General features: G+C 43.8%; 2 protein-coding genes and 1 pseudogene across 13 annotated transcripts in view; 1 reads left to right on the top strand and 2 right to left on the bottom strand.

Moving 5' to 3' along the window:
• The window catches only part of LOC139376446 (tight junction protein 1b), a 212252-nt gene extending 204962 nt beyond the window's left edge, over positions 1-7290 (top strand). For 4 of the 7 annotated variants that reach the window (XM_071119069.1, XM_071119062.1, XM_071119095.1 and 1 more), the window contains 4 exons: positions 1353-1842; positions 4221-4438; positions 4675-4818; positions 5808-7290. In XM_071119069.1, the coding sequence (XP_070975170.1) occupies positions 1353-1842; positions 4221-4438; positions 4675-4818; positions 5808-5902 (947 nt within the window). In that variant the 3' untranslated portion in view covers positions 5903-7290. The remainder of the gene's footprint in view (positions 1-1352; positions 1843-4220; positions 4439-4674; positions 4819-5807) is intronic. The other 3 variants (XM_071119076.1, XM_071119104.1, XM_071119083.1) reach the window with 2 other exon arrangements.
• A 9381-nt stretch (positions 7291-16671) lies between these two features.
• Positions 16672-44822, bottom strand: LOC139378542 (centrosomal protein of 152 kDa-like; annotated as a pseudogene).
• Positions 44823-68673: 23851 nt separating this feature from the next.
• Positions 68674-72089, bottom strand: part of LOC139376417 (COP9 signalosome complex subunit 2-like) — a 15662-nt gene continuing 12246 nt past the window's right edge. For all 6 annotated transcript variants that reach the window (XM_071118991.1, XM_071118999.1, XM_071119028.1 and 3 more), the window contains exons 8-13: positions 70690-70868; positions 70312-70364; positions 70064-70161; positions 69796-69878; positions 69633-69691; positions 68674-69511 (exon numbers count right to left, since the gene is read on the bottom strand). In XM_071118991.1, coding sequence (XP_070975092.1) covers positions 69367-69511; positions 69633-69691; positions 69796-69878; positions 70064-70161; positions 70312-70364; positions 70690-70868 — 617 coding nt within the window. In that variant the 3' untranslated portion in view covers positions 68674-69366. The remainder of the gene's footprint in view (positions 69512-69632; positions 69692-69795; positions 69879-70063; positions 70162-70311; positions 70365-70689; positions 70869-72089) is intronic.

Below are 72089 nucleotides of genomic sequence, written 5' to 3'. Positions count from 1 at the left end.
CATCAAAGACAGTGAGTGATATGTTTGTTAAAGAGCACTGTGGTAGCTAAAAGTACTTAGAATTAAATTGACATCTTTAAGTGTAATAGCTTAGTTGACCTCTGGCTTTATGTAGGTACTCACATCCCTAGTTGACCTCTGGCTGGCTGTATGTAGGTACTCACATCCCTAGTTGACCTCTGGCTGGCTGTATGTAGGTACTCACATCCCTAGTTGACCTTTGGCTTAATGTAGGTACTCACATCCCTAGTTGACCTCTGGCTGGCTGTATGTAGGTACTCACATCCCTAGTTGACCTCTGGCTTAATGTAGGTATTCACATCCCTAGTTGACCTCTGGCTGGCTGTATGTAGGTACTCACATCCCTAGTTGACCTCTGGCTGTATGTAGGTACTCACATCCCTAGTTGACCTCTGGCTTAATGTAGGTACTCACATCCCTAGTTGACCTCTGGCTGGCTGTATGTAGGTACTCACATCCCTAGTTGACCTCTGGCTTAATGTAGGTACTCACATCCCTAGTTGACCTCTGGCTGGCTGTATGTAGGTACTCACATCCCTAGTTGACCTTTGGCTTAATGTAGGTACTCACATCCCTAGTTGACCTCTGGCTGGCTGTATGTAGGTACTCACATCCCTAGTTGACCTCTGGCTTAATGTAGGTATTCACATCCCTAGTTGACCTCTGGCTGGCTGTATGTAGGTACTCACATCCCTAGTTGACCTCTGGCTTTATGTAGGTACTCACATCCCTAGTTGACCTCTGGCTTTATGTAGGTACTCACATCCCTAGTTGACCTCTGGCTGGCTGTATGTAGGTACTCACATCCCTAGTTGACCTCTGGCTGGCTGTATGTAGGTACTCACATCCCTAGTTGACCTCTGGCTGTATGTAGGTACTCACATCCCTAGTTGACCTCTGGCTGTATGTAGGTACTCACATCCCTAGTTGACCTCTGGCTGGTTGTAGGTACTCACATCCCTAGTTGACCTCTGGCTGGTTGTATGTAGGTATTCACATCCCTAGTTGACCTCTGGCTGGCTGTATGTAGGTACTCACATCCCTAGTTGACCTCTGGCTTAATGTAGGTACTCACATCCCTAGTTGACCTCTGGCTTAATGTAGGTATTCACATCCCTAGTAGACCTCTGGCTGGCTGTATGTAGGTACTCACATCCCTAGTTGACCTCTGGCTGTATGTAGGTACTCACATCCCTAGTTGACCTCTGGCTGTATGTAGGTACTCACATCCCTAGTAGACCTCTGGCTGGTTGTATGTAGGTACTCACATCCATAGTTGACCTCTGGCTGGCTGTATGTAGGTACTCACGTCTCTTTCCCTCTCTCTCCAGTGAACTCTCACCCCGACCAGCTCCTCAGCTCCTCTCCAAAACTTGACCTCTCTGGTCTCCGCCCCCCTGTCCTCCAGGACCCCCCTTCCCAGCCCTACCTGGCCCAGAGGTCCCCAGTGGGGGTCAACGGCACTGACGCACCCCCCAAAACCCCTGGAACCACTCCCACCCCACAAAGCTACAACCGATACGTCCCTAAGCCGTACACCTCCTCAGCCCGGCCCTTCGAGAGGAAGTTTGAAAGCCCCAAGTTCAACCACAACCTCCTCCCCAACGACAGTGGGAAGACAGATCTCCTGATCAGTAGCAGCAACCCTAAACCCAGCGTGGTCAACAACAACAGCAGGACCAAGCCTCCACTGTCTCCTCAGGCCCTGGACCACGACAGTGGACTGGACACGTTCACACGCACCATGGACAACAGGGGGCCCAAGTACCAGCAGCACAACAACTTAGTCAACAATGCTGTGTCCAAGGCCATACCTGTCAGGTAAGGAAGGATATACCGTTGAAGTGAATTCAAGGGGGTTGTGTAACATTGAACAGGACTCGAACTCTGGTCCGGCAGCCGTTAAAGCCAAAAAGATCCGAACATCTTGACGAAATGGCTAGATGTTTGTTTGGCAGGTTGTTTCAGTATGGTAATTTATCTGATACTTCTATCCAGACTTTACTATACACATTGCACTGTAGTCTGTCTTGTTCTGCCTCTAGCCCCGCCCCCCTACACCCACAAACGGTATATACAGTTCACGTACTTAATACATCACTTGGCCATACACAGCATTATACAGACAACACTGTGCCCAATGACATACCTGTTAGGTAAGGGGGATGAGGTAATAATCTGGTCAGGTAGTAGACCATCTGGTAGTAGTAGACCCTGTTAGATAAGGGGATGAGGTAATAATCTGGTAGTAGTAGACCCTGTTAGATAAGGGGGATGAGGTAATAATCTGGTAGTAGTAGACCCTGTTAGATAAGGGGATGAGGTAATAATCTGGTAGTAGTAGACCCTGTTAGATAAGGGGGATGAAGTAATAATCTGGTCAGGTAGTAGACCATCTGGTAGTAGTAGACCCTGTTAGATAAGGGGGATGAGGTAATAATCTGGTCAGGTAGTAGACCCTGTTAGATAAGGGGGATGAGGTAATCATCTGGTCTGGTAGTAGTAGACCCTGTTAGATAAGGGGATGAGGTAATCATCTGATCTGGTAGTAGTAGACCCTGTTAGATAAGGGGGATGAGGTAATCATCTGGTCTGGTAGTAGTAGACCCTGTTAGATAAGGGGATGAGGTAATAATCTGGTAGTAGTAGACCCTGTTAGATAAGGGGATGAGGTAATAATCTGGTCTGGTAGTAGTAGACCCTGTTAGATAAGGGGATGAGGTAATAATCTGGTCAGGTAGTAGACCCTGTTAGATAAGGGGATGAGGTAATAATCTGGTCAGGTAGACCCTGTTAGATAAGGGGATGAGGTAATAATCTGGTAGTAGTAGACCCTGTTAGATAAGGGGATGAGGTAATAATCTGGTAGTAGTAGACCCTGTTAGATAAGGGGATGAGGTAATAATCTGGTCAGGTAGACCCTGTTAGATAAGGGGATGAGGTAATAATCTGGTAGTAGTAGAGCCTGTTAGATAGGGGGATGAGGTAATAATCTGGTCAAGTAGTAGTAGTGGTTAGCGGCAGGGTAGCCTAGTGGTTAGAGCGTTGGACTAGTAACCTGGAAGGTTGCAAGTTCAAACCCCCGAGCTGACAAGGTACAAATCTGTCGTTCTGCCCCTGAACAGGCCGTTAACTCACTGTTCCTAGGCCGTCATTGAAAATAAGAATTTGTTCTTAACTGACTTGCCTAGTTAAATAAAAATGTAAAAAATCTATGACTGACTACACACACTAATTTCATGACATGGACTCAAGTCGTAGAGATACAATACAAATGTTCTATTTAATTCTGTAGAGCGTGGCTACGTTGGTAGAGCATGGCTACGTTGGTAGAGCATGACTACGTTGGTAGAGCGTGGCTACGTTGGCTACGTTGGTAGAGCATGGCTACGTTGGTAGAGCATGGCTACGTTGGTAGAGCATGGCTACGTTGGTAGAGCATTGCTACGTTGGTAGAGCATGACTATGTTGGCTACGTTGGTAGAGCATGGCTACGTTGGTAGAGCATGACTATGTTGGCTACGTTGGTAGAGCATGGCTACGTTGGTAGAGCGTGGGTACGTTGGTAGAGCGTGGCTACGTTGGTAGAGCGTGGTAGTGGCTACGTTGGTAGAGCATGGCTACGTTGGTAGAGCGTGGCTACGTTGGTAGAGCATGGCTACGTTGGCTACGTTGGTAGAGCATGGCTATAGAGCATGGGTACGTTGGTAGAGAATGGCTACGTTGGTAGAGCATGGCTACGTTGGCTACGTTGGGTAGAGCATGGCTACGTTGGTAGAGCATGGCTACGTTGGTAGAGCATGGCTACGTTGGTAGAGCGTGACTACGTTGGTAGAGAATGGCTACGTTGGTAGAGCATGGCTACGTTGGCTACGTTGGTAGAGCGTGGCTATGTTGGTAGAGCATGGCTACGTTGGCTACATTGGTAGAGCATGGCTACGTTGGTAGAGCATGGCTACGTTGGTAGAGCGTGACTACGTTGGTAGAGCGTGACTACGTTGGTAGAGCGTGGCTACGTTGGTAGAGCGTGGCTACGTTGGTAGAGCGTGGCTACGTTGGTAGAGCGTGGCTACGTTGGTAGAGCGTGGCTACGTTGGTAGAGCATGACTACGTCTTGACAGGATGGTCTACTAACTCTCCTTCCTCTCTAGCCCCAGTGGTCTTGACAGGATGGTCTACTAACTCTCCCTCCTCTCTAGCCCCAGTGCTCTGGAGGGTGACGAGGAGGACGAAGGTCACACAGTGGTGGCCACGGCCCGTGGGATCTTCAACTGTAACGGCGGGGTGCTGAGCTCCATCGAGACGGGAGTCAGCATCATCATCCCCCAGGGAGCCATCCCCGACAGCATAGAACAGGAGATCTATTTCAAGGTTTGCCGGGACAACAGCATCCTGCCCCCCCTGGACAAGGAGAAAGGTATTTCTAATGCTTACATGTTTTCTTAGTCATTGTGCCCAGTGGATAGTATATCTTACTTGTGTTTCATCTAGTTGTAGTGCTGCCAACTGAGAACCCTGGGAAAAAAAGAAGAGTTTTGATCTCCTGGTTCTCCTCTAACTTCCATCCCTTTCAACTGTTTCCGCCCCATTTGTCAACATCTTAAAATATTCAGAGCAGAATATAAATATGTCAGTCCTGTCTATTCCATCCAGGAGAGACCCTGCTCAGCCCTCTGGTGATGTGTGGGCCTCACGGTCTTAAGTTCCTGAAGCCGGTGGAGCTGCGTCTACCTCACTGTGCGTCTATGACCCCAGATGGTTGGTCTTTTGCTCTAAAATCCTCCGACTCCTCGTCGGGTACGCTGTCCTCTATCTCTGTCCTTTTGGGGGGTTGGGTCAGGGCTTCAGGTGGCTTGTGTGATTGGTTGGGTCAGGGCTTCAGGTGGCTTGTGTGATTGGTTGGGTCAGGGCTTCAGGTGGCTTGTGTGATTGGTTGGGGGATGGGTCGGAGCCTTGTGTGATTGAGGAGGGGTCACCATAGAGTTGGATAGAGGGTACACTTGATAGGGTGTCACTAAGGAGCAGGGTTGGGGTCAGTTCCAGTCAAGTAAATGGAAATTCCAAGTCAATAATATATATATATATATATATGTATTTTAAATGAATTGATTTCTCAATACACAGAATGAAGAGCTCTTAAATTCAAAAAAATGTTTCCATCTTCTTTTTTTAAATGTATAAAAATCACTTCCTGTCTTGTATAAATTGAGATGGAATTGACCCCTGCCAAGGAGAGATCTGGATCATCATCATCATCATCAATCGTTTAAATCATCTCCTGGTTCCAATGCTCCAGTCATCCCATTTGTTTGTCACACACAACATTGCATTTTCTTCATGGGGTTTTGTAACAGTCAGTATCCACCTACTTCGTTATTTCTGACAGTAGCTACAATGTGAGGAATTATGAAATAGATCATTTTTTTTCTTTTCACTAAACATATTGCTAATACATTTTTAAGGCTTTAAATGTTGTCAGGAGCTGAATATGTACACAGTTCTACAGTTGAGAAAAAATGACAAAAAAATATTTTAAGTAAGTAGAAGTATTAAGCTACCCATGGTTTATGTACAGCATCTAAATACATATTTCTCACAAACATCATACTGTGACTGATGATTTTACACAAAATCATCATCGGCATATGCTGTTATTAGCGACCTGTTACGGCACTCTTAACATAACACTGGGCCTTCAAAACCAATTTAAAGAACCACACACTAAGAAAGACAAATGACTAACCCCGACCGACCGATAACTGTTCCTGTTTCTCTAAATCCTCCAGGTGACCCCAAGACATGGCAGAACAAGTCTCTCCCAGGAGACCCCAACTACCTGGTGGGAGCCAACTGTGTGTCTGTGCTCATCGATCACTTCTGAACATAGAGGGAGACAGCTGGCCTGTTACTGAATGTGTTAGATCAGGGGACAGCCACAGACTGCAACGTTACCCCCACTCTCCTGCTGTTGTGACCCCTTTGCCCTGTTGTCTCCCTCCCAGGCAGCAGGAGGCAGCACTGCTTGACTTGATGAAGTACGAACTTTTATTCTTGAATATATTCTTATGTTCTTGAACTTGAATATTGAACATTTAAAGTTGTTTATGGTGACCGCCCCTGGAAAAAGTAGGAGGAGTCCCAGTGAAGTGGGAGGAGTCTCAACACAGCATCCTATCCCAGCGCTGTGCTCTCTTTTTCCCACCCACCCCTTTTTTTTGGTGCTTTAACTAAAGGCTTGCAAAAACTCTAAAACTGTTAAAAACGAAAATATAAAATAAAAATTGAACTGTTGTTGGAATGCATGACCAGTGCCACAGACTGACTGAATAATAATCTAATTAAGATTTTTTTCGAAATTTTTAGCAGGTTGCAAGACAGAGGAACATTTAAAAAAAAAAAAAAAAAAAATCAAGATGAGGATCGTTTTTTTAATTAATTGAATATTGCAACGGAAATTGTACAACTTACTGTATGCACTCACAAACAGAAAAGTTGGTATATGCAAAAGCCTTTTTGTTTGTGAGGTTGTTTGTGGTCATGCGTTTCGCTCTTAAGGATATCTGAGGACTGTGGAAATGCAGCCGAGCCTCACTCAAGGGTTATGAGGGAACCTTGGCACTGTAGGCATCGTTTAAAACACAACACCGTTTTGAAGGTAATGCTGAAGACTGAAGTTAATGTGTTGGCATTGGGATGCCCCCGTCTGATTGGTTTAGAAGAACTACTGAATGTTTTTAGATCAATAAAATGTCACTGACTTGATTTGACAAACTCCTGCAGCTGTCTAGAGATCTATGCATGTGCTTCGACTCAGGTCCGGAAGCCTGCTACTACTACTAAGTTCAAAACACATTAAAAGTCCCATCTTACACTGCAAGCAGTGATGCCTTATCTGCATTTTAACTATTAAAAAAAACATCAGATCTTTATGTTTTAGAGATTTAAAAAATTATGGGGGGGGGGAAAAAAAGAAATTGGAACAAAATAAATGTAATTTCACTGCATTTTGAACCAGTTGTATCAGTGAACTTGGATTCACTATAATATGAGGCTGATGAAGAGGTCATGCTTTCTTTTCCTGCTATGCATATTAAAGTTTAAGAGGAAATACTACAAATGGAAAAACACTAGAACGTTTCAATTGTGGCTGTATATAATGCTAGCATATGGCCTTGGTTCGCTTTAAATTAACTTTTGTACATCTTTGTCATTTTGTATAAAAAGAGGTTAAAAAAAATAATTGTTTATTAAAAAAATATATTAAAAAAAGAGTGATTTCATTGGTTATGTTGGTATTGGTATGTTTGTATTCTGGTTATACTTACCCTGAGCCTTGGAACTGACCTAAGCAGTAATAAAATACAAATTTTCTACCAACATACATACAGTGCCTTGCGAAAGTATTCGGCCCCCTTGAACTTTGCGACCTTTTGCCACATTTCAGGCTTCAAACATAAAGATATAAAACTGTATTTTTTTTGTGAAGAATCAACAACAAGTGGGACACATTCATGAAGTGGAACGACATTTATTGGATATTTCAAACTTTTTTAACAAATCAAAAATTGAAAAATTGGGCGTGCAAAATTATTCAGCCCCTTTACTTTCAGTGCAGCAAACTCTCTCCAGAAGTTCAGTGAGGATCTCTGAATGATCCAATGTTGACCTAAATGACTAATGATGATAAATACAATCCACCTGTGTGTAATCAAGTCTCCGTATAAATGCACCTGCACTGTGATAGTCTCAGAGGTCCGTTAAAAGCGCAGAGAGCATCATGAAGAACAAGGAACACACCAGGCAGGTCCGAGATACTGTTGTGAAGAAGTTTAAAGCCGGATTTGGATACAAAAAGATTTCCCAAGCTTTAAATATCCCAAGGAGCACTGTGCAAGCGATAATATTGAAATGGAAGGAGTATCAGACCACTGCAAATCTACCAAGACCTGGCCGTCCCTCTAAACTTTCAGCTCATACAAGGAGAAGACTGATCAGAGATGCAGCCAAGAGGCCCATGATCACTCTGGATGAACTGCAGAGATCTACAGCTGAGGTGGGAGACTCTGTCCATAGGACAACAATCAGTCGTATATTGCACAAATCTGGCCTTTATGGAAGAGTGGCAAGAAAAAAGCCATTTCTTAAAGATATCCATAAAAAGTGTAGTTTAAAGTTTGCCACAAGCCACCTGGGAGACACACCAAACATGTGGAAGAAGGTGCTCTGGTCAGATGAAACCAAAATTGAACTTTTTGGCAACAATGCAAAACGTTATGTTTGGCGTAAAAGCAACACAGTTGAACACACCATCCCCACTGTCAAACATGGTGGTGGCAGCATCATGGTTTGGGCCTGCTTTTCTTCAGCAGGGACAGGGAAGATGGTTAAAATTGATGGGAAGATGGATGGAGCCAAATACAGGACCATTCTGGAAGAAAACCTGATGGAGTCTGCAAAAGACCTGAGACTGGGACGGAGATTTGTCTTCCAACAAGACAATGATCAAAAACATAAAGCAACATCTACAATGGAATGGTTCAAAAATAAACATATCCAGGTGATAGAATGGCCAAGTCAAAGTCCAGACCTGAATCCAATCGAGAATCTGTGGAAAGAACTGAAAACTGCTGTTCACAAATGCTCTCCATCCAACATCACTGAGCTCGAGCTGTTTTGCAAGGAGGAATGGGAAAAAATTTCAGTCTCTCGATGTGCAAAACTGATAGAGACATACCCCAAGCGACTTACAGCTGTAATCGCAGCAAAAGGTGGCGCTACAAAGTATTAACTTAAGGGGGCTGAATAATTTTGCATGCCCAATTTTTCAGTTTTTGATTTGTTAAAAAAGTTTGAAATATCCAATAAATGTCGTTCCACTTCATGAATGTGTCCCACTTGTTGTTGATTCTTCACAAAAAAATACAGTTTTATATCTTTATGTTTGAAGCCTGAAATGTGGCAAAAGGTCGCAAAGTTCAAGGGGGCCGAATACTTTCGCAAGGCACTGTATATACACACACACACACACACACACCACTAGTATTTAAAGGCATTTTTAAAAGTCAAATAACTTGTTATTCTTATTTACAAAAAATAGAAAAAGTGCTCGGTTTAATTAAATACATTTTAAAAGCTCTGTACTTGAGGGGAGCTGTTTTAAGGAGCGGCCCCTCTCCATTTGTGATACTGGAAGCTCAGCTCTATTGAAATTAATTTTTTTGTACTAATAGACGACTTATTAACGGCACATCCGTGCTATTTTCGCTTGATATGATAACACTGCTTCAATCTGACACTGCTTTCTTTTTTCCAGTGTGGCTGCAATTTAGTTTTATTTACGTTCAATTTAGTTTTATTTACGTTCAATTTAGTTTTATTTACGTTCAATTTAGTTTTAATTACGTTCAATTTAGTTTTATTTACGTTCAATTTAGTTTTAATTACGTTCAATTTAGTTTTATTTACGTTCAATTTAGTTTTATTTACGTTCAATTTAGCTTTAATTACGTTCAATTTAGTTTTAATTACGTTCAATTTAGTTTTAATTACGCTCAATTTTATTTTATTTACGTTCAATTTAGTTTTAATTACGTTCAATTTAGTTTTATTTACGTTCAATTTAGTTTTAATACGTTCAATTTAGTTTTAATTACGTTCAATTTAGTTTTAATTACGTTCAATTTAGTTTTAATTACGTTCAATTTAGTTTGATTTATGTTCAATGCTCCGCCCCCCTTTTGCAACACATTTCTAAATATACCACTGTATTAATACAATTTTTTTTTTTTTAAGTAGTGCTTGGTTTGAGACTTCAATCGTGATAAGATAATACATAGAGTATTATTGAGGGGAGTTTGATTAAGCTGAACCGCGGTGCACCGGGCTATGACGTGAAAGGGGAAAAAAACGGTGAGGGAGGAGAGCTCTTTTCAAATGGAACAGTAATCTGCGCTGTCCTCCATCATTATTAAAATGGAGGAAGTTTGGAACCACCAAGACTCTTCCTAGAGCTGGGCGCCTGGCCAAACTGAGCAATCAGGGGAGAAGGGTTTTGGTCAGGGAGGTGGCCAAGAACCAAATGGTCACTCTGACAGAGCTCCAGATTTCATCTGTGGAGATGGGAGAACCTTCCAGAAGGACAACCATCTCTGAAGTACTCCACCAATCAGGCCTTTATGGTAGAGTGACCAAACGGAAGCCACTTCTCAGTAAAAAGGCACATGACAGCCAGCTTGGAGTTTGCCAAAAGGCACCTAAAGACTCTCAGACCATGAAAAACAAGATTACTGGTCTGATGAAGTCAAGATTGAACTCTTTGGCCTGAATGCCAAGCGTCACGTCTGGAGGAAACCTGGCACCATCCCTTCGGTGAAGCATCATGCTGTGGGGATGTTTTTCAGCGGCAGGGACTGGGAGACTAGTCAGGATCGAGGCAAAGATGAACGGAGCAAAGTACTGAGAGATCCTTGATGAAAACCTGCTCCAGAGCACTCAGAACCTCCGACTGGGGGCTTAGGTTCCCCTTCCAACAGGACAACGACCCTAAGCACACAGCCAAGACAACGCAGGAGTGGCTTCAGGGCAAGTCTCCGAATGCCCTTGAGTGGCCCAGCCAGAGCCTGGACTTGAACCCGATCGAACATCTCTGGAGAGACCGGAAAATAGTTGTGCAGCTACACTCCCCATCCAGCCTGACAGAGCTTGAGAGGATCTGCAGAGAAGAATGGGAGAAACTCCCCAAATACAGGTGTGCCAAGATGGTCTGTCAGAATCAATTCAAACAGTGTTTATATAGGATGGTCTGTCAGAATCAATTCAAACAGTGTTTATATAGGATGGTCTGTCAGAATCAATTCAAACAGTGTTTATATAGGATGGTCTGCCAGAATCAATTCAAACAGTGTTTATATAGGATGGTGTGTCAGAATCAATTCAAATCAATTCAAACAGTGTTTATATAGGATGGTCTGTCAGAATCAATTCAAACCAATTCAAACAGTGTTTATATAGGATGGTCTGTCAGAATCAATTCAAACAGTGTTTATATAGGATGGTCTGTCAGAATCAATTCAAACAGTGTTTATATAGGATGGTCTGTCAGAATCAATTCAAACAGTGTTTATATAGGATGGTCTGTCAGAATCAATTCAAACAGTGTTTATATAGGATGGTCTGTCAGAATCAATTCAAACAGTGTTTATATAGGATGGTCTGTCAGAATCAATTCAAACAGTGTTTATATAGGATGGTCTGTCAGAATCAATTCAAACAGTGTTTATATAGGATGGTCTGTCAGAATCAATTCAAACAGTGTTTATATAGGATGTTCTGTTAGAATCAATTCAAACAGTGTTTATATAGGATGGTCTGTCAGAATCAATTCAAACAGTGTTTATATAGGATGGTCTGTCAGAATCAATTCAAACAGTGTTTATATAGGATGGTCTGTCAGAATCAATTCAAATCAATTCAAACAGTGTTTATATAGGATGGTCTGTCAGAATCAATTCAAACCAATTCAAACAGTGTTTATATAGGATGGTCTGTCAGAATCAATTCAAACAGTGTTTATATAGGATGGTCTGTCAGAATCAATTCAAACAGTGTTTATATAGGATGGTCTGTCAGAATCAATTCAAACAGTGTTTATATAGGATGGTCTGTCAGAATCAATTCAAACAGTGTTTATATAGGATGTTCTGTCAGAATCAATTCTTCCTCAGCAGACGACTGTATATCATTACTCTACACAAGATTAAACCAATCGTGAAAGAGCATCATTAGGTTAAAATGAATGAGAAAAACTATTGGGACAAATGCAAGATTATTTTCAAGGGAAAGTATATTTTAGGCAGTTTATATTTTTCTCATGCATTACATTAACCAGAGTATAGACAAACACCGTTTATCACATCTTCATTTCATTACGAGGGCAGTTGTTTGTCATGAACATCAGCGCGAGTAGAATGTTTTAAAACTTCTTCCACGACCACAAAAATACATTTAGAAAGAGCTAAAGCACTGGTAAAAGTTACGATCCGTTTAGGTGTGCTCGCTGTGAAAGCAAAGCACAACTCTAGCTGTCTTATCATTATTCTGCCCATTCTGAAACTTAAATTGTTTAAGCGCTAAACATGAGCACAACTTCTAGATGTGCAGACTGCCCTAGATTAGATCGCTTGAGAAAAATACCTTTGATAGCAGGTATACTTTTTTTTCCCTAATATATTTCAATGGTAAAGGGTCATAGATTTTTTTATTTTTAAGTCTAATTCTATATTTCCTCTTTACACCGCTAAAAGTGAAAATGACAGCGTTTTAGAAACATCTTATTCAAATCTGTTCATAGATCCCCCTGAAGGTTAGCATTCTAATCACCCACGTGGGTATATGTGAGTAAACAGGGCCCTCGGAAAGTATTCAGACCCCTTGACTTTTCCCACATTTTGTTACATTACAGCCTTATTCTTAAATAGTTTTTCAAAGTGTTTAAAAAAAAAATGTATTTACAAATCAATCTACACACAATACCCCATAATGACAAAGCAAAATACATGTTTGAAATTTTGCAAATGTATTACAAATTTAAACATTTAAAAAAACAGAAATACCTTATTTACATTAGTATTCAGACCCTTTGTTATTGGAGCGGGTTTCTTATGTACCACAGGAGAACCAAGCAATGAAGAGCGACACCACATTCTTATGTACCACAGGAGAACCAAGCAATGAAGAGCGACACCACATTCTTATGTACCACAGGAGAACCAAGAAATGAAGAGCGACACCACATTCTTATGTACCACAGGAGAACCAAGCAATGAAGAGCGACACCACGTTCTTATGTACCACAGGAGAACCAAGCAATGAAGAGCGACACCACGTTCTTATGTACCACAGGAGAACCAAGAAATGAAGAGCGACACCACGTTCTTATGTACCACAGGAGAACCAAGAAATGAAGAGCGACACCACGGCTGTCTTTTAGGCTTTTATGTTGATCTGCAATAGTATTGTGAAAAGACAGGACAGGAACACATCAGTCTCCAATGCACCATCTGACAAGTTGTTCTTTCTCTCTCAGTGTTTTCTCAGACTCACACAATCACACTCATACATAAACCCATACTTAAAGCCATAATGTATACTATAAAATAATAACCAGTCCTTTATACAAAATAATGTATAATCTTAATTCTTAGACAATAGAACCATACTTGCAATAGTATTGTGAAAAGACAGGACAGGAACACATCAGTCTCCAATAAACCATCTGACAAGTTGTTCTACACAGGAGCATAAAGAAAGGTAAAACACATATCCTGTCTCACATCCCCAATACATTGCTAGGTGCTTTCAGTGTTGACAGTACCAAAATACAACAATTCATGTACAAAAACACTGCAACATAAACAAGTTACAATGTGAAATCGCCTCTATTCCATTCAGACCGTAGAGGACCAAACTACATCTCCCATAATGCAACGCCAGCACCAGTCGGCAGCTCAGCTAACCAACCGTCTGCATCACAGAAAGGCATGCTCGCACTTTTAACACTCTAATGTGAGGTTCTGTGTTATGCACTATAGCCCATTACCATATCATATGTGATTGAATATTATCTGTTGTTGGCTTGTGTGGGTGTATGTGTTTTATACAACATAGCTGACTTGAGACAGTGTAAACAGTTTCAGGGCCATGGGCCTTTCTCGTGATGGAAAAATACAGAATAACATAAAAACAGGAACTGTGCAATGAGTTGGGGGGGGGGCACATTCAGAACATAGTGTAGAGAACAAACAGTCTTTAGTTAGGAGGAGCCAGGTGTGTGATAACTGTATCGAGAGTATGAGTGCATAGATATTCTACACAGCTACAACGCCTGACCGCTGAAGCGCCTAGGGGGCTGGGACCAGCTTGTGCGCCAACAATCAACGATAGGCTGGGTGAGTTTAAACCATGCCCAGTCTCTACTCTGTGACAGGCCGGCTCGGAATCGGGAACTACTTCTGTCAGAGTATATTATAATAACACACTGGGCCAATTGTGCGTCGCTCTATGGGACTCCCAATCACAGCCAGTTGTGATACAGCCCGGGATCGAACCAGGGTCTGTAGTGGACACCTCTAGCACTGAGATGCAGTGCCTTAGACCACTGCCCACTCGGGAACCCCATGACTACATCTATAAAAAAATGATGCCAGCTGAATCATGATTTTGACTGGCTTGAATGCGATTTTAACCAATCAGCATTCAGGATTAGACCCGCCATAACAGTCCAGAAATAAAGCGGCACTGCGAGTAACGTTTGACATGGAATGCCCTTAAATATTTTGATACGCAACCTGGAATTAAAATGTAAGAGGACCGATGCTTCTACAGTGAAACACATCGCACATCTGTGCAGTTTGCGAGCGACGTTGTTAGACTATGTAGTTTCTTCTTCAGATCACACTGGCGAGCAACAAAATAATTTCTACTACAGCGAGAGAACCACGAGTTCATCAAGGTTAGAACTGTATCCACTCGTATTTTTAATTATCTGAATGATGATGATGGTGGTGAAGAGGGTGATTTAATTTAGAACTGGGGTTGGCAACTAGGTTTGGCCTCCAGCCAATTTGTTCCTGATCTTGTAACTAGTCTGTGGGCAAAACCATAGCAAATAGCCTACTATATGTTCAATTCATAGCCCTACAATACATATTTAACACATGGTTAGTGGGCTAATTAAGTCAATGACAATAAGAATCATTTCGATCTAATTACAATGGTAAAATCACTAATGTCTCTTAATAGGCCCACCCACAATATTTTATCTGACCTTTAGTTAAGAACTAACTGCCTTGTTCAGGGGGCAGAACGACAGATATTTACCTTGTCAGCTCAGGGGTTCGATCTAACAACCTTTCGGTTACTGGCCCAACGTTCTAACCACTAGTCTGGCTCCCTTACCGTATTTCTCCAATGCCAAACCACTGTGTCTTGTTTGCAAAGAGTTCAAATCACATCGTTTTTTTTAAATAAAATGTAAATTGTCACATGCTTCGTAAACAACGAGATGTCATTATGAATCTAAGCATGGTACTTTCAGAAGTTGATTTTCCACCCCAGACATGATGCCCGAGTCCAACGCAGAAAGGAGGTAGGACTATTTTTTATTTAACCTTTATCTAACTAGGCAAGTCATTTAAGGAGTGCATGGTGACATTATTGGAGGAAATAGCTACACCGACAAAAAATATATGGAAAACCTAATTGCGTCTGTCAAACAGGTAAACCTACGGCTTATTTCTTAGTGCATGCAACAAGTCCCTCTTGTTAGTGAGTTTTCGTACTTAACTTGCAGCACCGAGCGCTGTCCATTTTTATTTTAAAAATAGCGACCCACGCGCGAGTGGTGGCTGCATCTCTAATATGTGTTCTAATTTATCCAATTCAATTCGTGCCTCGTGTTATCATCATGGGTATATTCTCTCTAATATTGTAAATAAGCTAACACACGTGTTTTACACTTTTTTTAATCAAGCTGTTGGTGCTTGCTGCTATTTATGCCAAATAATTTGACTGTTGAAGGTTTAGATTCTCCATTCTTAACTTTATACCCATCTCATCCCACAGTATTGTCATGAAACAGAGAGGGAGCAGGTCTCGAACCTTCGCCTTTCTAAGGCCGAGGTCCGGCACGCTATCGACTGTGACTCAAAACGCATGTTCGTGCGGCAGATTCGATTTCCGCGCTTATAAACCCAGGGTCGTTAGTATGTTAACAAGTGGGCGTACGGCGTAAACCAACGTACGTATACCCTCCACTACAACACTGACGGATATACATATTTCGAAGCGAAATGATGATACTGTACCTTGATACTGTAGCTTCACTGAGGAAAAAGTAACGAAACAGTGATTTGAATATCATCGTGTAAATTACTCCAGAAATGCAGCGGAACATCCTATTTTAACCAATCCCAACCAAATCCATAGATTTAAAAAAATAACCGGGTATATTTCTTAAGAAAACAGCAATCATATCCCCTTTTTTGATGTTTGTGTTGCAGCAAGACTCTGGTAACTTCGTTGCTCTGATGATCCGTGTCCAAGTACGAGTATGATTTATCCTCTAATAGAATGGATGGTTTGTGCGCGTATATCCTCCTCGTATAGTCTAACAAATCGATCTGGAATGGTCTACTTCTTCTCTCCCGATTTTTTTTGATAGACAATATCCGATCAATGAGGACCTGACTATGTACATCAAGTAGAAAGGAAAGTTATCAAAAATTAAAATAAAAAAGCTAAGTAAAAGCAAAGAAGCCAAAAGTTCATATTCATTACATGGTTAGGCTGGATAGGTGAGACCGATGCGTTAAATGACACATCTATTGGCCTGGCTGTCCCGGTAGAACAATTATTACACATGATGTAAGTCTAAGGTAGGTGTAACGGATGTGAAACGGCTAGCTTAGTTAGCGTGGGCGCTAAACAGTGTTTCAATCAGTGACGTCACTTGCTCTGAGACCTTGAAGTAGTAGTTCCCGCGGCTTTTGTGGAGCGATGGGTAACGATGCTTCGAGGGTGACTGTTGATGTGTGCAGAGGGTCCCTGGTTCGCGCCCGGGTATGGGCGAGGGAACGGTTTAAACTTATACTGTTACATAGGCACGGTGGTGGAATGTCGAAGACAATAGGATGCACAATACACCGTTTTACTGGCATGTTTCCCATCAGACTTCACTGTGAACAGACAAGTGAATAGAAGCCCTTAGAAATACAGAATTCTTGATAATAACAATTATAAATATTGTCATTATCAGTAAGATAAAACAAGCAAGAGAAAAACATTTAATTATAAATTAAATTAATGCAACATTATTACATTTGTTTTCTCAATGCACAGCATATCTCACAACCTTGCTATAAAATACATCAATACAGATAACAATCCATAAAAATATATTTTTTTAATTCATTAACTGGGTGTTTACTTGAACTTATGATGACCTCACAGTCACGACGAAGATGAACCAAAACACAAATTTAAGACTCACTCTAATCTTCACTTACTCCATTCCCTCCCTTTATATCACTTCTGAAAAGTAAGAGGGAGGAGTGCTGTCTCCTCTGAGCCATTTCTGATGAAAGAACGGACTGTCAAATCCACTGTTGGCTCAGCTTCAGCTCAGAGAACAGACTCTTAGAACACAGCCTGTTCTGGAACTGGTTCTGATTCGTCCGGTCCCAATCAGAGCCAGGGACAGACTAGGCTCGCTGTGACTGGCTCTTCTACTTCTACTTCTACTACTGCTACTACCGCTACTACCGCTACTACCGCTACTACTCCTACCACTACCGCTACTACTCCTACCACTACCGCTGCTACTCCTACTGCTACTACTACTACTACTACTACTACTACTACTACTACTACTACTACTACTACTACTACTACTACTACTACTACTACTACTACTACTAGTCTTAACTGACTTGCATAGTTAAATAAAAAGGATACCTTTATAAAAAAAATAAAACAAATACTGGGGACTGACTGAGTCAAAGCTTTGGTCTGAGGCGGGACACGGGAAATTCAAGGCCTCGGCGGCGTGGGACGGAATATTGACGTTGACGATCTCTTTATAAACTGTCATGTCTGAGTTGGCTACCTTAAAATCGCCCAGGTCATCGGTCGAAGAAGGTCCACGCAGAGGGAACGGTTTCACTTTCTATTTTTCTGTCTGGGTAAGAGTTAACTGCGAGGATGTGGCGGCCATCTTGGGACTCATTACTGGACGTACTCCAATCGCGCAATCCTCCTCCGTCTCTAACGGGAAACTCCTGAACCAGGGAGGTTTTAGTGTTACTACGGTGACACGGGAAGTTGTCATCGTCTGATCTCTCAGACTCCGCCACCTGCAGGTACAGCTCCCTGCTGGTCTGGGTCCTTAGAGTAACGTTAGTAAATTCACCATGGTAACAGTCAAGGAAGGTTTGACCAATCTGATGAGAGGGTTTGTGAGGAGGAAGTGAGAGGAAGAGTCCTGAAGATATATGGGGTTTCCCTGCCGTGTCTGCAGGGGCTCCTTTCTCTTTGCCATTGGTCAGGGGTTCCTGGTGGGTGGGTTTACTCATGGGCCTAGTAGTCCTGGTGGTCTTGACTGCAGCTGAGGAGGTTTTGGAGTCACGGTCAGAGTTCATCTTGGTCTTCAGGGTTCTCCCCTTACCACGACCGGACCTGGTGGTCTCAGGGAGGTGGCTAGCTGGACATTGGGTTTTAATAAAGATCGAGCCTGAAGCATTTCCTGGATGGCTGTCAGTAGCTGCCTCGGTCTTTAACGACGAGCCTGTTGATACCAGAGATCATTTTGAACAATCAAATTCATTTCAATTTTATATCCCAGAGTACTTTACAGTAAGTCGACCTTAGTCCCCAAAGATCAAGCAGAGACACAGGCGGTTCTGGTTCTGATTCTTCCGGTCCCAATCATGGAAAAACTTCCTAGAAGGACGATTCCATTTGGTGACCCTTACATTGTACTAAATCAAGACGTCTTACCCGGTAAGCTGTGGCTCTTTCCCCTCGTCCTCTTGGTAGGGGTCTCCAACTCTTTGGCCATGGCTGCCAGCTTACTTGCAACGTTAATGATTTTCTTCTCAGCCCTGAAGGGTAGGGAAGTAAAAGGGAGGATACACTTGGCTTTACTATAACCCTCAATGCCAAATCCACTCCTACCCCCTGGGCACTAGTAGAGATCTGAGAGGATTGGGCAGGTGTATGCAATATTGGCTAAACGCCACATAGCCTATCAGACGTCCAAGGTGGAGCTGCTGTTATTACCTTAACCAAATCCTCTCGGATCTCCACACGTGTCTATGGGATATAGGTTGTTTCTGGACAGGGCCTTAGTGTAAGAGCATACCCTGTGGCCTGCCTCCCGTCCTCTTCAACTTCCTGTAGACAGGTGAGATAGTAGCGTCGCATCTTCCTGGCTGTGTCCTGCCTCTCTCTCAACACCTCGACACGGATCATCTCCGCTGCTCGCTCTTTACTCTGCTGAAGGTACCGTAGCATGTCACCTGGACAACCAAACACCGTGGTACATGATATACCTGGACAACCAAACACTGTGGTACATGAGATGCCTGGAGCATGTCACCTGGACAACCAAACACAGTGGTACATGAGATGCCTGGAGCATGTCACCTGGACAACCAAACACCGTGGTACATGAGATGCCTGGAGCATGTCACCTGGACAACCAAACACCGTGGTACATGAGATGCCTGGAGCATGTCACCTGGACAACCAAACACAGTGGTACATGAGATTCCTGGAGAATATCCAAAACACAGTTCACACCCAACTAGGGTGGATTTGTCAAAGCCTTTGTAGCTAAAGTAGTAGATTATTTCACTCACCTCTGATTTTTTCAACAGCCTTCATGTACTGCTCCTTCATCTGTTCAAGGCCAGCGTGGAAACGCTGCTCCATGTACTGCTCCTTCATCTGTTCCAGGCCAGCGTGGAAACGCTGCTCCATATCTGATCGTCTTTGGTGAACATTCATTTTAGAAACGTAACCGACAAGTAAGTCCATTTCAAAAGCTAAGACGATTCATTACCAACAACGGCTGAGAATCACACTTTCTTTCCTTGCTTTGTCTAAGAACACTATCATGAATCTAATAAAGAGGGGGAGGGGGGGGGGGGGGGGGGGGTCAGAATGCAGTATTTATTTAGTGTCAATAGCACAAACATTTGCTAGCAAGTTTCTCACGTTGATTTTATGTAGAGGAGAGGCAGGTCTGCCCAGACAAGTCCAGAGTGGTCGACTAGTATTAGGGGTAGATAAGGACTTTTACAGGAGCAACATCAACACGATCTGATTTTAGCTGGCTATCGCCCATTATTGAACGCCCGTCTAACATGACGTGATAACGTATTGATAGCCTATACAAAACACAGCTGAATATAAAATGGACAGTATCACTTTTTTTGGAGCCTAAAATGAAGAAAATTGGCACAAAACTTTAGGAGTAGACTCCCTACGGCAGTTGAGAGGTGACAAATTTGCACCGAACAGCTAGCACAACGATTTCAGCTAATAGGGAGAAGTATCTAACAAAATAAGTAAATTATGGCATTCAAGGATCATAAACTATTTACTTATAAAATACATGTGGGTCAATTTAATGGGAAAATCTAACTTGCTCAACTTTTAAATTTGGTAACTTGTGACTATACATCTGACTAGAATTACATCCAATATTAGTGCCGAGCGATTCGTGCTTGGTCTCTTCGTTTTCGGTTATTATTTTAAAAATGATCACGATTTTGGTTTTCATTATTTGGGTTGAATGCTGCAACACAGAATAAAACAATTAATACAAGTCCCGTGATGGTTAGTGACTGTCCATTACTGCTGATCACTTACTAACCATCATTTATTCACATTAAAATTGACTTTAATAAAATATTACATTTTGTTTTATTTGGGGACTTTATTACTTCCTATAGAGCTGCTGCATATGCTGTCTGACATCACTATTTTGTAGTTCTTCAAAGTCAATAAAGTTGCCGAATACCAACTATCAATCACGTAGATGATGTATTTTCAGGTAGAGATACCTCACGAAGCAACCGCTGCTCTCTATATCCCCTCTCTATCGCTCATTCTTCTCGCCTCTTCTGTAGCAGGCATAAAAGAAACACAGACTGGACAAGTAAATGCGCAATGGCTTATGGTCACTGTAGTTTATTACCACGTTTTATGCGCTACAACATAACTGGGGTGCTGAAAAATCAGGAATAAAATAGTAATAATTTTTTAAAAATAATGACACAAAAGTAGTGCACTAGGCCTTTACAATGCCTTAATTAGCGGACCGATATAGCCGTCTGTAGTGCGGGCGCTTAATTATGTAGAATATATATATGCCTGTTGGAAACTACAACATCGTACAGTTCAGGCTGGATCTGAAGTATCTCTAGAGGAAGTGTGCGGTGTGTGCATTAAGCTCACAGAAGAACAAATATATATATATATATATATATACACACACGAAATGAAATTCAAATAATTGAACTGATGTCAGTCAATTAGTGTTTAAAAAAAACGGAAAAATAACCGTAAATTCGGTTAAAATCGCTCAGCACTATCCAATATGGACGAGTCAAAAGTCATGTTTTCGTACCCAGACGATTCTTTGGCTGCACATCTTTTCATTTCCTCCAGTTCCTGCAGGTTCTCCTTCCATAGTGCCACCTCGTGATCATCTACAAAAAGAGGGAGGGGACAAGGGAGGGGACCGATTTATTATGATTTGAATTTGATTTGGGTAAAAAAAAAAAAAAAAAACATCCAGTAAGATCAATCCCACAACCACCCTCTTCTCTCTTGTGATCAGTGGAGCCCGATAGAAGAACATGTTTCACTTTTTTATTTTTTATTTATTTATTATTATTATTTTCGTGGTTTCAAATTGGAAATTAGTCTTGTCTAGTCGCTGCAACTTCCGTACGGACTCGGGAGAGGCGAAGGTCGAGAGCCGTGCGTCCTCCGAAACACAACCCAACCAAGCCGCACTGCTTCTTGACACAATGCCCGCTTAACGCGGAAACCAGCCACACCAATGTGTAGGAGGAGGAAACACCGTACACCTGGCGACCGTGTCAGCGTGCACTGCGCACGGCCCGCCACAGGAGTCGCTAGAGCGCGATGGGACAAGGACATCCCTGCCGGCCAAACCCTCGCCTAACCCGGACGACGCTGGGCCAATTGTACGCCACCCCATGGGGTCTCGCGGTCGCGGCCGGCTGCGACAGAGCCTGGACTCAAACCCAGGATTCTCTAGTGGCACAGCTAGCACCGCGATACAGTGCCTTAAACCACTGGGCCACTCTAGAGGTGTGTTTCTGCCATTGTATCTATTCTACTAATTGCAGGGATCACTCTCTATGCACTCACTGTACTCTGTATTTCTTTGGATAACAGTGTCTGCTAAGTGGCATATTATTCTATACACAGAAGACTTGAGAAGAAACACACTATGAATCTGGTTGAGTTCTTTCTCCTGGCGCTCCCGACGTTCCTTCAGTACCCGGCCAAGCCCTTCCGCACTGATCTGGAGAACAACATGGGCAATAAAACACACTGTTAGTCAGGTCAACACACACTGTTAGTAAGCTCAACACAGCCCTCAAAACACACTGTTAGTCGGGTCAAGACAGCCCTCAAAACACACTGTTAGTCAGGTCAACACAGCCCTCAAAACACACTGTTAGTCAGGTCAACACAGCCCTCAAAACACACTGTTAGTCAGGTCAACACAGCCCTCAAAACACACTGTGAGTCAGGTCAACACAGCCCTCAAAACACACTGTGAGTCAGGTCAACACAGCCCTCAAAACACACTGTTAGTCAGGTCAACACAGCCCTCAAAACACACTGTGAGTCAGGTCAACACAGCCCTCAAAACACACTGTTAGTCAGGTCAACACAGCCTTCGAGATATAACTACAATTGTTTTACGCAACACAGTGGTACACCTGCTACCATGCCTAGGCACAGTAAACAATACATGCAGTAAAGAGGTCAATGGAACTCGACCAAATCGCCATGGAAACGCATGGAGGAAAGATGCCCACTCTCCACATTCCCTCCCAGCAAAATTAGCTTACATTTCACAAGAGTATAATTGCTTGCATAGATGTCAACCCTACAGTGTGTGAATGTTTTTAAAATAGTATAAACTGCCTTAATTTTTGCTGGACCCCAGGAAGAGTAGCTGCTGCCTTGGCAGGAACTAATGGGGATCCATAATAAATCCCAGGAAGAGTAGCTGCTGCCTTGGGGATCCATAATAAACCCCAGGAAGAGTAGCTGCTGCCTTGACAGGAACTAATGGGGATCCATAATAAACCCCAGGAAGAGTAGCTGCTGCCTTGGCAGGAACTAATGGGGATCCATAATAAATCCCAGGAACAGTAGCTGCTGCCTTGGCAGGAACTAATGGGGATCCATAATAAACCCCAGGAAGAGTAGCTGCTGCCTTGGCAGGAACTAACAGGGATCCATAATAAACCCCAGGAAGAGTAGCTGCTGCCTTGGCAGGAACTAATGGGGATCCATAATAAATCCCAGGAAGAGTAGCTGCTGCCTTGGGGATCCATAATAAACCCCAGGAAGAGTAGCTGCTGCCTTGACAGGAACTAATGGGGATCCATAATAAACCCCAGGAAGAGTAGCTGCTGCCTTGGCAGGAACTAATGGGGATCCATAATAAATCCCAGGAACAGTAGCTGCTGCCTTGGCAGGAACTAATGGGGATCCATAATAAACCCCAGGAAGAGTAGCTGCTGCCTTGGCAGGAACTAACAGGGATCCATAATAAACCCCAGGAAGAGTAGCAGCTGCCTTGGCAGGAACTAACAGGGATCCATAATAAACCCCAGGAAGAGTAGCTGCTGCCTTGGCAGGAACTAATGGGGATCCATAATAAACCCCAGGAAGAGTAGCAGCTGCCTTGGCAGGAACTAACAGGGATCCATAATAAATCCCAGGAACAGTAGCTGCTGCCTTGGCAGGAACTAATGGGGATCCATAATAAACCCCAGGAAGAGTAGCTGCTGCCTTGGCAGGAACTAACAGGGATCCATAATAAACCCCAGGAAGAGTAGCAGCTGCCTTGGCAGGAACTAACAGGGATCCATAATAAACCCCAGGAAGAGTAGCTGCTGCCCTGGCAGGAACTAATGGGGGTCCATAATAAACCCCAGGAAGAGTAGCTGCTGCCTTGGCAGGAACTAATGGGGATCCATAATAAACCCCAGGAAGAGTAGCTGCTGCCCTGGCAGGAACTAACGGAACTAACTAACTAACAAAACACACTGTTAGTCAGGTCAACACAGCCCTCAAAACACACTGTTAGTCAGGTCAACACAGCCCTCAAAACACACTGTTAGTCAGGTCAACACAGCCTTCAAAACACACTGTTAGTCAGGTCAAGACAGCTCTCAAAACACACTGTTAGTCAGGTCAAGACAGCCCTCAAAACACACTGTTAGTCAGGTCAACACAGCTCTCAAAACACACTGTTAGTCAGGTCAAGACAGCCCTCAAAACACACTGTGAGTCAGGTCAACACAGCCCTCAAAACACACTGTTAGTCAGGTCAACACAGCCCTCAAAACACACTGTGAGTCAGGTCAACACAGCCCTCAAAACACACTGTGAGTCAGGTCAACACAGCCCTCAAAACACACTGTTAGTCAGGTCAACACAGCCCTCAAAACACACTGTGAGTCAGGTCAACACAGCCTTCGAGATATAACTACAATTGTTTTACGCAACACAGTGGTACACCTGCTACCATACCTAGGCACAGTAAACAATACATGCAGTAAAGAGGTCAATGGAACTCGACCAAATCGCTGAAATCGCCATGGAAACGCATGGAGGAAAGATGCCCACTCTCCACATTCCCCCCCAGCAAAATTAGCTTACATTTCACAAGAGTATAATTGCTTGCATAGATGTCAACCCTACAGTGTGTGAATGTTTTTAAAATAGTATAAACTGCCTTAATTTTTGCTGGACCCCAGGAAGAGTAGCTGCTGCCTTGGCAGGAACTAATGGGGATCCATAATAAATCCCAGGAAGAGTAGCTGCTGCCTTGGGGATCCATAATAAACCCCAGGAAGAGTAGCTGCTGCCTTGACAGGAACTAATGGGGATCCATAATAAACCCCAGGAAGAGTAGCTGCTGCCTTGGCAGGAACTAATGGGGATCCATAATAAATCCCAGGAACAGTAGCAGCTGCCTTGGCAGGAACTAACAGGGATCCATAATAAACCCCAGGAAAAGTAGCTGCTGCCCTGGCAGGAACTAACGGGGATCCATAATAAACCCCAGGAAGAGTAGCTGCTGCCTTGGCAGGAACTAATGGGGATCCATAATAAACCCCAGGAAGAGTAGCTGCTGCCTTGGCAGGAACTAATGGGGATCCATAATAAACCCCAGGAAGAGTAGCTGCTGCCTTGGCAGGAACTAATGGGGATCCATAATAAACCCCAGGAAGAGTAGCTGCTGCCTTGGCAGGAACTAATGGGGATCCATAATAAACCCCAGGAAGAGTATCTGCTGCCTTGGCAGGAACTAATGGGGATCCATAATAAACCCCAGGAAGAGTAGCTGCTGCCTTGGCAGGAACTAATGGGGATCCATAATAAAGCCCAGGAAGAGTAGCTGCTGCCCTGGCAGGAACTAATGGGGATCCATAATAAACCCCAGGAAGAGTAGCTGCTGCCCTGGCAGGAACTAATGGGGATCCATAATAAACCCCAGGAAGAGTAGCTGCTGCCTTGGCAGGAACTAACGGGGATCCATAATAAACCCCAGGAAGAGTAGCTGCTGCCTTGGCAGGAACTAACAGGGATCCATAATAAACCCCAGGAAGAGTAGCTGCTGCCTTGGCAGGAACTAACGGGGATCCATAATAAACCCCAGGAAGAGTAGCTGCTGCCTTGGCAGGAACTAACGGGGATCCATAATAAACCCCAGGAAGAGTAGCTGCTGCCTTGGCAGGAACTAACGGGGATCCATAATAAACCCCAGGAAGAGTAGCTGCTGCCTTGGCAGGAACTAATGGGGATCCATAATAAACCCCAGGAAGAGTAGCTGCTGCCTTGGCAGGAACTAATGGGGATCCATAATAAACCCCAGGAAGAGTAGCTGCTGCCTTGGCAGGAACTAATGGGGATCCATAATAAACCCCAGGAAGAGTAGCTGCTGCCTTGGCAGGAACTAATGGGGATCCATAATAAACCCCAGGAAGAGTAGCTGCTGCCTTGGCAGGAACTAATGGGGATCCATAATAAACCCCAGGAAGAGTAGCTGCTGCCTTGGCAGGAACTAATGGGGATCCATAATAAACCCCAGGAAGAGTAGCTGCTGCCTTGGCAGGAACTAATGGGGATCCATAATAAACCCCAGGAAGAGTAGCTGCTGCCTTGGCAGGAACTAATGGGGATCCATAATAAACCCCAGGAAGAGTAGCTGCTGCCTTGGCAGGAACTAATGGAGATCCATAATAAACCCCAGGAAGAGTAGCTGCTGCCTTGGCAGGAACTAATGGGGATCCATAATAAACCCCAGGAAGAGTAGCTGCTGCCTTGGCAGGAACTAATGGGGATCCATAATAAACCCCAGGAAGAGTAGCTGCTGCCTTGGCAGGAACTAATGGGGATCCATAATAAACCCCAGGAAGAGTAGCTGCTGCCTTGGCAGGAACTAATGGGGATCCATAATAAACCCCAGGAAGAGTAGCTGCTGCCTTGGCAGGAACTAATGGGGATCCATAATAAACCCCAGGAAGAGTAGCTGCTGCCTTGGCAGGAACTAATGGGGATCCATAATAAACCCCAGGAAGAGTAGCTGCTGCCTTGGCAGGAACTAATGGGGATCCATAATAAACCCCAGGAAGAGTAGCTGCTGCCCTGGCAGGAACTAACGGGGATCCATAATAAACCCCAGGAAGAGTAGCTGCTGCCTTGGCAGGAACTAATGGGGATCCATAATAAACCCCAGGAAGAGTAGCTGCTGCCCTGGCAGGAACTAACAGGGATCCATAATAAACCCCAGGACATGTTCATGTCACCAATCAACTGCATTAGAGTTCAAAGAGACTGAATGTCACCCCCGATTTCTCTATGCTAGCTATGCTATCAGCTTATACAATGGCAGTTAGCATTTAGCAGTCACTTCTTCTAAACGTTAAAAAGGGGACTACTTCTAAATGTTACGCAGCGAGATCAGTTAAATATATACAAATCAGACTTTAGTCAACCGATTTTGGGGCCTGATTTGATGTATTCTATCATGACGGATTTGATAAATATCCACTTAGATAGATAAGATTTGTTGGAGGTTGTGTTCCAGTCTGGAGTCCTCCTATCCCCCACGGTCTGCATTCAATTGACCTCTTTACCACATCTAGTGAGAGCAGAGAGAGAGAGAGGAGAGCAGAGAGAGAGAGAGGAGATCAGAGAGAGGAGCGTAGAGAGAGAAAGACAGACACCCACCTTTTTCCACTCGTTCTTGGCCTGGGCTACAGCTTTAGAGATGAGGTATTTACACGTAGACATGAGGAGTTCTTTAATGCTTCCACTGGTCCTCCATCTCCCTTCCACCTCTCCTCCATTCTCCTTCTCTTTGTGGGCTCCTCCTTTGAGGAGCATAGTCTGCACCTCCTTCAGCCCAGCCTGAAGCTCCTGGAGCATCTCCTCTCTGGCCTGCCTATGCTCCTGGCCCCTGCTCTCCTCCTGTCTCCTCCAGTCCTCCTCTTGGTCCCTCAGAGCCTGCTGCAGCTCAGCCTCCTTCTGAAGGAGGAGCTCGACCTCCCCCTGCGCCTCATCCCGGGCCCGTTTCAGCTGCTCCTCCTGGAAGGCCTGCAGTGAGGAGATCTCCTGCTGTTTATCTCTGTTCCAGGAGGCTCTGGCTGCAGCCATCTCTGCTTTCAGCAGGGCAGCCTTTTCCTCCCTCTCACGGTCTAGCTGGCTCTGCAGATGGGCCACCTGGCTCTGCAGATGGGCCACCTGGCTCTGCAGATGGGCCACCTCCTCCACCTCGGTCTTCAGATCCTTCTCCTCCAGCTGGCTGCAGCGATGCATCTCCTCAACCCTCTGGACTTGTCCTGAACTCCTAGGCCTCTCCTCCTGCCGCCTCTCCTCTGCTACAGTCAGGACTAGGGACATCGACCCAAATCAGAGAGGAGGGAGAGAAACTAGAACTACAAGATGCTTTGGAGTGAAGCAGAAGAAGTGCTAGGTTTTGTTACTATCAGACTACTGGGATGAAGTTAGTTAAAAAGGACAATTTCACCGCTAATCTTTCAACTCATTCTCTGTTTGGATGTTAAGTACTGTACAACTTAGCGACAAAGAGAGATGTATTTTATCCAGGGATGATGTTAAGTACTGTACAACTTAGCGACAAAGAGAGATGTATTTTATCCAGGGATGATGTTAAGTACTGTACAACTTAGCGACAAAGAGAGATGTATTTTATCCAGGGATGATGTTAAATACCGTACAACTTAGCGAAAAAGATGAATAGTATCCCCAATATGAGCAAAAATCACAAACTGATGATTCAGACAAGAAACACAGTGAAACAGTGACAGTCAGTTGTACCTGTTGTTGAACGTGTTTCTCCTGCACCTTCTCCCACTTCTCTCGTTCTCTCTGGAGCGCTGCCTTGTACCCCGGCAGGGAGGGGACGTCCTGGAGCCATCGGCTATAGACTCGGCTTGCTGCTCCTTCAACCTGTACCACACATTTTGACATTTGGATGAATAGGCATGTAATTCAGCCGATATGGCTTGTGAATCTGTTTTTAAATATGTGATTTTGCCTGTATGTATGTATGTATGTATGTATGTTTCTGCTAAATTAATTGCCTCATTTGAACATTAAAAGTTTCCAGAATCTGAGACAATCAGTTGTATCACTGAGGGCCAATGTTACAGAGTGGGTCCCCGCTGCCCCAGTATCAGAGAGTGGGTCCCCGCTACCCCAGTATCAGAGAGTGGGTCCCTGCTGCCCCAGTATCAGAGAGTGGGTCCTGTAAGGAAGTGCTATTTCTTATGCAGGTGACCAGCCTACTGCTATTACATTGCTATAACTGAGACAACGTATTTTCACAGTAAAACATGTTAGGTCCCATACAGGATAGCTCCCACACCCACACACACAGCACACACACATTACACACACTAACTGCCGAGGACACACAGATAAGACATACACCCACACATTGGGAGGAAGAGACAGCCTTGACTTGCAGAAACCAGCGCACACACCAAATCTCCTTTTTCAGCCGAACATTGTGTGACTGAGGACAGCGCACACACCTAATCTCCTTCTTAGCTGAACATTGTGTGACAAGGAACGGCACGACAAGACTCAGAGGGATGACGGACGGCCCAACAGGGCCAATCCAAGAAGACTACACCTCAGCCTGAACCAACCCGAAGACCTGATCTTCTAGAATCAACCTACTTTCTGTTCTGTATATGAGACATGTGCACTCTGTTATCTGGGCTTCTTTTCTGCTGGTTCCTTAAGAACCGAATGAAATGGGCCCGTATACGTTGTAGCAGATATCTTTACTCATAATTAAACTGTCACTTGTCATACAATAGACCACCTTGTCTGAATCGATCCTTGACCGGCTCACCCTCCTACATATCCCATTATCAACAGAAACTTGGTAGCAGAGGATGGTTTACTAACGACCCAGTCCAGAGTGGTTGATGTGGGTGTGAGGGGGCGAGTTGGTGAAAGGACGGTTCCCGGAGGACAGGTGAAAACCATTCGGGGGTGGACAACAATTCTGCTCAACTCGGGAAACTGATCTCTGGTCGACCACAAAATAAGGTAAGCAAAACCTGTTTTATCAAACTTTGCATATTGTCGAATAGTCATACCAAATTACGATCAGTAGTACCGAGTGTGGGTAAGAATTTTTGTGTAAATTTGACATAAATAATGGACTTGAAATTGACAGTGAAGTAAACATATGTGGTAATTAGAATATTCCGATAGTCCGGCTTGAGAACGGTCCGGTGGCAGACACCGGTAAGGGATAAGTAGAAGTAGACCTAAATTAACTTACAACGTAGAATATTCTGATAGTCCGGCTTGCGAACGGTCCGGTGGCAGACACCGGTAAGGGATAAAATAGTCAATATAGAGTGCTACTGATAGTCCGGCTAGTGACCGGTCCGGCTTGAGTCCGGTAAGGTGATCTATAATTGAACATAGACGTGACCAGAGTTGCTACCGATTGTCCGGCTGGTGACCGGTCGGGCGTCTGAAAAAGGACGTGACCAGAGTTGCTACCGATAGTCCGGTTAGTGACCGGTCGGGCATCTGCAAAAGTAGTATATAGAAACTCCAATTAGGCGTAGTGATAACCAATAGCCAGGCTGTGTCCGGTGAGGTTAAAATCCAATAGCCGGCTGTGTCCGGTGAGGTGTCTACAATAGATTAATGTATGTTGGACTGAAAAGTCCGCTTTGTGTTGTGGCCAGAATTAATGTGATAAATGTACTAATGTGTGATGTCATAGAATAAGATGTTCTAATTGATCAATTTTGTTTAAGACTATGTCCATGTAAGAATATTTGTGTGTTGACTATAGACTAAATGTAAACGGCGTTTCACAAGTCCCTGATATCATTACCAATATTTAAAATTATTGTGGAAAAAGTATTTCCTAAATTACAAAAAAAATATATATATATATATATATATATATATATATATATATCCAAATTGTTAAAACATTAATGTTGAAGATCATTTCCTGAATTGGGGGCTCGTGTTTAATCATTAAAACATTATTGCCGAAAATTCTGGATATATGACGGAGAGGCTCTGAGTTAAGACAGAGTACGAGTAATAGTGTCTCCTAAGAATACATCACTGGCACGAGCCAGTGACGGGCTAAGTATATCCAGAGAGTGTACAAAATATTTCCAAAAAACACGTAAATATTATTAAACTAAAATGGCGACTCCGCAACCTCCAAAATTAAAATTCAATGATTTTCTAGATCAACGTATGCAAGATAGGTCAGGAGGAAAGGAACAGTGGAAGTCAATAAAGAAGGTTTGGGAAGGGTTGAAGTTGAAGTGGACACAGGCAGGTTATTTAGTAGGGGGAACGCCAAATAGGGTCCAGCTTAGCACAATGGAAGGCGAGTTGCGTGAAGCATTACAGGAAGCTAAAGACAGGGAGATAGAACAGAACAAATTGCATGTATTCAAGAAGGAAGGGACTAAACAGAGAGAGAAAGCAGAAGCTGAATTGAAGATAGGCACTTGGGGAGACCCGTAGAGCACAACTGAATAAGAAACCAGAATTGATGGGGGTGGTTACTCCCACAGAGGGGGAAGATGAGCTGACGGACCTCCCTCAGGAGATGTCGCCAAATCCCTCTCTGCTGTTTGATGTAAATTACTAAATTTAAACTATTATGATGTGTGAGATTGGAAAATAGTTGAGAAAGTAATATCTCTATTGGCAACTGCAATTTTATTATTGATCGACAATACTTAATGGTGCATTGTGTATGGGATGTACTAGTATGCCTGGCTGGTAGGTGGTAACAGAGAACACTTACTACATGTATGAATGGTGGGTAACGAGTGACCACCAAAGTGCGAATGGAAAGCCATATGATGCGAATGTGATGTACTAGGCAGGGCCAAGTGTGAATGACGGATATTTGAATTGATTACTCGGACTTGAGACCGATTTAGCCTTTGGGAAAGGGTCTCTCTAAGGTCCTAACAAAGCATAGGTGTGTGTGTGAAGTACATCGCGTAGTGAAGTCGGCGCACTGACTACCAAGTTTGAGTGAGGCAGTTTTAGTAAAGGCATAGGTTGTTGACAGTATTGTAATGTACATAAAATATCGTTGAATATAGAAAAGGTGTTGAAAACGCTGAAGTCCACTCTAGAATTGAATGAAGGCAGAGAGGGTAAGGAGTGGAAGAGACGGGGTGAGAAGCTGTACGGAGAATGGACAGAAGGCGGGGCCATTGTGTCTCCCACTGGTCTGCTTGCTGGGGTGCATGAAATACGCTTGATATTCAGTCGGGAACTAATATCGGTATGAATGAGGTCGGGGACCAAGCGAGTGTGGTACATTAGGTATTTCAGTTGGAGCTGGTACCGGTGAGAATGTTGAAAAAGTCGCAGGCTTGCTGATGAGAGTTATATCATAGAATATTGAGGGGGTGTGCATGACTGTTGGAAAAAGTGTTAAACTCTATTAACGTAAAATTCTGTGTGTAGATTTATATTATGAGGTTTGAACTATACTAATATTGTAGAATTACATAATCAACATCTGAACATACTTACGTTAAACATTAATTGAGCCACTGAATAATAGATAAGATATACACTAGGGACGGGGCGAAGGGTGTGTTCGATGTAAAACGGGAGTGATGTTCTAACCAAGTGCTGAGAAATAAGGTAGATTTATTTTGTTCTTTTAATTAATTTACACAAGTACTTCCCGGTTATTGATTTTGGTTTGATTGTTCAGATAACACCACTGAAATTAAACAGGAGGTTAAGGTATACTAACATTAGAATCTGTTTTCATTATGGGGAACAATGAAAGGCCCGCAGAGTGGATTGCAGGCTGATATTATTTTATGTTAAAGGGACAGTGCACGTTTATCACAATTGTGTGAGTTTATTGGCAGGGTATAAAGCATTTTGGGGAGACAATCCTTTAAAGACTGAATGAGTTACATGAAACATTGAGGAAATTTAAAACAAATTATTTGAAGGTATTATTATAATTATTAGGTTTTGTTTGTAGCAAACGTTTTGGGTTTAAGGGGATTTCCATGTTCCCAGAGACAAGATATCTTAAAGGGGTACACTCACATATGAAATATTATACGTTTTTATTTTCTGAGTCTTAATTAAATAGGTGAAATCTTTTGATAGAGGAATGTTGTTTAATATAGTAAGAAACACTTCTTTGAAGGGGTGGTATGACTTATGACCTCCATTGTAACTTTCCTTTGTGGTCTGATCAGCCTCATTGGAAAGCCATTTGGATGGAGAATCTAGGGTAATTTGTAATACTGATATTAAGGTAATTTAATACAAAAGGGCAGTGAAATTTACATTATAGTGTCAATATATTTTCTCTGATGAACGTGGTGTGAAAATTTAGCTAGGATAAGTTTTATTTATGGTAGACTCATGTTAAGTATTTGGGACATATTTTGAGCCAACAGGGCAGGGAAGAAATTGAGATATTTGTGTTTGGTTTTAACACCTGTATATAGGGGGTGCCATTTGAATATTTAATTTGTGGTCATGGGTAATACGTTTTTTTTTTTTTTTTTTTTTTTTTAATTTAAATTTTGTATTTTATTTTTTAAGGTAAATTAATTATAGTGGGGTTTAATTAACCTATATAAGGACTTAAGAAAGTGCCACCATAGACATGTTTTTCTAAAAAAAAATCCATGAGTTTAGATAAAGCCAAACAGTGAGACATTTAGTTCAAATTTGGAAACATGAGAAAACGAGCTACAGACAGATAAGGGGAAAAGGCAGACAGAAGAGCCCTCCCCTGCACTGCAGAGACCTTGAAGGTTGGAGAGCAGAGAGGAGAAGTTTTAAAAGGGAGCCAGGACGAGCAAAGATAACAGAATGTGTAGATAACAGTTACTGAGTGGAGACAAAAGGGAGAATTGGACATGTGGAAAATGAAAGGGGCGCTCCTACATGATAATGTCAGAACAGAAGGATAATATACTAATCTTACCTAAGTCATTATTTAGAGTAGGTAAGGTTGTTACCTGGGCAGAGCCAGGTATCAAAAGGGGGATGGGTAAATTGTGGTCTAGGATAGGATGGGGCCTATTGGATAAGAAACTAAAGATATAATCAGATAAAACATATGAGAAACTGTTTGTTAACCAAGCCTGTATGTCCAGGATTTTATGCATTACAGGTGAACTACAGGTGAAGTCACTCAATCCAGTCCCAGAGGCTTGTTGGGGGGACCATACAAGGACTCCTGGTGACAGCTAGCTGAAAGAGCTACCCGGATTCATATTGCACGGGGGAGGGTAGGACACATTGACACATTGACACTGACACTGTCGAACAATAAACAGTGTTCGAGAGGAGAACTGGAATTAACAGAATTCCGGGGGCCATCTCTCGAATGAAGTAACCCTCCCTGTCCTGTCACCCCTGTTTTTGTTCATAGAAGTGAAGATGTGTCTGGCTCTTGCTAGTGATGTGTTCTCTGGGAGAGGGTGGGGCTTTACAGGAGTGTCAGTGTACCTGTGTAATGGGGGAGGGTGTCCATATGGGGATTACATGATAACCAACTTGGGACAATTCTAGGATTGGAGAAGAGGGTATTCTTATAGCATAGGGGATCCCACAAAGGTGGATAGGTTTTCCATCATATGGGGAAAACCTGGTAGCACTGTTGAACTTTGTAAAGGTGATGAAATCCTACTAACCATCAAAACTATTAAGCTCTCTGATGCAGGCACTTACACCCTCGGACTACAAAGGACCGGGACAGACACGATGGGTGTGTTTTCTATTAGGAAGCTGCCAAAACCAGAGGTCCCAGACGAACCAGGGCCAGACACACTCCTCTACCACCCCTGGACCGAACCTGCCACCTACCACCACTGTGTTAAAAAATCCCATTCAGGTAATTAATGTTAGAGACTACACAGCTATTGATCAATTAGGCACTGAGACTGGTTTTGATGGTAGGGACAATTTGTGGCTGTCTTATATGAGGTACACAGCTAAAACCCTGAGAAGAAAGGACTGCACTATTTGTAGTCATGCTAGACTTGTTCTGGCTACACACCCATTTGCTATAGGAGAAGGAGAGGGGTGGTTGTGTATTCTGAGAGGTTTTTACCAGGTTCAGCCCAATTCAACCCTCTGTTCCTCTTTGAGCCTTGTGTTTCCTACAGTACCTCCTCATCGGGCCCCTTGGGGTGTTAAGGCATATGGGGGCAATTACAGTTGCATCACGGGTACAGGTAGTGGCATGGACTATGGGAGATTGCCTGAAGCTGATTGCAGCAGTAACATAACCATTTATGCCACTTGGCCAGTTACAGGCCTAAACCAAACTAGTGGTCTGGCTGATGTGTGGTGGATATGTGGACCCAAAAGAGTACTGAGACCCATTCTTAGAGGAGACTGGCAAGGTACGTGTGCTCTGACCAGTTTGATAATTCCACTGACCATTGTTGATGTTACTTCTGAACAGCTGTTGGGTTCTGTATCCAGGGGGCCTGAAAACATTCCATCCCATGGGAGACATAGACGTAGTGCTCCATGGACAGAGGATGTAGTTGACATACACACTAACCTGTTGGGAGTGCCAATGGGGGTTCCTCATGAGTTTCAGGCCTTGGGTAGGAATGATGGACTCTGGCACTTACTACCTATTATAGGTCCGGCCATAGTGGATGCTAGACAGACTGCATGGATCAGTTATATCTACTATAATCAACAGCGTTTTGTGAATTACCCCCGTGATGCACTCACTGGTCTGTCTGAACAGCTTGAGGCCACATCTAGGGTTGCCAGACAGTCTGCAAGATGTTCGGTGAACAATGTTGCACGTATATTCCTAATAACACCACTCCAGATGGTGGTATAGCTAAGGCCTTTAATGGGCTTGGTGCATTATCTGCTGAGATGAGGACCATGGCGGGGGTGGAGGAGTCTGGACTGTTCTTTTGGTTGGGAGCCTGGTTTGGTAAGTACACTGGTATGGTGGTTACTGGATTTCTGACCCTAATTCTTGTATTTTTATTATTGATGTGTTGTGCTGCTTGCATCATACCGTGTTTTAAGAAGTCTGTTACAGATGTGACTCTAACATGTTTAATCCCATTAATGACTACGGATAACCCCAGTTGTAATTGCTCTGCCTGGGATGCTGTCTATCCCATGACTAAATCTACTGCTAGGAAACCATTGTTTTCCAACAAGGTTGCCAGGGCACATTTCACCTGTGTCAAAATGACGGGAGGCGGTACTAATGTGGGACAGGTTCCTGGGAATTGGTGTCTGGATACAATCAACATTGTTGGGAGTTTCAGGCCAATATCCAGAGCAGATGTGGGGTGGTGGTGTGGCAACACTGTCCTGTTTGATAAATTACCCTCCAATACTACTGGAAGCTGTGCACTTGTTACTCTCCTTTTGCCTGTTTCTATCTACCCTACAGAGGCTGGAGACCTCATCCTTAGGGTCCAGAGGGTGAACCCTGAATATTGGAGGGGACGTTCCAGGCGTGCCACCACCCCATCTAGTGGTGATCCGACGTACATAGACGCCATTGGAGTCCCAAGGGGAGTTCCTGACGAGTACAAGTTGGTGGATCAGGTGGCAGCTGGGTTTGAGTCCTCCATTTGTTGGTGGTGCACTGTTAATAAAAATGTGGATAGAATACATTCCAGAATCGCATTGCAGTGGATATGCTACTGGCAGAGAAAGGTGGAGCTTGCACTATGTTTGGTGAACAGTGTTGTACTTTCATCCCTAATAACACAGCCTCCGATGGTAGCTTGACCATAGCCCTAGAAGGTTTGAGGACTCTTAATGGTAAAATGAAATCTCATTCTGGGATTGATACCTCAATGTGGGACTCCTGGATGAGTGCCTTTGGTAAATATAAAACCCTGGTCTCCTCCATTTTGGTCTCCATTTCGGTGTTCGCGGCCATTTTGGTTCTCTGTGGATGCTGTTGCATTCCATGTATCCGTTCCCTTACCACTAGGGTTATCTCTAGAGCTATTGACCCTTCCCCCCTTTCCCAGATGTTTCCTCTGCTTGCTAATGACCTGCCCGAATTTGAGGATGAGGTTGAGAGTGCCTACTAGGTTTTGTTTTTCTTTTCATGAAATGCTATGACTGCTGAAATAAGGGATAATGAGTGACACCCTAGAGGGTGTCAAAAAGGGGGGCTTAAATTTCACACCATTTTCTTTTGTTCTGTTTTTGAATGAGCTGTTGTTCTCTTTTGACATGAGGGTTGCAAGTTCCTAGGTGGCTGGTAGCCAATCTAGTACATAGTGGGATCGAATGGAGAACATGAAGGTATTTTAAACTTTGTAATTGTTAGCCTAGTTTATGTCACATCTCTTAGGAGATGTGAAGAGAGGGAATCACAAAACTTTTCCTTCTGGGAAAAGTTTTCTTTTTGTGTCTGGATCTAGTTAGGTTGTGTCGAGGGATTTGTAAGGAAGTGCTATTTCTTATGCAGGTGACCAGCCTACTGCTATTACATTGCTATAACTGAGACAACGTATTTTCACAGTAAAACATGTTAGGTCCCATACAGGATAGCTCCCACACACACACACACAGCACACACACATTACACACACTAACTGCCGAGGACACACAGATAAGACATACACCCACACATTGGGAGGAAGAGACAGCCTTGACTTGCAGAAACCAGCGCACACACCTAATCTCCTTCTTAGCTGAACATTGTGTGACAAGGAACGGCACGGCAAGACTCAGAGGGATGACCCGTATACGTTGTACCAGATATCTTTACTCATAATTAAACTGTCACTTGTCATACAATAGACCACCTTGTCTGAATCGATCCTTGACCGGCTCACCCTCCTACATATCCCATTATCAACAGTCCCCGCTGCCCCAGTATCAGAGAGTGGGTCCCCGCTGCCCCAGTATCAGAGAGTGGGTCCCCGCTACCCCAGTATCAGAGAGTGGGTCCCCGCTGCCCCAGTATCAGAGAGTGGGTCCCCGCTGCCCCAGTATCAGAGAGTGGGTCCCTGCTGCCCCAGTATCAGAGAGTGGGTCCCTGCTGCCCCAGTATCAGAGAGTGGGTCCCTGCTGCCCCAGTATCAGAGAGTGGGTCCCTGCTGCCCCAGTATCAGAGAGTGGGTCCCTGCTGCCCCAGTATCAGAGAGTGGGTCCCTGCTGCCCCAGTATCAGAGAGTGGGTCCCTGCTGCCCCAGTATCAGAGAGTGGGTTCCTGCTGCCCCAGTATCAGAGAGTGGGTCCCTGCTGCCCCAGTATCAGAGAGTGGGTCCCTGCTGCCCCAGTATCAGAGAGTGGGTCCCTGCTGCCCCAGTATCAGAGAGTGGGTCCCTGCTACCCCAGTATCAGAGAGTGGGTCCCTGCTGCCCCAGTATCAGAGAGTGGGTCCCTGCTGCCCCAGTATCAGAGAGTGGGTCCCTGCTACCCCAGTATCAGAGAGTGGGTCCCTGCTGCCCCAGTATCAGAGAGTGGGTCCCTGCTGCCCCAGTATCAGAGAGTGGGTCCCTGCTGCCCCAGTATCAGAGAGTGGGTCCCTGCTGCCCCAGTATCAGAGAGTGGGTCCCTGCTACCCCAGTATCAGAGAGTGGGTCCCTGCTACCCCAGTATCAGAGAGTGGGTCCCTGCTGCCCCAGTATCAGAGAGTGGGTCCCTGCTGCCCCAGTATCAGAGAGTGGGTCCCTGCTGCCCCAGTATCAGAGAGTGGGTCCCTGCTGCCCCAGTATCAGAGAGTGGGTCCCTGCTACCCCAGTATCAGAGAGTGGGTCCCTGCTGCCCCAGTATCAGAGAGTGGGTCCCTGCTGCCCCAGTATCAGAGAGTGGGTCCCTGCTACCCCAGTATCAGAGAGTGGGTCCCTGCTGCCCCAGTATCAGAGAGTGGGTCCCTGCTGCCCCAGTATCAGAGAGTGGGTCCCTGCTGCCCCAGTATCAGAGAGTGGGTCCCTGCTGCCCCAGTATCAGAGAGTGGGTCCCTGCTACCCCAGTATCAGAGAGTGGGTCCCTGCTACCCCAGTATCAGAGAGTGGGTCCCTGCTGCCCCAGTATCAGAGAGTGGGTCCCTGCTGCCCCAGTATCAGAGAGTGGGTCCCTGCTGCCCCAGTATCAGAGAGTGGGTCCCTGCTGCCCCAGTATCAGAGAGTGGGTCCCTGCTGCCCCAGTATCAGAGAGTGGGTCCCTGCTGCCCCAGTATCAGAGAGTGGGTCCCTGCTGCCCCAGTATCAGAGAGTGGGTCCCTGCTACCCCAGTATCAGAGAGTGGGTCCCTGCTGTCCCAGTTTCTGTGCTTTAGAGATGTCGATGATGAGTAACTATTTTTTTAAATATATATATATTTTTTTATAAGTTTGTTACTCTCCAAATATGGAGTTTCACTTAGCATACAGCCGGTATGTACTTTCGAAAATGTCTAAATAAAAATAACCCCCCCCCCCCCCCCCCCACATGATTCAGAGAAGATTTTATTAAACATTTCCTCCCTGACCTGTTTAGCCATGTCCTCCAGGTGTTTCTCCTGTAGTTCTCTCTGGACTCGTTTCCCAGCATCCTCCACTGCCCTGCGTCGAGCCAGGTCTGCCTCTCGCTGTAGCTTCTGTTCCCAGAGCCTGTTGTAGTTGTAGTAGTAGAGTTTATTGGTTGTTCAGTCATATACATTCGTCAATAGCCTATGATTCTCATTGGAGCCAAGGCCTTAAGTCAAGTTAAGTCAAGTCAGTCAACCATAGGACAGATTTGTACTCCAATCTATAATCATAGATTGTTTCATGAAACAAATCAAATCCTGCAATAGCACAATAATTTTTAAATACCTGGTGTCCAGCTCCTCCATAGTGCAGCCTGGGGCAGCCTTGGTCCTCTCAGAGCTGGATGTCTGACAGGCTTTCTCCTCCTTCTCAGTGAGATCTGTCTGAGAGGAAGACTCCTGGGTTTCTGTAGGTCTCTGTCTTCTGACGTCAGCCTCGATCGAACCTCTGAGCCCAGGACCTCTTCATCTTCACAGGACAGATGGGGGGGGAGGCACAGAGCGATTGTATTTTATCCAGGAATGATGTGATCAGGACAATCCAAATACACCTCTGCTGTTCTCAACCAAGATCTCAGCGATCACGGCCTGCATCCGTAATGGGACCACCCCTCATCACTGTCAAACGCTCCCTAAAACACTTCAACGAGCAGGCCTTTCTAATCGACCTGGCCGGGGTATCCTGGAATGACATTGACCTCATCCCGTCAGTAGAGGATGCCTGGTTATTCTTTAAAAGTGCCTTCCTCACCATCTTAAATGAGCATGCTCCAGTCAACAACAAAAAATTCAACCAGGAATAGATATAGTCCTTGGTTCACTCCAGACCTGACTGTCCTTGACCAGCACAAAAACATCCTATGGCGTTCTGCATTAGCACCGAATAGCCCCCGTGATATGCAACTTTTCAGGGAAGTTAGGAACCAATATACACAGGCATTTAGGACAACTAAGGCTAGCTTTTTCAAACAGAAATTTGCATCCTGTAGTACAAACTCAAAAGTTCTGGGATCCTGTAGTACAAACTCAAAAGTTCTGGGACACTAAAGTCTGAGGAGAATAAGAACACCTCCTCCCATCTGCCCACTGCACTGAGGTTAGGAAACACTCACCACCGATAAATCCACTATAATTGAGAATTTCAATAATAATTTTTCTACGGCTGGCCATGCTTTCCACCTGGCTACTCCTACACCCGGTCAACAGCCCTGCACTCCCCACAGCAACTCACCCAAGCCTCCCCATTTCTCCTTCACCCAAATCTGGATAGATGATGTTCTGAAAGAGCTACAAAATCTGGACTCCTACAAATCAGCCGGGCTAGACAATCTGGACCCTCTCTTTCTAAAATTATCTGCCGTAATTGTTGCAACCCCTATTACTAGCCTGTTCAACCTCTCTTTCGTATCGTCTGAGATTCCCAAAGAATGGAAAGCTGCCACGGTTATCCCCCTCTTCAAAGGGGGTGACCCTCTAGACCCAAACTGCTACAGACCGATATCTATCCTACCCTGTCTTTCTAAGGTCTTCGAAGGTTTCAGAGGTGCATCTCAGCCACGCTCAAGGTCCTAAACGATATCATAACCGCCATCGATAAGAGGCATTACTGTGCAGCCATATTCATTGACCTGGCCAAGGCTTTCGACTCTGTCAATCACCACATTCTTATTGGCAGACTCAATAGCCTTGGTTTCTCAAATGATTGCCTCGCCTGGTTCACCAACTACTTCTCAGATGGAGTTCAGTGTGTCAAATCGGAGGGCCTGTTGTCCGGACCTCTGGCAGTCTCTGGGGGTGCCACAGGGTACAATTCTCGGGCCGACTCTCTTCTCTGTATACATCAATGATGTCACTATTGCTGCTGGTGATTCTCTGATCCACCTCTACGCAGACGACACCATTCTGTATACTTCTGGCCAGTCTTTGGACTAACTAACCGCCAGACGAGCTTCAATGCCATTACAACTTTCCTTCCGTTGCCTCCAACTGCTCTTAAATGCAAGTAAAACTAAATGCATGCACTTCAACGGATCACTGCCCACCCGTCCAGCATCACTACTCTGGACGGCTCTGACTTGGAATATGTGGATAACTACAAATACCTAGGTGTCTGGTTAGACTGTAAACTCTCCTTCCAGACTCACATTAAGCATCTCCAATCCAAAATTCAATCTAGAATCAGCTTCATATTTCGCAACAAAGCCTCCTTCACTCATGCTGCCAAACATACCCTCGTAAAACTGACCATCCTACCGATCCTCGACTTCGGCGATGTCATTTATAAAATAGCCGCCAACACTCTACTCAACAAATTGGATGCAGTCGATCACAGTGCCATCCGTTTTGTCACCAAAGCCCCATATACTACCCACCACTGCGACCTGTACACTCTCGTTGGCTGGCCCTCGCTTCATACTCGTCGCCAAACCCACTGGCTACAGGTCATCTACAAGTCTCTGCTAGGTAAAGCCACGCCTTATCTCAGCTCACTGGTCACCATAGCAGCACCCACTCGTAGCACGTGCTCCAGCAGGTATATCTCACTGGTCACCCCCAAAGCCAATTCCTCCTTTGGTCACCTTTCCTTCCAGTTCTCTGCTGCCAATGATTGGAACGAACTGCAAAAATAACTGCAGCTGGAGACTCATATCTCCCTCACTAACTTTAAGCACCAGCTGTCAGAGCAGCTCACAGATCACTGCACCTGTACATAGCCCATCCAACAACCTCATCCCCATACTGTATTTATCTTGCTCCTTTGCACCCCAGTATCTCTACTTGCACATTCATCTTCTGCACATCGATCATTCCAGTGTTTAACTGCTATATTGTAATTACTTCACCACCATGGCCTATTTATTGCCTTAACTCCCTTATTTTACCTCATTTGCACTCACTGTATATAGACTTTTTGTTTTATATTTTTATACTGTATTATTGACTGTATGTTTTGTTTATTCCCATGTGTAACTCTGTGTTGTTGTATGTGTCGATCTATATGTTTGGACCATGACAGTTTACAATCTAAGGTAACGCCAAGTAATTTAGTATCCTCAACTTGTTCAACAGCCACACCATTCAGCAGAGGTCTAGAACTTAAGGAATGATTTGTACCAAATGCAACGCCCTTAGTTTTAGAGATGTTCAGGACCAGTTTATTACTGGCCACCCATTCCAAAATAGACTGCAAGTCGTTAAGGGTTTCAGTGATTTCATTAGCTGTGATTGCTGGTGCGTATATGGTTGAATCATCAGCATACAGTTGAAGTCGGAAGTTTACGTACACCTTAGCCAAATACATTTAAAAACTTAGTTTTTCACAATTCCTGAAATTTAATCAAGAGTAAAAATTCCCTGTTTACGTCAGTTAGGATCACCACTTTATTTTAAAAATGTGAAATGTCAGAATAATTTTCTGAAAGATTTTCTTTCTTTCATCACATTCCCAGTGGGTCAGTAGTTTACATACACTCAATTAGTATTTGGTAGCATTGCCTGTAAATTGTTTAACTTGGGTCAAACGTTTCAGGTAACCTTCCACAAGCTTCCCACAATAAATTGGGTGAATTTTGGCCCATTCCTCCTGACAGAGCTGGTGTAACTGAGTGAGGTTTGTAGGCCACCTTGCTCGCACATGCTTCTAAAGCCATGACATCATTTTCTGGAATCAGTCATTTGTGTCAGTGCAGTACATGTTGAGTACCCTTCTCTATAAGCATGCTGAAATTATGTTGTTCATTTGTTTACAGAGAAAATATCATTGTATTTGATCAAACACAATTTTTTCCAACACTTTGCTAAGAGCTGTCAGCAAGCTTATAGGTCTGCGGTTAGAACCAGTAAAGGCCGCTTTACAACTCTTGGGTAGCGGAATGACTTTGGCTTCCCCCCAGGCCTGAGGACAAAATACTTTCCTCTAGACTCAGATTAACGATATGACAGATAGGAGTGGCTATAGTCAGCTACCATCCTCAGTAGCTTTCTATCCAAGTTGTCAATGGCAGGAGGTTTGTCATTATTGATCAATAACAATAATTTTACAAAATTCAAATTTTCACTGCTTTTCTTTCATGATTATTTTTTATAGATTTTTTTATACATGAATAAAATTGCTCACTGTTCATTGTTGGCATTTCCTACTTAAGTTTGCCCACTTGGCCAATGAAATAATCATTAAAATAATTGTGAACATCAGATGGTTTTGTGATGAATAAGCCGTCTGATTCGATAAAAGATGGAGTTGAATGTCTTTCTGCCCATCATTTCCTTTAAATCCACAAAGTGTTTTCCCCATCATTCTTTATATCATTGATCTTGGCTTCATAATGAAGTTTCTTCTTCTTTTTGGTGCGTTAGGTCAAATCATTTTTTAATTTGCAGTAAGTCAGCCAATCAGATGTGCAGTAAGTCAGCCAATCAGATGTGCAGTAAGTCAGCCAATCAGATGTGCAGTAAGTCAGCCAATCAGATGTGCAGTAAGTCAGCCAATCAGATGTGCAGTAAGTCAGCCAATCAGATGTGCAGTCAGACTTATTAGCCACTTCCTGTTGCCCCCATCTCTTTCAACCATACATTTTTTTTTAAATTCCTCATCAATCCCATGGAGCCTTAACAGTTCTAACAGTCAGTTTCTTAACAGGTCCATGTTTATCAATAATTGGAAGAAGCAGTTTCATAAATTCATGAAGTGCAGCGTCTGGATGCTCCTCATTAATCACATCAGACCAACAAATGTTTTTAACATCGTCCACATAAGAGTCACAGCAAAATCTTTTGTATGATCTCTTATACACTATTTTAGGCCCAGCTGTTGGAACTTTGTCTTTCCTGTATATAGCCACTATATTGTGATCACTGCATCCAATGGGTACGGATACAGCTTTAGAACAAAGTTCTACAGTATTAGTAAAAATGTGATCAATACATGTGGATGATCTTGTTTCTGCAGTGTTTGTAAACACCCTGGTAGGTTGACTAATAACCTTGAGCAAACAGCTTGATGAAAACCAGTCAATATTCAGGTCCCCAAGAAAGTAGACCTCTGTTTACATCACATACACTATAAAGCATTTCACACACATTATTTAGATACTGACCGTTACTGACCGTGATGCCAACTGCGTCGCGGGATCCAAACTAAGAAGATAGGATAGCTACCAAGAACCTTCCAATACACTTTCAAACAGGCAGTACTGATCTGCTCTGATGGAACAAGACAACACCTACCTTCTTCTTCCATCTAGCCTTGGACTTGGTCAGCTGGGTTTGGATCTGTTGTCTGACCTCCTTGTCCTTCTCTTCAGCCCACAGGGCTCTGAGCTGGGTAACTGTCTCCTGGTTCTCGGTCTCCAGGTCTGCTCTGAGCTGGGTAACTGTCTCCTGGTTCTCGGTCTCTAGGTCTACTCTGCGCTGGGTCTCCAGGTCTGCTCTGAGCTGGGTCACTGTCTCCTGGTTCTCGGTCTCTAGGTCTACTCTGAGCTGGGTCTCCAGGTCTACTCTGCGCTGTGTCTCCAGGTCTACTCTGCGCTGTGTCTCCAGGTCTACTCTGAGCTGGGTCACTGTCTCCTGGTTCTCGGTCTCTAGGTCTACTCTGAGCTGGGTCTCCAGGTCTACTCTGCGCTGGGTCTCCAGGTCTGCTCTGAGCTGGGTCACTGTCTCCTGGTTCTCGGTCTCTAGGTCTACTCTGAGCTGGGTCTTCTCTGAGCTGGGTCACTGTCTCCTGGTTCTCGGTCTGCTCTGAGCTGGGTCACTGTCTCCTGTTTCTCGGTCTCTAGGTCTACTCTGAGCTTATCTTCTAGAGTGTTCAGCTGAGAATAGGACAACACCGTCAAAGGGCATTCTTTGCACCAGTGTTCCTAACCCGTTTCCAGACCGGCCTGGGCTCTTGTCGCCAACATTGGAGTAGACAAGACAAACAGATCTGGAACCAGGCCATTGTTCATATAGTATCTTCATCAAGTGAGAAGTGTGTGTGTACTAAACTATATACCTCATTCTCTCTCCTCTCCTCCTCGTCCATTCTTCTTCCCTGCAGGTTTTCCTCCAGCCGGTCTTCGTCCTTGCAGAGTGAGATGTAACAGTCCTGTACTGCCACCATCTCTCCATTCACCTCACACAGCTTGGCTCTATCCAGAGAAGACATTATGTCATTGTAGAAGAGGATATACAGGACCCTAACGTAGGTTGAGATAACAGAGTTTGGTTTATAAGGGCTGCCTAGCAAATACTGTTACTGAAAGTGACTTACAGGACAATGATTGAATACCTTTTTTTGTTGTTGTTGTTGTTGTTGTTGTTGTTGTTGTTGTATGTGATCCCTGTGGGAATTGACCCCAGGGCAAAGCTGTTGGTGGAGCCACACACAGCAGCTGTTTGTTTCTGCCGTGATGTTATTTATCTGAGCTTTGTGTTCCTGGGTCAGTTCTGAACGAACATCACTCACTCACCTCACCTCACCTCAACTCAACTCACCTCAACTCACCTCACTCACTCACTCCACTCACCTCACTTCACTCACCTCACTTCACATCACTCACCTCACATCACTCACCTCACATCACTCACCTCACATCACATCACTCACCTCACATATATATTACTATTTGTAGCCATTAGGGAATTCCCACTGTGTCATACAGCACACCAGCTATAAGCCTCAAACACTCTGACAGTGTCATTGTATGTTTTGGTACACCAGACTTACATTCATTTCCAATGAAAACGCTGGGTTTTGTTTTGCCTTGCGCTGCAGTTGCAGTGCGGTTTGTTGTGTACTAGTCACGGTCGTCGTATGAAGTGGACCAAAGCGCAGCGTGGTATGTGTTCATGATGAATTTTTTAATTAAAGAAAACACTGAACACTGAATACAAACTATACAAAACAATAAACGAATAACGACCTTGAGGCTATCCTAAGAACTGTGCTGACACAAGCAACTAACATAGACAAATCACCCACAAACAAACAGTGAAACCCAGGCTACCTAAGTATGATTCTCAATCAGAGACAACTAATGACACCTGCCTCTGATTGAGAACCACACTAGGCCGAAACATAGAAATCCCCAAATCATAGAAAAACAAACATAGACTGCCCACCCCAACTCACGCCCTGACCATACTAAATAACGACAAAACAAAGGAAATAAAGGTCAGAACGTGACAGTACTATTTCACGCCACGATGCTGTCGGTGTGTTCGACCCGTTACAGATACAACTAGTATCTCTAGTAGTATCTAGTGTCTCTAGTAGTATCTAGTATCTCTAGTAGTATCTAGTATCTCTAGTAGTATCTAGTATCTCTAGTAGTATCTAGTAGTATCTAGCAGTATCTAGTATCTCTAGTAGTATCTAGTATCTCTAGTAGTATCTAGCAGTATCTAGTATCTCTAGTAGTATCTAGTATCTCTAGTATCTCTATTAGTATCTAGTAGTATCTAGTATCTCTAGTAGTATCTAGTAGTATCTAGTAGTATCTAGTATCTCTAGTAGTATCTAGTAGTATCTAGTATCTCTAGTAGTATCTCTAGTAGTATCTAGTATCTGTAGTAGTATCTAGTATCTCTAGTAGTATCTAGTATCTCTAGTAGTATCTAGTATCTCTAGTAGTATCTAGTATCTCTAGTATCTCTAGTAGTATCTAGTATCTCTAGTAGTATCTAGTATCTCTAGTAGTATCTAGTAGTATCTAGTATCTCTAGTAGTATCTAGTAGTATCTAGTATCTCTAGTAGTATCTAGTATCTCTAGTAGTATCTAGTATCTCTAGTAGTATCTAGTATCTCTAGTATCTCTAGTAGTATATCTAGTAGTATCTAGTATCTCTCTAGGATACCAAGACACAGATATTTACATCTGACATGCAGCCCATCGGAAGTATGACCTAGTGCAAGAGTTCAGATGTTAACGTTAGACACGCAGTATTCACGTAGACAACCCCAAACACAACACACCAGAGTAACCTCTGAGCAGCCGCCTGCTTCTCCTGGTCCAGTTCCTGAATCATCTCTCTCATCTTGCTACACAGAGTTAGACCCCCTTTCACATCCTTGTCCCTCTGCTTCAGCTCAATGGTCCTCTTCTGTAGTCTAGTGGGTAACACCACCCACCGCCTGGTGCCCTAGGCCAGTCTAGTGGGTAACACCACCGCCTGGTGCCCATATACTACAACCTCCGCATCTCCTACTCTCCGCGTCTCCCTTCTCATTTCATCTCTGTCCTCTGGCTGAATGAATAAATAAATCCATTAAAAAAACCTAACCTGTTGTGTGTGTCTGTGTTGCTGCAGGCAGAGCAGTCCAGGTCCAGAGAGGAGGAATCTCTGCTGTCCTCCAGCATGTCATCAGGCAGGTCCGTCAGCAGCGTGTGGAGCTAGAGAAGAAGAAACACAACATGTCATCAGGCAGGTCCGTCAGCAGCTTGTGGAGCTAGAGAAGAATAAACACAACATGTCATCAGGCAGGTCCGTCAGCAGCGTGTGGAGCTAGAGAAGAAGAAACACAACACGTCATCAGGCAGGTTCGTCAGCAGCTTGTGGAGCTAGAGAAGAAGAAACACAACATGTCATCAGGCAGGTTCGTCAGCAGCTTGTGGAGCTAGAGAAGAAGAAACACAACATGTCCGTCAGCAGCTTGTGGAGCTAGAGAAGAAGAAACACAACACGTCATCAGGCAGGTTCGTCAGCAGCTTGTGGAGCTAGAGAAGAAGAAACACAACATGTCATCAGGCAGGTCCTTCAGCAGCTTGTGGAGCTAGAGAAGAGGAAACACAACATGTCCGTCAGCAGCTTGTGGAGCTAGAGAAGAAGAAACACAACACGTCATCAGGCAGGTTCGTCAGCAGCTTGTGGAGCTAGAGAAGAAGAAACACAACATGTCATCAGGCAGGTTCGTCAGCAGCTTGTGGAGCTAGAGAAGAAGAAACACAACATGTCCGTCAGCAGCTTGTGGAGCTAGAGAAGAAGAAACACAACATGTCATCAGGCAGGTCCTTCAGCAGCTTGTGGAGCTAGAGAAGAAGAAACACAACATGTCCGTCAGCAGCTTGTGGAGCTAGAGAAGAAGAAACACAACATGTCATCAGGCAGGTCCGTCAGCAGCGTGTGGAGCTAGAGAAGAAGAAACACAACATGTCATCAGGCAGGTCCGTCAGCAGCTTGTGGAGCTAGAGAAGAATAAACACAACATGTCATCAGGCAGGTCCGTCAGCAGCGTGTGGAGCTAGAGAAGAAGAAACACAACATGTCCGTCAGCAGCTTGTGGAGCTAGAGAAGAAGAAACACAACATGTCATCAGGCAGGTCCGTCAGCAGCGTGTGGAGCTAGAGAAGAAGAAACACAACATGTCATCAGGCAGGTCCGTCAGCAGCTTGTGGAGCTAGAGAAGAAGAAACACAACATGTCATCAGGCAGGTCCGTCAGCAGCTTGTGGAGCTAGAGAAGAAGAAACACAACATGTCATCAGGCAGGTCCGTCAGCAGCTTGTGGAGCTAGAGAAGAAGAAACACAACATGTCATCAGGCAGGTCCGTCAGCAGCGTGTGGAGCTAGAGAAGAAGAAACACAACATGTCATCAGGCAGGTCCGTCAGCAGCGTGTGGAGCTAGAGAAGAAGAAACACAACATGTCATCAGGCAGGTCCGTCAGCAGCTTGTGGAGCTAGAGAAGAAGAAACACAACATGTCATCAGGCAGGTCCGTCAGCAGCTTGTGGAGCTAGAGAAGAAGAAACACAACATGTCATCAGGCAGGTCCGTCAGCAGCTTGTGGAGCTAGAGAAGAAGAAACACAACATGTCATCAGGCAGGTCCGTCAGCAGCTTGTGGAGCTAGAGAAGAAGAAACACAACATGTCATCAGGCAGGTCCGTCAGCAGCTTGTGGAGCTAGAGAAGAAGAAACACAACATGTCATCAGGCAGGTCCTTCAGCAGCGTGTGGAGCTAGAGAAGAAGAAACAACACATGGGTATTTCTTCTCTGGATAGAGCCAAGCTGTTTGTGAGGTGAATGGAGAGATGGTGGCAGTACAGGAGTGTTACATCTCACTCTGAAAGTACGAAGACCGGCTGGAGGAAAACCTGCAGTGAAGAAGAATGGATGAGGAGAGGAGAGAGAATGAGGTACAGTTGAAGTAGGAAGTTTAGATAAACTGAGTTTAAATGTATTTGGCTAAGTTGTTTCTTAATTCCTGACATTTAATCCTAGTAAAAATTCCCTGTCTTAGGTCAGTTAGGATCACCACTTTATTTTAGGAATGTGAAATGTCAGAATAATAGTGGAGTGATGTATTTTAGATTTTTTTTTTCTTTCATAACAATCCCAGTGGGTCAGAAGTTTACATGCACTCAATCAGTATTTGGTAGCATTGCCTTTACATTTTTTTTATTTGGGTCAAACGTTTCGGGTAGCCTTCCACAAGCTTCCCATAATAAGTTGGGTGAATTTTTGGCCCATTCCTCCTGACAGAGCTGGTGTAACTGAGTCAGGTTTGTAGGCCTCCTTGCTCGCACACGCTTTTTCAGTTCTGCCCACAAATTTTCTATAGGATTGAGGTCAGGGCTTTGTGATGGCCACTCCAATACCTTGACTTTGTTGTCTTTAAGCCATTTTGCAACAACTTTAGAAGTATGCTTGAGGTCATTGTCTATTTGGAAGACCCATTTGCGACCAAGCTTTAACTTCCTGACTGAGGTCTTGAGATGTTGCTTCAATATATCCACATAATTTTCCGACCTCATGATGCCCTCTATTTTGTAAAGTGCACCAATCCTTCCTGCAGAAAAGCACCCCCACAACATGATGCTACCATACTCATTTTAATGTAGATATAGATACTTTTGTACCTGTTTCCTCCAGCATCTTCACAAGGTCCTTTGCTGTTGTTCTGGGATTGATTTGCACTTTTTGCACCAAAGTACGTTCATCTCTAGGATACAGAACGCGTCTCCTTCCTGAACAGTATGACGGCTGCATGGTCCCATGATGTTTATACTTGCTTACTATTGTTTGTACAGATGAATGTGGTACCTTCAGGCGTTTGGAAATTGCTCCCAATGATGAACCAAACTTGTGGAGGTCTAGAAATGTTTTTCTGAGGTCTTGCCTAATTTATTTTGATTTTCCCATGATGTCAAGCAAAGAGACACTGAGGTTGAAGGTAGGCCTTGAAATACATCCACAGGTACACCTCCAACTGACACAAATGATGTCAATTAGCCTATCAGAAGCTTCTAACGCCATGAAATTATTTTATGTTTAAAGGCACAGTCAACTTAGTGTATGTAAACTTCTGACCCACTGGAATTGTGATACAGTGAATTATAAGTGAAATAATCTGTCTGTAAACAATTGTTGGAAAAATGACTTGTGTCCTGCACAAAGTAGATGTCCTAACTGACTTGACAAAACTATAGTTTGTTAACAAGAAATTTGTGGAGTGGTTGGAAAACCGAGTTTTAATGACTCCAACCTAAGTGTATGTAAACTTCCGACTTCAACTGTAGTTATACATTGACAGAGTCTAGGTGTTACTGTAATTTAATTATGCCAATGTGCTTTCATCAAGGGAAAACAGTCGGGGCAACTGCTCAAATAGGTCAAAAAATGAATTCACTCAACCACTGAAACTACGTCTCATGACTCATAGAACAATTCCAGAGAGAATGTTCACAGGACTGCTGAACAGAAAATTAACAAACATCATCCCCATTTTTAAAGTGCACCTCTCCTCCAAAAATCCATCACATTTAGAGTTTTTCCATTTTCACTGTAGTCATTGATTTCTGATTTGACACCAATAAACTCCAGTGTGGAGAAAAATAAGCCAGTCTTGTTTGAGAAAAAAACTTAGCTCCTCCTGACCTAATATCCAACAGAAAGACAGCAACTCTTCCACTATGTCAGGAATCATGCCCAGGCAAAGAGACTCAAGAGTTGAGATACTCACACAACAGGTTTTCCCTGACAGCCATCCACATACATGTGCCCTACACTACAGAGAGATAACAGGGAGCCCTGTGTGAAGAGTAAATCTCAGTCTGAAAAGGCACCATATTCCCTATAGTTCACTACTGTTGGACCAGTCATGTTCAAAAGTATTGCACTTTACTTGATAGGCCATAGGGTGCTGTTTCAGACGTAGTGCGAGTGAAGAGAACAGGGAAAGGAAGCTACTTACTTCCCATAAGGACTGTTGGATGTTTCTCACATCTTCCACTGTGTCCATAGGATGCATATCCCCAACCAGAGCAGGACCCAGAATGTCCCACTCAGGCAGTTATCAACAGAACTGAAGAAAACGCACCTACTTCAGCTACCGAGCCACATGATCCCAGAAGAAGAGAAATGAGTGGTGATGAAGGGCAGAGCAGAGCTTGTTTCAGTGTATGACACACCTTCACCTGCGCTGCCTGCCTGCCTGCCTGGGCTAATCATACCACAGGACAGGTAACAGGGGTGTATTCACTAGAAAACAAACAGAACGGGACCAACCTGAATTTGTCCAATAGAAACTCTTGTTTTTGTCGTTGCAAAACATTTTCCGTTTTAAAGTAGACAGTTTCCATTGCAAAACGTCCCCCCCCCCCCCCCCCCCCCCCCCCTAATGATTACACCCCTGGTAACAGGTTCTGGGTAGAACAGAGGAGATGGCTGAGAGTTTAAAAATAACACACTGAGAATGCTTACATCTGATTGGAGCAGGCGGTGTGTTTGAAATGTAAACACCTACAGTCCCTATAGCCTGAAGGCTCCCTCTGGTACCTTACTTAAGGTTTCCACTGACAATGTACGAATATGGTAAATAGCAACAACAACTACAGTACTAACTGAGGGAAATAGGACCATAAAGAGCCAGGTCTGAAAAATAACCCAAGGATTCAAATTGGATGAGAATCTGGTCTAACCAATTAAAACCAACTAAAGAAAATTCCACCTATGGTTGTGCGTGATCAACTGCGACTCAACCTTGACGCAGCAGTGCATTACAAATGAGATAGGGAACAAATAAGACTCCCATCATTTTCACTCAATTCAACAATGAAGACCCTTCAATTAACACTCACTGATTGCAATGGCTACTGTATGCTGATTAAGTGCCTACTGGATTGTTTTGAAGTCACACTGAAATCAATGGCAGAAAACACTGGAGCAATATTGTTCCTAGAGGGCCCATGATGCATTCCTACATGGGTGCGTTCCAATGGGAATCTGTTCCAAAAATGTTGTAAATAACAAGGATGCCAACAAACAACGGATACAAAGTGGCATGATAAATCCCCCTAGCTAACTAGCTGCCGAATAGGCATCAACGTAGCGTATTCTTAATGTTTGTCCACAGGCTACCAGAGTGAGGACAGACATTTTTTCCGGGAATAAACCGGTGAGTGGAAAAACTCAACAAAATTGCCCACTCCCTAGCCGGTATCTTATTCTGCCGCTATACAACTTTGTGTTGTTTGTTAGCAATCTTGTTATTTACGAAGTTTTTGGAACAGATTCCCATTGGAACGCTCCACAAATTATACCCACCCTTCCTACAGGGCTCTGGGGAAATAGGGTGTGAAATCACCCACTGGTCTGGCAGAGTTACCATAGCAACGGGCAAGTAACAAAAAATAAACAGAAAGCAGCTATCTGACAGCTAGATAGATAGACACCTTACAATGTAACAACATCAGTCAGATGGGGTGGGGGACTTTTTTTCACCCGGTGATTTTTACCTCTTGCTCTCTGGCATAGTCTTCTGGGTCATCCTCCTCCTCCTCATGTTGCGTTTGCAGAGCAGCACGATCAAAGACGATGGATATGATGAGGACGATGAGGATGATGATCACAATGCTAATACTGACAGCACAAGAGGTCACAGAGGAATAGATTACAAACAATGGACAATCGAGCTAGAGGGTACAATATCACATTACAATTACACAAGGACCTTAAGGAAGTGAGTTTGTGTTTTTACAGGACTTCACCTACCGTCAACCAATCATGTAAATGCGGAGCTATACAGAGACGGTATTATTACAACATTTGAAAGGCGCACCGCAATGCGTTTGGCCTACGTGTGCCTCCGGATGCTCCGCGATTTGCGTCACACCATTCATAAGGCACCTCCGAACACATTTTCAGATGAAGCATAAATAGGCTTTTAAGTTGATAGCTTTTGGTTAAGGCCCTGCAATAGACTAGCGTCCTGTCAATGGGTGTACTTGTACATCAAGCTGCCTCAAGCTACAGAAACAGGCTCCGGTCCAGAGCCGCCAGTCAGCCAGGATCCGCCAATCAGCCAGGAGCCGCCAGAGCCGTCAGTCAGCCAGGACCTGGCGTCTCCCGCCTGTCCGGCGCTGTCGTAATCTCCCGTCCATTCGGGACCCATGGCGAGGGTCCCCAGTTGGAGGTCGGCGACGAGGGTCGCCGCTCATAAGAGGCCACGGGGGCGGTTGAGGAGGCAGACTAAACTGTGGTGAAGTGGGGTCTACGTCCCGCGCCAGAGCCGCCACCGCGGACAGACGCCCACCCAGACCCTCCCCTATAGGTTCAGGTTTTGCGGCCAGAGTCCGCACCTTTGGGGGGGTACTGTCACGTTCTGACCTTTATTCCTTTGTTTTGTCTTTATTTAGTATGGTCAGGGCGTGAGTTGGTGTGGGCAGTCTATGTTCGTTTTTCTATATTTTCTATTTCTGTGTTTGGCCTGATAAGGTTCTCAATCAGAGGCAGCTGTCTATCGTTGTCCCTGATTGAGAACCATATATAGGTAGCCTGTTTTCCTTTGTGTTTTGTGGGTGGTTATTTTCAGTCTTTGTGTGTCTGCATCAGATAAAACTGTTTCGGTTGTCACTTTGTTGTTTTGTGTTTTTGACGTGTTCAGTTTCTTATTAAAAAGATTAACACTAACTACGCTGTGCTTTGGTCCTCTCCTTCTTCCACAGACGACAGCCGTTACAGTCCGCAAATTAATGTAAATGGTTCAGAGTTTGTTTTGATATTTTAACCTGCGTGTCGTGATCGCGTTTGGTGTAGGGGGACAAAATAAACATATGCACGGTAGCGCATGATGGTACACGCGCGCAGCCGGTTTGGATTCAGGAGTTAAAAGCCCACTGACACCATTAAAATATCAGTAATATAAGAACAGGCCAAGAATGTTGAAGAGGCAACAAGAGAAATAATCCTCAAGCAAACTGTGGTTCTACGACAGAGCTGGGAGGATTGCAGCGTCTCACTTAGGATTTGTTTATAGCAAAACGGACCTCTCAAAGCCATCCCAGAGCAATGTCAAAACAATCAGCCTCCCGGGTAAGCGAAAACAAATTCAACTCTGCAGCCACTGCATGGAAATGTTGGCTCGGATTCAGTATCAGAGCACCTGTTCTCATGAGAACTTAGAAATGATGAAGGCAGATCTATTCATCAACCAGCACTTTCCTCGTGTAAAGGCAGGCATCAACAAATGTTTTTGTGGGCATTCCATATATTCACTTCTTAATCCCCACTATGCCTATCAAAGTAGTGTAGTTAGCCTATACTCTATCAATTAATACGGCTGATGGAACAAATCAGAATGTTAAGTTGAAAATGTTGATAAACTATTATTTCTTCACATTTTAAGCGCAGTGATGTGCACACGTCAATAGGCCTAAAGGCGCAAATGTACCCCCCCCCCCCCCAAACACCATGTACTACACATATGAGCGGTTTCATGGACAGAGATGGAAATATCCTTTAGAAATTTAGAAAGAGGGAAGATCTGAAGATGCAACCATTATCACGGGTTGATAATACGACTAGGATAATGCCTTTGGCTGCTAAACAATTTAAGAAAGTTGATTTGAAAACCAATAGAACAAGAGAGCTCATACAAGGAGGTCTTTTATAAAATAATTACCTCCATGCCTAGGAGGTCTTTTATAAAATAATTACCTCCATGCCTACGAGGAGGTCTTTATAAAATAATTACCTCCATGCCTACGAGGAGGTCTTTATAAAATAATTACATCCATGCCTATGAGGAGGTATTTATAAAATAATTACCTCTAGGCAAACGAGGAAGGTCTTTATAAAATAATTACCTCCATGCCTACGAGGAGGTCTTTATAAATAATTGCCTCCATGCCTACGAGGAGGTCTTTATAAAATAATTACCTCCATGCCTACGAGGAGGTCTTTATAAAATAATTACCTCCATGCCTACGAGGAGGTCTTTGTAAAATAATTACCTCCATGCCTACGAGGAGGTCTTTATAAAATAATTCCCTCCATGCCTACGAGGAGGTCTTTATATAATAATTGCCTCCAAGTTTCTATAATGGGATTTTGGCAACAGGCTACTTGGAAGCAAAGTAAGACATGCCTTGTAATATAAAGCTAAATATCCAGGTTTGAAACAATTAAGGAACAGGAACAGGAAAAGGAACAGGAACAGGAAAAGGAACAGGAAAAGGAACAGGAACATGAAAAGGAACAGGAACAGGAACATGAAAAGGAACAGGAACAGGAACATGAAAAGGAACAGGAACAGGAACATGAAAAGGAACAGGAACAGGAACATGAAAAAGAACAGGAACAGGAACAGGAACAGGAACATGAAAAGGAACAGGAACATGAAAAGGAACAGGAACAGGAACATGAAAAGGAACAGGAACAGGAACAGGAAAAGGAACAGGAACATGAAAAGGAACAGGAACATGAAAAGGAACAGGAACAGGAACATGAAAAGGAACAGGAACAGGAAAAGGAACAGGAACAGGAACAGGAACATGAAAAGGAACAGGAACAGGAACATGAAAAGGAACAGGAACAGGAACCGGAACATGAAAAGGAACAGGAAAAGGAACAGGAACATGAAAAGGAACAGGAACAGGAAAAAGAACAGGAACAGGAAAAGGAACAGGAACAGGAAAAGGAAAAGGAACAGGAACAGGAACAGGAACATGAAAAGGAACAGGAACAGGAACAGGAAAACCTTCTCAATTAGATGTTAACTAGCTACAAAGTAGCCTATGCTTTCCTGGCAGAATGATATCATGATTCTTTGCATCAATCCAGTGGTCATTTGTTTTGCAGACTCCATCTCATGTGTGCTACAGAAACACCCCTAACCAATCAACAGTCCTAGGAGCCTGACCAGTTGAATTAAAAGAGCAACTACACAAAAAAAATCTACATGTCGTCGAAATATCCCTCAAAAGTGGTCTCCTGATGTGGTTGTAGACTTAGAACATCCAATGTTTGTTTTTCTAAGGGAAAAAAAAGTTATTTTCAGGACAAAAATTTTTATAAAAAATTGATTTCTGCCTCAGTTGACAGTAGCTCAGTACCTGCGCCTTCGTCCTCTGTTCTGTCTCCTTCTCCAGTGGCTTGTACCTCGGGTTCAGATCCTCAGAGCTCCTACCCTCATTAGACTATGAGGCTGCCTGAGAGACCGGCCCATTCATCATCTACGATGGATACTACAGCCAGCTCGAGTCCATCAGACCCTACCGCCATTCGGTCCTCGAGGCGAAAGAACATCCGGACCTCCCTGGCTGTTTCACCAGCTGTCATCATAGGCAGCTCTATTGTGAGAAACATCTCGGGATCCCAAAGCAAAAACCCTGTGCTTCCCAGGAGCACGAGTACAGGACATCACAAGGCTGCTTCCGACCGTTCTATGACAGATTCTGGGTGCTGATGCTGTCGTAGTCAATGTGGGGCCAAACGACATCAGGAGGGCTAGCTTCAGAACTTCTGAAAAATGATTTTAAAGACCTGACTGAAAGATACAAACAAACAAAAAAGCAGCAAATCATTTCAGGTCCGATACCATCGTTGGGCCGCGGGTGTAAAAGACTCAGCAGGCTACTGGCATTATATACCTGGCTACTGGCATTATATACCAGGCTACTGGCATTATATACCTGGCTACTGGCATTATATACCTGGATACTGGCATTAAATACCTGGATACTGGCATTATATACCTGGCTACTGGCATTATATACCTGTATACTGGCATTAAATACCTGGCTACTGGCATTATATACCTGGCTACTGGCATTATATACCTGGATACTGGCATTATATACCTGGCTACTGGCATTATATACCTGGATACTGGCATTATATACCTGGATACTGGCATAATATACCTGACTACTGGCATTATATACCTGGATACTGGCATTATATACCTGTCTACTGGCATTATATACCTGGATACTGGCATTATATACCTGGCTACTGGCATTATATACCTGGCTACTGGCATTATATACCTGGCTACTGGCATTATACACCAGGCTACTGGCATTATATACCTGGATACTGGCATTATATTCCTGGCTACTGGCAATCTCACACCTGGCTACTGGCATTATATACCTGGCTACTGGCATTATATACCTGGCTACTGGCATCATATACCTGGCCACTGGCAATCTCACACCTGGCTACTGGCATTATATACCTGGTTACTGGCATTATATACCTGGCTACTGGCATTATATACCTGGATACTGGCATTATATTCCTGGCTACTGGCAATCTCACACCTGGCTACTGGCATTATATACCTGGCTACTGGCATTATATACCTGGCTATTGGCATTATATACCTGGCTACTGGCATTATATACCTGGCTACTGGCATTATATACCCGGCTACTGGCATTATATACCAGGCTACTGGCATTATATACCTTGATACTGGCATGATATACCTGGCTACTGGCATTATACACCAGGCTACTGGCATTGTACCACCCTGGCTTGCTTCTGAAGCTAAGCAGGGTTGGCCCTGGTCAGTCCCTGGATGGGAGACCAGGTGGTGTTGGAGGGCCAGTAGGAGGCACTCTTTCCTCTGGTCTAGAAAAAGTATTGCAATGCCCCAGGGCAGTGATTGGGGACACAACCCTGTGTCGGGTGCCGTCTTTTGGATGGGACGTTAAAATGGGTCTCCTCACTCTCTGAGGTCATTAAAGATCCCATGGCACTTATCGTAAGAGTAGGGGTGTTAACCCTGGTGTCCTGGCTAAATTCCTAATCTGGCCCTCAAACCATCACAATCACCTAATCATCCCCAGTTTACAATTGGCTCATTCATCCCCCTCCTCTCCCCTGTAACTATTCCCCAGGTTGTTGCTGTAAATGAGAACGTGTTCTCAGTCAACTTACCTGGTAAAATAAAGGATAAAATTAGAAAATTATACACCTGGCGTTACATTACTATAGCTCTTTTGGAATCACTTTTATAGATAACTTTGACACCTTCTGGAAACAGAAGATACTCTACAGGAATAACGGAGTCCATCCAAATTATCTTGGCTCCTGGAACTCTGTCCACGCATTTCAAGTATGCGTTGAGACAATGATTTATCAATGACCCAAGCCCAGCTCAGTTAATCCCTACCACCTTGTCACTGAGTTGTCATAATGCTTCAGCAAATGTACATTATACAGTGTCTGCAACCTGGTTTAGGTTGACAGTCAACCTACCAGGGAGGGTATTTACAAACAGTACAGGAATGAAATCATCAACATCAAATCTTTACTAAAGCTGGAGAAATTTGTTTTAAAGCAGTATCCAAATCCATCGGATGTCGTGATCACAATATAGAAGCTAGGAAAACCAAATATCCAAAGGCTGGGCCTAATATAGTGTATAAGAGGTCAGGCTGGGCCTAATATAGTGTATAAGAGGTCAGGCTGGGCCTAATATAGTGTATAAGAGGTCAGGCTGGGCCTAATATAGTGTATAAGAGGTCAGGCTGGGCCTAATATAGTGTATAAGAGGTCAGGCTGGGCCTAATATAGTGTATAAGAGGTCAGGCTGGGCCTAATATAGTGTATAATAGGTTAGGCTGGGCCTAATATAGTGTATAAGAGGTCAGGCTGGGCCTAATATAGTGTATAATAGGTTAGGCTGGGCCTAATATAGTGTATAATAGGTTAGGCTGGGCCTAATATAGTGTATAAGAGGTCAGGCAGGGCCAAATATAGTGTATAAGAGGTCAGGCTGGGCCTAATATAGTGTATAAGAGGTCAGGCTGGGCCTAATATAGTGTATAAGAGGTCAGGCTGGGCCTAATATAGTGTATAAGAGGTCAGGCTGGGCCTAATATAGTGTATAAGAGGTCAGGCTGGGCCTAATATAGTGTATAAGAGGTCAGGCTGGGCCTAATATAGTGTATAAGAGGTCAGGCTGGGCCTAATATAGTGTATAAGAGGTCAGGCTGGGCCTAATATAGTGTATAAGAGGTCAGGCTGGGCCTAATATAGTGTATAAGAGGTCAGGCTGGGCCTAATATAGTGTATAAGAGGTCAGGCTGGGCCTAATATAGTGTATAAGAGGTCAGGCTGGGCCTAATATAGTGTATAAGAGGTCAGGCTGGGCCTAATATAGTGTATAAGAGGTCAGGCTGGGCCTAATATAGTGTATAAGAGGTCAGGCTGGGCCTAATATAGTGTATAATAGGTTAGGCTGGGCCTAATATAGTGTATAAGAGGTCAGGCTGGGCCTAATATAGTGTATAAGAGGTCAGGCAGGGCCAAATATAGTGTATAAGAGGTCAGGCTGGGCCTAATAACATTCCCTAACCAGAAACCGTGGATTGATGGCAGCATTCGTGTGAAACTGAAAGCGCGAACCACTGCTTTTAATCAGGGCAAGGTGTCTGGTAACATGACCGAATACAAACAGTGCAGCTATTCCCTCCGCAAGGCTATCAAACAAGCTAAGCGTCAGTACAGAGACAAAGTAGAATCTCAATTCAACGGCTCAGACACAAGAGGCATGTGGCAGGGTCTACAGTCAATCACGGACTACAGGAAGAAATCCATCCCAGTCACGGACCAGGATGTCCTGCTCCCAGGCAGACTAAATAACTTTTTTGCCCGCTTTGAGGACAATACAGTGCCACTGACACGGCCTGCAACGAAAACTTGCGGTCTCTCCTTCACTGCAGCCGAGGTGAGTAAGACATTTAAACGTGTTAACCCTCGCAAGGCTGCAGGCCCAGACGGCATCCCCAGCCGCGCCCTCAGAGCATGCGCAGACCAGCTGGCCGGTGTGTTTACGGACATATTCAATCAATCCCTATACCAGTCTGCTGTTCCCACATGCTTCAAGAGGGCCACCATTGTTCCTGTTCCCAAGAAAGCTAAGGTAACTGAGCTAAACGACTACCGCCCCGTAGCACTCACTTCCGTCATCATGAAGTGCTTTGAGAGACTAGTCAAGGACCATATCACCTCCACCCTACCTGACACCCTAGACCCACTCCAATTTGCTTACCGCCCAAATAGGTCCACAGACGATGCAATCTCAACCACACTGCACACTGCCCTAACCCATCTGGACAAGAGGAATACCTATGTGAGAATGCTGTTCATTGACTACAGCTCGGCATTCAACACCATAGTACCCTCCAAGCTCGTCATCAAGCTCGAGACCCTGGGTCTCGACCCCGCCCTGTGCAACTGGGTACTGGACTTCCTGACGGGCCGCCCCCAGGTGGTGAGGGTAGGCAACAACATCTCCTCCCCGCTGATCCTCAACACTGGGGCCCCACAAGGGTGCGTTCTGAGCCCTCTCCTGTACTCCCTGTTCACCCACGACTGCGTGGCCACGCACGCCTCCAACTCAATCATCAAGTTTGCGGACGACACAACAGTGGTAGGCTTGATTACCAACAACGACGAGACGGCCTACAGGGAGGAGGTGAGGGCCCTCGGAGTGTGGTGTCAGGAAAATAACCTCACACTCAACGTCAACAAAACTAAGGAGATGATTGTGGACTTCAGGAAACAGCAGAGGGAACACCCCCCTATCCACATCGATGGAACAGTAGTGGAGAGGGTAGCAAGTTTTAAGTTCCTCGGCATACACATCACAGACAAACTGAATTGGTCCACTCACACAGACAGCATTGTGAAGAAGGCGCAGCAGCGCCTCTTCAACCTCAGGAGGCTGAAGAAATTCGGCTTGTCACCAAAAGCACTCACAAACTTCTACAGATGCACAATCGAGAGCATCCTGGCGGGCTGTATCACCGCCTGGTACGGCAACTGCTCCGCCCTCAACCGTAAGGCTCTCCAGAGGGTAGTGAGGTCTGCACAACGCATCACCGGGGGCAAACTACCTGCCCTCCAGGACACCTACACCACCCGATGTCACAGGAAGGCCATAAAGATCATCAAGGACATCAACCACCCGAGCCACTGCCTGTTCACCCCGCTATCATCCAGAAGGCGAGGTCAGTACAGGTGCATCAAAGCTGGGACCGAGAGACTGAAAAACAGCTTCTATCTCAAGGCTATCAGACTGTTAAACAGCCACCACTAACATTGAGTGGCTGCTGCCAACACACTGACACTGACTCAACTCCAGCCACTTTAATAATGGGAATTGATGGGAAATGATGTAAATATATCACTAGCCACTTTAAACAATGCTACCTTATATAATGTTACTTACCCTACATTATTCATCTCATATGCATACGTATATACTGTACTCTATATCATCGACTGTATCCTTATGCAATACATGTATCACTAGCCACTTTAACTATGCCACTTTGTTTACATACTCATCTCATATGTATATACTGTACTCGATACCATCTACTGTATCTGCCTATGCTGCTCTGTACCATCACTCATTCATATATCCTTATGTACATATTCTTTATCCCCTCACACTGTGTACAAGACAGTAGTTTTGGAATTGTTAGTTAGATTACTTGTTGGTTATTACTGCATTGTCGGAACTAGAAGCACAAGCATTTCGCTACACTCGCATTAACATCTGCTAACCATGTGTATGTGACAAATAAAATTTGATTTGATTTGATTTGATTTAATATAGTGTATAAGAGGTCAGGCTGGGCCTAATATAGTGTATATGAGGTCAGGCTGGGCCTAATATAGTGTATAAGAGGTCAGGCTGGGCCTAATATAGTGTATAAGAGGTCAGGCTGGGCCTAATATAGTGTATAAGAGGTCAGGCTGGGCCTAATATAGTGTATAAGAGGTCAGGCTGGGCCTAATATAGTGTATAAGAGGTCAGGCTGGGCCTAATATAGTGTATAATAGGTTAGGCTGGGCCTAATATAGTGTATAAGAGGTCAGGCTGGGCCTAATATAGTGTATAAGAGGTCAGGCTGGGCCTAATATAGTGTATAAGAGGTCAGGCTGGGCCTAATATAGTGTATAAGAGGTCAGGCTGGGCCTAATATAGTGTATAAGAGGTCAGGCTGGGCCTAATATAGTGTATAAGTGGTCAGGCTGGGCCTAATATAGTGTATAAGAGGTCAGGCTGGGCCTAATATAGTGTATAAGAGGTCAGGCTGGGCCTAATATAGTGTATAAGAGGTCAGGCTGGGCCTAATATAGTGTATAAGAGGTCAGGCTGGGCCTAATATAGTGTATAAGAGGTCAGGCTGGGCCTAATATAGTGTATAAGAGGTCAGGCTGGGCCTAATATAGTGTATAATAGGTTAGGCTGGGCCTAATATAGTGTATAAGAGGTCAGGCTGGGCCTAATATAGTGTATAAGAGGTCAGGCAGGGCCAAATATAGTGTATAAGAGGTCAGGCTGGGCCTAATATAGTGTATAAGAGGTCAGGCTGGGCCTAATATAGTGTATAAGAGGTCAGGCTGGGCCTAATATAGTGTATAAGAGGTCAGGCTGGGCCTAATATAGTGTATAAGAGGTCAGGCTGGGCCTAATATAGTGTATAAGAGGTCAGGCTGGGCCTAATATAGTGTATAAGAGGTCAGGCTGGGCCTAATATAGTGTATAAGAGGTCAGGCTGGGCCTAATATAGTGTATAAGAGGTCAGGCTGGGCCTAATATAGTGTATAAGAGGTCAGGCTGGGCCTAATATAGTGTATAAGAGGTCAGGCTGGGCCTAATATAGTGTATAATAGGTTAGGCTGGGCCTAATATAGTGTATAAGAGGTCAGGCTGGGCCTAATATAGTGTATAAGAGGTCAGGCAGGGCCAAATATAGTGTATAAGAGGTCAGGCTGGGCCTAATAACATTCCCTAACCAGAAACCGTGGATTGATGGCAGCATTCGTGTGAAACTGAAAGCGCGAACCACTGCTTTTAATCAGGGCAAGGTGTCTGGTAACATGACCGAATACAAACAGTGCAGCTATTCCCTCCGCAAGGCTATCAAACAAGCTAAGCGTCAGTACAGAGACAAAGTAGAATCTCAATTCAACGGCTCAGACACAAGAGGCATGTGGCAGGGTCTACAGTCAATCACGGACTACAGGAAGAAATCCATCCCAGTCACGGACCAGGATGTCCTGCTCCCAGGCAGACTAAATAACTTTTTTGCCCGCTTTGAGGACAATACAGTGCCACTGACACGGCCTGCAACGAAAACTTGCGGTCTCTCCTTCACTGCAGCCGAGGTGAGTAAGACATTTAAACGTGTTAACCCTCGCAAGGCTGCAGGCCCAGACGGCATCCCCAGCCGCGCCCTCAGAGCATGCGCAGACCAGCTGGCCGGTGTGTTTACGGACATATTCAATCAATCCCTATACCAGTCTGCTGTTCCCACATGCTTCAGGAGGGCCACCATTGTTCCTGTTCCCAAGAAAGCTAAGGTAACTGAGCTAAACGACTACCGCCCCGTAGCACTCACTTCCGTCATCATGAAGTGCTTTGAGAGACTAGTCAAGGACCATATCACCTCCACCCTACCTGACACCCTAGACCCACTCCAATTTGCTTACCGCCCAAATAGGTCCACAGACGATGCAATCTCAACCACACTGCACACTGCCCTAACCCATCTGGACAAGAGGAATACCTATGTGAGAATGCTGTTCATTGACTACAGCTCGGCATTCAACACCATAGTACCCTCCAAGCTCGTCATCAAGCTCGAGACCCTGGGTCTCGACCCCGCCCTGTGCAACTGGGTACTGGACTTCCTGACGGGCCGCCCCCAGGTGGTGAGGGTAGGCAACAACATCTCCTCCCCGCTGATCCTCAACACTGGGGCCCCACAAGGGTGCGTTCTGAGCCCTCTCCTGTACTCCCTGTTCACCCACGACTGCGTGGCCACGCACGCCTCCAACTCAATCATCAAGTTTGCGGACGACACAACAGTGGTAGGCTTGATTACCAACAACGACGAGACGGCCTACAGGGAGGAGGTGAGGGCCCTCGGAGTGTGGTGTCAGGAAAATAACCTCACACTCAACGTCAACAAAACTAAGGAGATGATTGTGGACTTCAGGAAACAGCAGAGGGAACACCCCCCTATCCACATCGATGGAACAGTAGTGGAGAGGGTAGCAAGTTTTAAGTTCCTCGGCATACACATCACAGACAAACTGAATTGGTCCACTCACACAGACAGCATTGTGAAGAAGGCGCAGCAGCGCCTCTTCAACCTCAGGAGGCTGAAGAAATTCGGCTTGTCACCAAAAGCACTCACAAACTTCTACAGATGCACAATCGAGAGCATCCTGGCGGGCTGTATCACCGCCTGGTACGGCAACTGCTCCGCCCTCAACCGTAAGGCTCTCCAGAGGGTAGTGAGGTCTGCACAACGCATCACCGGGGGCAAACTACCTGCCCTCCAGGACACCTACACCACCCGATGTCACAGGAAGGCCATAAAGATCATCAAGGACATCAACCACCCGAGCCACTGCCTGTTCACCCCGCTATCATCCAGAAGGCGAGGTCAGTACAGGTGCATCAAAGCTGGGACCGAGAGACTGAAAAACAGCTTCTATCTCAAGGCTATCAGACTGTTAAACAGCCACCACTAACATTGAGTGGCTGCTGCCAACACACTGACACTGACTCAACTCCAGCCACTTTAATAATGGGAATTGATGGGAAATGATGTAAATATATCACTAGCCACTTTAAACAATGCTACCTTATATAATGTTACTTACCCTACATTATTCATCTCATATGCATACGTATATACTGTACTCTATATCATCGACTGTATCCTTATGTAATACATGTATCACTAGCCACTTTAACTATGCCACTTTGTTTACATACTCATCTCATATGTATATACTGTACTCGATACCATCTACTGTATCTGCCTATGCTGCTCTGTACCATCACTCATTCATATATCCTTATGTACATATTCTTTATCCCCTCACACTGTGTACAAGACAGTAGTTTTGGAATTGTTAGTTAGATTACTTGTTGGTTATTACTGCATTGTCGGAACTAGAAGCACAAGCATTTCGCTACACTCGCATTAACATCTGCTAACCATGTGTATGTGACAAATAAAATTTGATTTGATTTGATTTGATTTAATATAGTGTATAAGAGGTCAGGCTGGGCCTAATATAGTGTATATGAGGTCAGGCTGGGCCTAATATAGTGTATAAGAGGTCAGGCTGGGCCTAATATAGTGTATAAGAGGTCAGGCTGGGCCTAATATAGTGTATAAGAGGTCAGGCTGGGCCTAATATAGTGTATAAGAGGTCAGGCTGGGCCTAATATAGTGTATAAGAGGTCAGGCTGGGCCTAATATAGTGTATAATAGGTTAGGCTGGGCCTAATATAGTGTATAAGAGGTCAGGCTGGGCCTAATATAGTGTATAAGAGGTCAGGCTGGGCCTAATATAGTGTATAAGAGGTCAGGCTGGGCCTAATATAGTGTATAAGAGGTCAGGCTGGGCCTAATATAGTGTATAAGAGGTCAGGCTGGGCCTAATATAGTGTATAAGTGGTCAGGCTGGGCCTAATATAGTGTATAAGAGGTCAGGCTGGGCCTAATATAGTGTATAAGAGGTCAGGCTGGGCCTAATATAGTGTATAAGAGGTCAGGCTGGGCCTAATATAGTGTATAAGAGGTCAGGCTGGGCCTAATATAGTGTATAAGAGGTCAGGCTGGGCCTAATATAGTGTATAAGAGGTCAGGCTGGGCCTAATATAGTGTATAATAGGTTAGGCTGGGCCTAATATAGTGTATAAGAGGTCAGGCTGGGCCTAATATAGTGTATAAGAGGTCAGGCAGGGCCAAATATAGTGTATAAGAGGTCAGGCTGGGCCTAATATAGTGTATAAGAGGTCAGGCTGGGCCTAATATAGTGTATAAGAGGTCAGGCTGGGCCTAATATAGTGTATAAGAGGTCAGGCTGGGCCTAATATAGTGTATAAGAGGTCAGGCTGGGCCTAATATAGTGTATAAGAGGTCAGGCTGGGCCTAATATAGTGTATAAGAGGTCAGGCTGGGCCTAATATAGTGTATAAGAGGTCAGGCTGGGCCTAATATAGTGTATAAGAGGTCAGGCTGGGCCTAATATAGTGTATAAGAGGTCAGGCTGGGCCTAATATAGTGTATAAGAGGTCAGGCTGGGCCTAATATAGTGTATAATAGGTTAGGCTGGGCCTAATATAGTGTATAAGAGGTCAGGCTGGGCCTAATATAGTGTATAAGAGGTCAGGCAGGGCCAAATATAGTGTATAAGAGGTCAGGATGGGCCTAATATAGTGTATAAGAGGTCAGGCTGGGCCTAATATAGTGTATAAGAGGTCAGGCTGGGCCTAATATAGTGTATAATAGGTTAGGCTGGGCCTAATATAGTGTATAAGAGGTCAGGCTGGGCCTAATATAGTGTATAAGAGGTCAGGCAGGGCCAAATATAGTGTATAAGAGGTCAGGCTGGGCCTAATATAGTGTATAAGAGGTCAGGCTGGGCCTAATATAGTGTATAAGAGGTCAGGCTGGGCCTAATATAGTGTATAAGAGGTAAGGCTGGGCCTAATATAGTGTATAAGTGGTCAGGCTGGGCCTAATATAGTGTATAAGTGGTCAGGCTGGGCCTAATATAGTGTATAAGAGGTCAGGCTGGGCCTAATATAGTGTATAAGAGGTCATACAAGAAGTCTGAGGCAAAAGGTATGGCATATAAATCTGGCAGCCCAACAGGTGGCAAATGTACTGCAAATTGAGAAATCAAGTGACAAAACTAAATAAAAATAAAAATCAATTATATAAAGAATGATAATGAACATTTTTGGAGCACCTTAAATTCTATTTTGGGAAGAAAGGCAAACTCGGGCTCCATCGTTCATTGAATCAGATGGCTCATTCATCACAAAGCCCATTGATATTGCCAACTTCTGTAATGATTTTTTTATTGGCAAGATTAGCAAATTTAGGCATAACATGCAAACAACAAACACTGACACTACACATCCAAGTATATCTGACCAAATTATGAAAGACAAACATTGAAATTTTGAATTCCGTAAAGTGAGTGTGGAAGAGGTGAACAAAAATTGTCTATCAAAGAATGACAAGCCACCGAGGGTTTGACCACCTGGATGGTAAATGACTGAGGATAATAGCGGATGATATTGCCACATCTTCAATTTAAGCCTACAGGAAATGGTTCCTCAGGCCTGGAGGGAAGCTAAAGTCATTCCGCTACTGAAGAATAGTTAAAAGCCCCCTTAACTGGCTCAAATGGCCCGACCAATCAGCCTGTTACCAACCCGTAGCAAACTTCTGGAAAACGTTGTGTTTGACCAGATACAATGCTATACACGCCAGCTACTATAGAGACTGAAATGACTGCAACACTTAACAAAGAGCTGCAGTTAGTTTCAGCGTGGGTGGCAAGGAATAAGTTAGCCCTAAATATTTATAAAAACTAAAAACATTGTATTTGGGACAAATCATTCACACTAAACCTTAAACCTCAACTAAATCTCATTATGAATAATGTGGAAATTGAGCAAGTTGAGGTGACTAAACCTGCTTGGTGTAACCCTGGACTGTAAATTGTCATGGTCAAAATATATCGATTTGACAGTATTTAGATGGGGAGAAGTCTGTCTATAATAAAGTGATGCTCTACCTTCTTAACAACACTGTCAACAAGGCAGGTCCTACAGGCCCTAGTTTCTACCTTCTTAACAACACTGTCAACAAGGCAGGTCCTACAGGCCCTAGTTTCTACCTTCTTAACAACACTATCAACAAGGCAGGTCCTACAGGCCCTAGTTTCTACCTTCTTAACAACACTATCAACAAGACAGGTCCTACAGGTCCTAGTTTCTACCTTCTTAACAACACTGTCAACAAGGCAGGTCCTACAGGCCCTAGTTTCTACCTTCTTAACAACACTATCAACAAGGCAGGTCCTACAGGCCCTAGTTTCTACCTTCTTAACAACACTATCAACAAGGCAGGTCCTACAGGCCCTAGTTTCTACCTTCTTAACAACACTATCAACAAGGCAGGTCCTACAGGCCCTAGTTTCTACCTTCTTAACAACACTATCAACAAGGCAGGTCCTACAGGCCCTAGTTGTGTCGCACCTGGACTACAGGTGTCCCAAGCTTGTAGCGTCATACCAAAGAAGACTCGAGGCTGTAATCACTGACAAAGTTGCTTCAACAAAGTACTGAGTAATGGGTCTGAATACATATGTAAATGTGATATTGCAATTAATATATATTTTTTTTAAATTCTAAAAAATAATTATACAAATCTGTTATTATGGGGTATTGTGTGTAGATTGAGGAGTTCATTTAAAAAAAAAAAAAACAATTTTAGAATAAGGCTGTAACGTAACAAACTGTGAAGAAAGTGAAGGGGTCTGAATACTTTCCCTTCGACGGGCTTGGGACATTTTTGGCAAAATTAGGATATGCCCACGTCACCATTACAGCCCTGGTTGTTGCTGACAGATCAGTCACCGGCTGGCTCCACATGATTTGTAAAATAAATAAATAAATAAATAAAAATAACTAAAAGTTAGAGTGAAGCAAAAATTACCTTTTTTTATTTCAGTAACAAAACAAAAGATAAAATGTGTTTTGAACAGTGTCACAACAATGTACCACATGAAATCTGGAGCTCCCTTTTATGAAAGACTGTACAGCGATCACTGGACATCTTGCAGAAAAAATTTGATTTTGACATGAAACCTTCTCACTGCTCACCATCATTAATGCTTCAATACATTTGCGTATTCATATTTCATTAGAAGGGGGCAATACTGTGGTAGAGCGGACATGTTTCACGATAGGAAATTGATTTTTACAGTCTTCTCTCTGTTGGTTTTGGGACACTAGGGACCGGTTTCCCACAGATTAAGATGAGTTTGACCTCACAAAAAAAAAAAAAAAAAAAAAAAAAACTGTCATTGAGCTTGCTCCTTAGTTCAGGACTATTAATCTGTGACCAGTAGAGTGGCCCTAGGCCAAGAAACACAAGCTGGGCAACTGGCACCTCTGACTTCTACCGTTAAATAATCTGTCACATAACAGGAAGTGACTGTAAGTTAGATATTGGAAGCTGTGGAGATCATCAATCTATTACTGTCATCTTGAAAAGGAAGCTTACTGCTATGGTAAATGAGGCGAATTGGGTTAACTCACTACTCATGTTGATATACACCCCCCCCCCTCAACATCGAATTAGTAACTTTTTCAGTTACACTACTGATTAGGCCAGTTTGCTGACGATGGCCTGGTTGAGAGTATTCAGCTGATTCGTCCATTTATCTAAAGCCATGTATCGGGCTCCGTTCCTCTTCTGGTGATCCAGCTCCAACAGTTGGTTGACTTGGTCGATGCGGCCGTTGATCGTGCTGACAGGTATCGGAAGAAATAGAAGGTCAAATTATGGTAAATTCATTTTTTTTTTTTTAATAACTTATGGTGCATTTAAAAGTTCTACAATAATCATGATATCATCAACATGCAATTTACCCGTCTAGAATGCACTGAACTAGCAGGCTTTCCACGTCGCAGACATAGATGTTTAATTCCTGAAGGAGACAAAAAAAAAAGTAAAAATATATAAAAACTTAAAAATGTAGAGAAAATATATATTTTTTAAATTCAAAATAAAATTAAATGCAAGAGATCTTACCTTGGAAATAAATGGTATGTGTATTCTCGTGTAAGGCTTGATTAATTTGATAAGCACTTGCGTTCTTATGTTTCGTAATAACTCTGAAAGACAAAAAAAAAAAAATCAAGAAAAATCAATTATTAAATAGAAGAAACTTTCATATAAACACTTGCCCTGCCTCCAGGTATACTGATTTATAACTTGTTAAAAAAAAAAAGCATGCTTACTAACTTACTAATGAAGTAAACATTAACGAATCAGTCTGAAAGGGACGTCTAGACCATACCTTCTATGTGTTCTCTTATGAACGGATCATCCATTATGTTACTGTGATTGGTCTTCAGGATCTTCTCAAACTCTGTGATGTCATTGTTCTGGTAGGAACTGGAGGGGGGAGTTTAAACATCAGTTTGCATTCAATAATCAAACCGTTTGTGTAGCAGACCATGTGTAGACAAACAGCCAAAGCAACAACCAAAAAAAACCACTTCCAAGAAAAGTTTTATTGTAATAGTGAATGAGATGCAGTATTACCTGACCAGGTTAGTCATTGCAAGGATGTCTGGATCATTTTTATAGGGTTTAGCCTAAGAGGAATCAAATGCCAGCGTGAGTAAAGATACTCCAACACGATGCAAACTGTACCACTAAACTGTTCACTAAAATAGGAACCCGCGATAGGCTCCTTTATACAATATGTTTAGGACATCTTTACAAAAGCAAACTCTAAAAAGTCTGTACTATAGAGATTAATCCATAAAACCACATTTCCCACCTTCATTGAAAAAGTTATTCCAGGACTCGTTTTAAAAAAATATTTTTTATTTATAAATAAATAATAATAATTCAATCGGAGTCTGGGGAACCATCCCTAAGAGATGAATCTCTTATCACTAATGAGACCTTTCATACCTCCTGTGAGTCAAAGGGGTTGATTCCAGACTTCATCAGCATGTTGGCCAACACCAGGTACTTCAGACAGGTGGTTCGTCGAGGACTTCCTGATTCATCGTAGTTCTTAAACGCCTCGAAGAAGTCTGTGTGAGCCTTCTCAAACTCCCCTTCTCTCAAATGCATTTTACCTCCACACTCTGGAGAAAACAAAAACAAGAGACTGGACAACATGGTCCTGATAAAGGATCCTCTGTACTCGTCTCCTACTTAAAATCCATTGGAGGACTAGGTCACAGAGGAGGGACCTAGGATCTTCTTCTCCAATACGTTTTGACAAAGAGACGAGGAGAGAGGATGCCAGAAAAATAGTGAAAACCCTTGAGGAAGAGCCCTTGAATGTGTCTAGGTTATATGGTTATATAGTTAAGGTGTAGGGGGAGATGTGGTTATATAGTTAAGGTGTAGGTAGAGATGTGGTTATATAGTTAAGGTGTAGGTAGAGATGTGGTTATATAGTTAAGGTGTAGGTAGAGATGTGGTTATATAGTTAAGGTGTAGGTAGAGATGTGGTTATATAGTTAAGGTGTAGGTAGAGATGTGGTTATATAGTTAAGGTGTAGGTAGAGATGTGGTTATATAGTTAAGGTGTAGGTAGAGATGTGGTTATATAGTTAAGGTGTAGGTAGAGACGTGGTTATATAGTTAAGGTGTAGGTAGAGATGTGGTTATATAGTTAAGGTGTAGGTAGAGATGTGGTTATATAGTTAAGGTGTAGGTAGAGATGTGGTTATATAGTTAAGGTGTAGGTAGAGATGTGGTTATATAGTTAAGGTGTAGGTAGAGATGTGGTTATATAGTTAAGGTGTAGGTAGAGATGTGGTTATATAGTTAAGGTGTAGGTAGAGACGTGGTTATATAGTTAAGGTGTAGGTAGAGATGTGGTTATATAGTTAAGGTGTAGGTAGAGATGTGGTTATATAGTTAAGGTGTAGGTAGAGATGTGGTTATATAGTTAAGGTGTAGGTAGAGATGTGGTTATATAGTTAAGGTGTAGGTAGAGATGTGGTTATATAGTTATATAGTTAAGGTGTAGGTAGAGATGTGGTTATATAGTTATATAGTTAAGGTGTAGGTAGAGATGTGGTTATATAGTTAAGGTGTAGGTAGAGATGTGGTTATATAGTTAAGGTGTAGGTAGAGATGTGGTTATATAGTTAAGGTGTAGGTAGAGATGTGGTTATATAGTTAAGGTGTAGGTAGAGATGTGGTTATATAGTTAAGGTGTAGGTAGAGATGTGGTTATATAGTTAAGGTGTAGGTAGAGACGTGGTTATATAGTTAAGGTGTAGGTAGAGATGTGGTTATATAGTTAAGGTGTAGGTAGAGATGTGGTTATATAGTTAAGGTGTAGGTAGAGA

This window comes from Oncorhynchus clarkii, chromosome 2 (assembly GCF_045791955.1).
Source record: "Oncorhynchus clarkii lewisi isolate Uvic-CL-2024 chromosome 2, UVic_Ocla_1.0, whole genome shotgun sequence".
Classification (NCBI taxonomy): Eukaryota; Metazoa; Chordata; class Actinopteri; order Salmoniformes; family Salmonidae; genus Oncorhynchus; species Oncorhynchus clarkii.
The sequence above is the reverse complement of the archived record's forward strand: the minus strand, read 5'-3'. Positions and strand labels throughout refer to the sequence as shown.